The sequence below is a fragment of the Macrobrachium rosenbergii genome, chromosome 15 (genome assembly GCF_040412425.1).
Source record: "Macrobrachium rosenbergii isolate ZJJX-2024 chromosome 15, ASM4041242v1, whole genome shotgun sequence".
Classification (NCBI taxonomy): Eukaryota; Metazoa; Arthropoda; class Malacostraca; order Decapoda; family Palaemonidae; genus Macrobrachium; species Macrobrachium rosenbergii.
This window is the reverse complement of record NC_089755.1, coordinates 30,211,077-30,277,535: the sequence shown is the minus strand read 5'-3', so window position 1 is coordinate 30,277,535 and position 66,459 is coordinate 30,211,077. Positions and strand designations below refer to the sequence as shown.

The 66,459-nt window shown below is 38.0% G+C and overlaps 1 protein-coding gene and 1 pseudogene across 2 annotated transcripts in view; one reads left to right on the top strand and one right to left on the bottom strand.

Moving 5' to 3' along the window:
- Positions 1 to 9,470: 9,470 nt before the first annotated feature.
- On the bottom strand, positions 9,471 to 30,592 carry LOC136846499 (glutamate receptor ionotropic, kainate glr-3-like; annotated as a pseudogene).
- Positions 30,593 to 56,493: 25,901 nt separating this feature from the next.
- The window catches only part of LOC136846498 (glutamine-dependent NAD(+) synthetase-like), a 29,596-nt gene continuing 19,630 nt past the window's right edge, over positions 56,494 to 66,459 (top strand). The window contains exons 1-3 of one of the 2 annotated variants that reach the window (XM_067117343.1): positions 56,494 to 56,590; positions 60,999 to 61,204; positions 63,963 to 64,125. In XM_067117343.1, coding sequence (XP_066973444.1) covers positions 63,980 to 64,125 — 146 coding nt within the window. In that variant the 5' untranslated portion in view covers positions 56,494 to 56,590; positions 60,999 to 61,204; positions 63,963 to 63,979. Of the gene's footprint in view, positions 56,808 to 60,998; positions 61,205 to 63,962; positions 64,126 to 66,459 lie in introns of both variants that reach the window. The other variant, XM_067117344.1, reaches the window with a different exon arrangement.

Below are 66,459 nucleotides of genomic sequence, written 5' to 3'. Positions count from 1 at the left end.
TTTCAATGGGTACCATAGCATTATTAATCAGTAGTCACCTAGGATTTATTTATTTATTTCAGGGTTGATTAATTATTACATATCTGATATCCTTTCCCCAAAGTAATTTCAATGTGCAGATCATTAATTAGAACTACAATTCAGATTGAGTTTGTGTTCAGTATTGTGATTCATGTGCCCTTCAAGTTGGGATCAAAGCTGAGAAATGTTATTGTGTATCTGATTTCCTTTCTCCAAAGTACTTCCTATTAGTGATATAGACTTCTGTTATTTTTCATTGTGCTATCACCAGTGAGATTCATGATGTGACCAAGTGTGCTGTAAAATGAATTTTTGGTTATTTTTAATACTCTTTTTAAAAGTAATATTGAGGTACATAACCCTCTATTACTTTGTTCTTACTAAACGAATGTTTATAGATGGGGTAGTTGGAGTCATTTATATCATTTTATTTACCAAAATGCCTTCTGCAAAGCACACATTGCCTATACATGTTAAATGAAACCAATGTTGGTGCTTCCCAGATGTGTTGAAAATGAATGTTTTCAATGTTCTGGATTCTTTTATAGAGTGAATATGCAAAGTGGTTTTTTGTGAATACTCAGAGGTTGTTTGTGTCTATTGTGAATTATATAATTGCAAAATTCTTGTTTATTTATTATTTATATTTTTTGGAAATGGTGTGCAATGATAAAAACGGTTTCTTTTTAACTTCAGAGTTAATTGTTAAACTTTTAAGATTTTTTTTATGAAATTCATGGTGATGCTCAATTCTCTATACATTCTGTGAATCATGTTATTCGCTCTTTGTCTAAACAACAGTCATGCTGTTGAGAAATACAGTTTGGAGGAATTTCTCTGTCAGATACATACACAGTATAATCTTGAGATGCTTTTTCATGTGCTACACCCTTAAGAGTTCTGTTATCAGAAGGGAATGATGAATAACTATTGAAAGAACTCTGTAAATTTTTAGTGAGTACTTGTAATATGCATAGCATTTGTTTTCCCAGACATTTAATGGATTATACAGGTACTAGTAGCTGCAAATTTCTACCTCAAATTGGAATTGAATCCAAGACGTATCAGGTGAGGGATATAAGTGCTACAAACTAGGTCAGAGGGCATGAAACAACCAGGTAACTCACTAAGTGTATTATAAATGTTACTTGAGGAGTTTTCTGGTCAGGCTATACAGCTTGCATCTAAATAGAATTGATGGACACGAACATACAATATGTGTAATATAGAAGTAAATTTCTACCTCACAGCTGGGTCAAACCCAGGACCTCTAGGTATTGCCCACATCTCTCACCACAGAGGACATGGGTTTGATCCTCTTGCAAGGTTGAAATGTATTTCAGTAAGTTGAATGCTACCATTCACTGATGTCTGCTATTACCTGGTGTGCCTTCAAAGTTGCAGTAGTAGAGACCTGATTGCGTTGACATGTAATAATGAAATGATTGCCATCTTTGAGGATTTCTTGAAATTACATGATAGCCTTAGGTGAAATAATTAAGCAAAGTGGTAATATGCTATAAACACTGACTATGAATTAACTCTACTAATATAAACACTGACTATGAATTAACTCTACTAATATAAACACTGACTATGAATTAACTCTACTAATATCAACACTGACTATGAAGTAACTTTACTAACATCTCATGCGCCAGTACAGACAGAAAGATATTGTTAAATCATTGTAATGGATAAAGCAGTTGTTAGGAGCTAATTTGAGGCCTGTTTGTCAAAGTAACATTATGATGCATTAGCTTTATGGTCATCCTTGTAAACTTCAGAAGCCTGTGCTGTATTTCAAAACAAGTTCTATAGCTTGAAGCTTTTACTCTTCCATTATTTTGTAACCAATTTTAGTAAGTCCATGCTTCCATTATTTTTAACCAGTTTCAGTATAAATCCATGCTCAGTTTGCCTAGACCTGTCTGATGAAATGTTTTTGCATATTTTTTGGGTAGCTAAGTATGCAAAGACCAAAGGGAATAGATGAAAAGTAAAAGGATGAAGGTACATTCTTAAGCCGAATCCCCTACATAAAACCTCAGATCTGCAACTGTGGGTTTTGTATTTTACATTAATTCATTTTGTTCATTTCCTAGCATTTTAGAAGAGCAAGATATATGATGTTCATACCTTCACTGATACGAAGTGTCGTACAACCAGCCTTTTATAGTGTAATTGTGCTGTAAAAATGCCAGCAATGCAGCAGCAACAAAAAACATAAAATAATTTGGTTAAGAGATATTTTGTTGGGAAGTGTGTATGTCTTTATTTAATGTTTACCATCCCTTTTCACTGAACAGGGAAGCATTCCATTACAATTAGCTTATAATCTAGTGATACTGTAGTTTGGTGTTGTTTATTTGGTGCACATTATATAGTAGCATTTTGTCATTCCTTCACTCTTGAAGTGTGGAGATGGAAAAATGGTTGTAGCATTTTTTTTCTCATAATATGAAGTGGATATACCTATCAGTTTCAGTGTAATATTATTTCTTAAGTGCATACCATGTGTGTCCTATAGTGTATTGATTTAATGCACTATAAATTTTTCGAAAAGTTGAAAGCAAGTTACTCAGGCATGGAAAGCTTTTAAACTTGAGCTTAGTTCATTTTAGATTGATGAAACATGGTAATGAAGTGATTAACATTATGAGTCTTTGAAAGAAAGTGAAAGATTTTCAGAACATATTGGGAGGTGTGATAGATCCAGTTCACATTACCACTACAAGTGAATGATCAGACTCATCTTCCATGTAACAGCTTTAACTGTGTAGGGGCATGTAGATTACATACATGCATGCATGCCTAGTCATTGTTATGGCGTAGAATTAACATCACTTTACATAGTGCTAGAAGATTAAGTTTATAGTTTTTCATTTTACTTAGTATTCTGCCACAGGTGAGCTTTATTCGGCTTTTCTAAATCATATAGAATACGTATTGGACTAAGTTATGATTATTTGCTTTAGAATCCTTAATAAATTTATTAGAGGCTATTTAAAACTGTATTAAGAAAATGTAGTTTGACATAGTGTAGATAGAGAATATACTATATATATATTAACAAGTAGATAATGTATTTTAGATTTATTTTTTTATACTGTAATTCTGACATTTGTTGTGGAAATATCTGGTAATGTTTTGAAATCACTTTCAACCCTTGTGACTTTGATAAATTGGCCTGACTCTGAGTCACTTATAACTTTGGTTGTGATTGTTGCTGCTTTCTTGGTAAAGAATTACAACCCCCCTTCTGTTCTCATTTACTTATGTTTCATTTGTTATTAAACTTACAGAATGCTTAATGTGGTTCACTTTTAGGAAGTTGGTTCCAGGGAAACAAATTTGTATTTCTGCCATTGCTGTCTGTAAATGGTATGGTCAGCTGGAGAATCTAGGTTAAATGTTTCCTTTAGATTTTGACTATTCTCAACAATCAGGTAATATATGAACATAGGAATTAGCATGTCCACTTGTTTTGGAATGTCCAGTAATGGGATACACATCAGTAGTCACAAAGAATTACTAACATTTTTGGGGACAGTTATTTTCTTCAAAAGCTCGGTTTTTTCAACAGTTGAGGTTAATAAGAACTACTTTATAAGCACAAGCACACTTGTAGTAACTATGACTTTCTGGTAGTTTAGACTTACCAGGCATGTAAGTATTGTATTATTTACTATGTTTAAGAATTATGCACTGTATTTGTAGAAAGAAATATGAAAATTAAATGGCATGTTACTTAAATAGCGTAGTGTTCATTTGTAACTATTTTGATTTCTTTCCTGTAAGTTAGCAACAGCACTGAGATTTGTCTGAATGGCAAGCTCTTTGTTTTCCTTTACATGAATGCAAAGGTATGCACACTGAAAAGAGAATGGTAATAGCCATGATATGCTGAGAGGGAGAGAGATTTTTGCTTGGGAAAAGTAATTCAGTAGTATTTATTCCCATGTTTAAAGATCAATTTTTGTATAGGTTATGTAAAGTAAGATGATGATATTTAATGAGAATACTCAATGGGCTGTTACTTCTCTTTTCTAAGTATTGTGAATGTGATTTGTTAATGTCTTTAAAAGTATTTGGGTTGGTGGTTTGTATGGCTGTAGGGACATACAAAATGAACTTTATTTCTATTATTTGGTATTGCACTCTGAAACTAAAAAACAAAAAATTAATATTAATTATTTTCTTTTCAAGTTAGTTTGACATGAAAACCCCTGAAATATAAGGGAAGATTGAATGAATTTTATGAAGCATTGAAACTTTATAAGTTTAATACTGACCTCAACATGCTTGGTAGGTTACAAAAGACATATCCCTGTAGGTAGATTCTACTGTATAGTAGCTAAGTGGTATTCAACATCCCAAAATATGTCGAAAGGGATAATTTCATTAAATTGTGACTCAAAGGCAGAAAAAGAAGGAATGTACAATTAGCTCTTAAAAGATTACAGAAATTAGTTTTATAGCATTGCTCTGACACTTTCATGTTAACACTGTTGGCACTTTTTGAGGTTTTCTCTATGAACCACACTTTAAAAATGTCATAAATATAATACAATGTAATTACAATCTAGAAACCACTCAAATGCTGAGAATTAGTGGACAATTTCCAAAGTTGTATTGTTTCTAGTCATAACATGCATACACATTTTCATCTTAATTCTGTTTAGAAAAGGGCTATGCTAGTGATGCAACAGCATTGTGACTATAATGAAACACAAGAATAGGTTCAGTAACCTTGGAAAATCAGTGGGTACCCTGTTGCCCTTTAGAACCTGGTTAGCCAGGCAACATTTAAGGGGTAGTACAGATTTGTTTTGAAGTGTACTTTCTGAAACCCTACTTACGTAAAAAGTTAGGCCTGTTATGATGATGTGTACAGCATTTTTCCTATATCATGTACCACTTTTAGTGTATAATTTAGTTATGAGAATGCTTTTTGCAGAATTTTTTAAATACTTCAAACCCATGGAGGTGGGTGATAAACACTTTTGTAAGGATAAAATGTTTCGGCAATGCTTATTTCATATGTGTGGTATTGTCCTTTTGTATGTTTTATTTTTACATCATTGTTATACTTTTATTATGTAAGCTGATATGAGACTTTTGAGGTTACATTGCAGTAGTTGGTAATACTGCACTTATGTAAAGAAGTAAATATGAGTTTGACTTATAAACAAATAATAACTTCCCTGCTGGAGCTTAATGTTAATCTATATGCAGTGAGATCATATGGCTGAAGAGGGAACTAGAGAATATATAATATATATGACATTATACCCTTTGTGCCAGGTTTATGGGTCTTTTTGACAAGTTCAACAACTTAAAATATAAGATAACATGCACAATGTAGTGACACATTCAAGGTGTTGTCTATGATGTGAAATGGCTTTAATTATTGTGTTATTAAATAAAGAATTTATACTGTAATGTGTATTTTTATTCCCAAGTTATAAGCTCAGGAAGATGTTTTTTCTCAATAAGGGATTAAGATTGTTGTTGGTTTAGATGAAGCTGGCTCACTGCCAGCATAGGCCCTTGCCCAAGGGTGGCCATAGAATGCTAGAGTTAAAAGTGAATGAGAGGAGTTTTGGTTTTCTGATCAATTTCATCAACCGAGATAAGTTTTGAGGAGGTTTTGCAGCTAATAAAGAAGCTGACTCTCAAGGATAAACCAGTGTCAAGTGCTTACTTGAAGATTTCATGATTCCTGAAGTTAAGAAGTTCTTTGCCAACTAACACTGTAGTGTCAAGTTTCACTGAAACTACCCATCTTGGTCCTAGCTGTGGTTGAGGGACATCAGAGAATTTTCTACAGTTTGAATTCCTTAGGCATTCTTCCTGCTTATATCTAACACCTTAAAAGGAAAATCTGATGCTGTTAGTGGTGATGGTCATGTTAATTTTTAGCCAACTGTAACAAATGTCTGGAGAGCTATAGTGCAAGATTGAAAGAGACTACATTGCTATCATTTTTGATGTTGCCGTGTTTTGACTGCAGTTAGTTTTTAAGTTTCTAATAACTCTAAAGCTGATGGAATATGACTCATATAAGGAGGGTAGCTTTCTCACTGTAATACCTTCTAGATCCAATCCCTCCTTTCCATCTCATAGACCACTGACTTTGACGTTGGATGACGGTCAGTTATACATAGATTATAACTTGTTTTTATAAATTTTAACCAACCCACTAAGCTCTGTTGCTTTCTTACAATACTTCTTGTTCTTATTTTCCCTTCATAATCCCCTTGCCATGGGGTGGGGACCTTCAGAAAGCAACTGCCTAGATTGTACTTAAAACTTAGCCATAAGTAGTTGCTCTTGTCTGATTGCATTGTTCACCCTTTATGTCAGGACTTGACCCAAGGTTGCAGGCACAAGTTGGGAACATGGTTTGCATTACTTTTAGAGCGTGAAGATAGGTGAGGCTTGACAGCATGCCTCGTCACATGTAAAATGTGAGTAACTGACAAGGTTAAGTGAGGCTAGAAACCCTTCTTAAATTTTGCCTGCAATGCTGACATAGTCCTCCAAGAATGACATTCCATCAGACACTTGAGAGCCAAGTTTATACCCAGGTAGGTCTCATAAGGTATAGCAATAGTGAATGTCTGTTTGGACCCCTCCGGAGGATTGGAGCTAATCCTGGAAGAATCATTTTTTCTTTGTATCACATCACAGCATACAGATTTAAAAGGTGAAAATGTAGCTAAAAAAAGAGAGAAAAGACTAGATTTTAAATCAAATACTATTTGTTTGTATAGTTTTGATACTGATTTACATAGTTGATCATGAAGACAAGAAAATCATCTTTGAATAAAAATAATATGCTGTTCCACTGATGAATTGTCTTTTCATTTATTAAGAACTAATGAGGGCTTCATTGATAAAGACAAAAAGGCAGCTGGTTCATATACTAAGTGTCAAAGAAATAAGTGAATTTAAATAAATATAACTAAACAGGACAAGCTAAATTACATGCATGGAACTGTAATTCTTCCTCAGATACAGATGCAGTTAAGTGAACCACCAAACAATTTACTGTTACATGTATTATATCTTGGTGCAACAATGTTAATGACCTTGAGGTGTGTGACCTTATTTTTTTGTAGATTAGAATCGGAAATATCATTTACCATATAAGAAAACTAATTTAAAGTTGCTTACAGTTAAAAAACTATTTCCTGCTACTAATGGTAATGGTACTATACTGTTAGTCGATTATTTACTTTTAAATATTTCCAGAATAAATCATTACTGCCATTGTCTCTCCAACAGTGATGTATTAACAATGATAATACAAAGGGCATTTGTTATGTTGCTTTTTAGCCTTTACCTTTTTCTAACTATTTCTTAGTGTAGTTATCGGTATTTGACTCAGTTTCACTTTTGGATCCTTATAATTCATCTCACTTATTTTCAGATCTCTCATCTTGCCATCTGATTACTGTTAGTCCATTATTTGCTTTTAAATATTTTCAAAATAAATCATTACTGCCATTGTCTCTCTAACACTGATGTACAGTATTAACCATGATAATACAAAGGGCATTTGTTATGTTGCTTTTTAGCCTTTACCTCTTTCTAACTATTACTTCTTAGTACAATTATCAGTATTTGACTCAGTTTCACTTTTGGATCCTTGTAATTCATCTCATTTATTTTCAGATCTCTCATCTTGCCATCTGACCATTCTAATTCCCCCTATTTTTTCACTATCTGAAGTGCTGAATGGTCATAAGTACATCATTGTCTGTCTTTATAGTTCAGATTTTATGATTTATTAATTCATTCTTAAATAACACACTAAAACATAAGCTACTGTATAAGGCTCTGTGCTATGCAATTTATATTAATGGCTATGTTTCCTGTTGGAGGATTTCCTACCTCATCTTCTTATAAAGCAGAGTTCTTTATACCTAACAATGCCCCTTGTGAACTAAGATTATCAGAATTACTATATACTTCATTAGTTTGTAATTTTCATTGAGTAAGTACTGAAGTCGCTCCTCAACATAATATTCCTAGACATCCTCTTGAACAACATTATTGAGCCATTCCATGAATTATGGTATATGTAGCCAGTAGAAAGGTTAAAACATACTGGATCATGCTCATGCAGGCAATAATGAAAGTAAAGATGCTGCCAAAATAGCCAAAGCTGCATCCCATTACCAGATCAAAAGTAGTTATTCTTCAGAAATCAGTGTTGTGACCCTATAGGGGACTAGTGCCATTAGTGCACCTCACATGGTCCACTGCAGGCATTACTTAGGGTTCTTTGCAGTGTCCCTTTGGCCCCTAGCTGAAACCCCTTTCATTCCTTTTACTGTACTTCTGTTCATATTCTCTTTCTTCCATCTTACTTTCCTCCTCCTAACAATTGTTTTGTGGTGCAACTGCAAGGTTTTCCTCATGTTACACTTTTAAAACCTTTTAACCTTCAGTTTCCTTTTAAGCACTGAATAGGTTCATAGGTCTCAGCACTTGGCCTTTCCTTTTAAGCGCTGAATGATCTCATAGGTCTTAGCACTTGGCCTCAGGCCTCAATTTTATATTCAATCCCATTCCATCAGTTTTATAAGGTAATGAAACAAAAGGAAGTAATTAAAACAGAATAAATCCACCATGGGTCTTTGGTGTTCCACATTGCAAAACAAGTGTTAATTTTCCCCATCTTCCAACTGGTAACTCTTTGGTCTCATGGATGTTGATGAGTGACCCTCCTGACCTAATCCTTGAGTGCAGAGCATGCAAGGTAACATGACTGATCAAATGTCATAAATTCAACCAGCAGCGAACATTTTTAAGTTTAAGGATACAAATCCCTTTAAGAAACCTTGTCAGTCTTAAGTAATTTCAGTTTAATTACTAAGTTTTCAGTTGCATAGTTGATATGAATCAGTAGAATTCCTTTAATAGAATAAACCACAATGAACACCTTTCAAAGTTAGAATTAATGCTGGTTCAACTATAATAATGATCCTGGAAACAGTATGAAAAATGTGGTTGTCGTAGTCACTTGTCTTTCTCTCTCTAAAAAAAAAACACTTTGTGTACTGTGCTTTCTACGACTGCAGATGGATGAGATTCTTTCAAATGTATATGGCTAGGAGACAAGTTACCCAGAAATCTGTGCATGGACATTGCATGATATTGTCAGTGGATATTACCAAAATTTGATATGGAAGATATCAAAGCCTACATGAAAACTCTTCTAAAATAAATGATGAGCAATGAAATGGTGTCCTATAGTTAGAGGAGTGTGGTTGGTAACAGCTTGACACTGAAAGGCTCTATGAGAACCTGAAGGTTAACACCCTGTGGAACCATCCATCCGCAGGGGACAAGGCATATTGTGGGAAAAATATGCTTGAATAACAGTAGAATATAGACCAATCACAGTTAATTGTAGGGGTGCAAATTGTAGTCATAAAAATTGCCAATTTATATTTCTTTTTATGAAACAAAATTTTTTAACTTACAGTAATCATGTTGATAGTAGAGTAAGATGTAGTTATACCTTTAGATATATTGATAGATAATATTGTTGAATAGTATGGATATATTATTTGATGTCAACTTTATATACATAACATACCTATATCTTATACAAAAGAGAAACAATCATTTTCTTGTCGGTAAATTCATGAAATAGGAGAAAATCTATGCAAATTTTAATTCTTTTTATTTCATACATAAATATTTCATAAGCATATTTAATGTCTAAATTATCTGTCAGCAGCCTGAGGAGAAGCGTTTTTGGTTGCAGTCTGACAATTCCAACTTAGGAAGGCTAAAGATCCATCACAAGTCCGGAGTCCACCCATGCTTGGTATGATCATGCAACGAACAGCTGAAAGGTTCATGAAAAGTCAACCTTAACATTATTGTAATGTTGAATAGTTTACAGAGTTTAGAGATAATTAAGTGAATTTGGTGTCCATATTTCATAATGAAAAGCAGATTTTCCATGGGTTTATGAGTAATGTAAGTATTTTGTGTACCTATAGCTTTCTGTCTTTACTGCACCAAAACTACCTTTACAGATGGAATATCATATTTCACTATACAAATTGTAAGCGTTGATTTGTTATGAAGAATAAATAAAACAGAAGCAGGTTTGTTCTTTGCAGAATTCCAGCTGTATTGAAAAGTAATTTGTTGCATTCTACCAAGGATTAGAACGAAAAACCCTCTTAAGTAACCTAGTGATATAATAGTACTTTGTCTTAATTTTTATGGTGCATAATCTTGTTCTATCTGAATGCCTCAGTGCCTAAAATGCTTTCTGCTGTAATGCTAATTTATATTCACATACTGTACATACAATTTTTATGAAATGCACTGCTTATCCATATTTGTTTCTGTTTGCAACAGACAGAATCAGATTTTGTCATCTTGATCTTCTCCAGTATTACTGTCATTTTGACCATTGTTCTATTATAAGCTGATATATGTTTGTCAAAATTGTGCAAGCTTCAAGTGGAAGCGTTCAGACAAAGAAGTCATATTACTTGTAGTGAATTCATGCCCATATCTATAAAAAATTCGGGCAGTAGAACTGAAGGCTCCTTCATTAAGTATACCATGCAAAAATAAGCATCACTAGCTTCTTAAGGTGTTTTGACTCCAGTCATAGTTTCAGTAGATGACATTCCCCGGTCCCCTTACCTCCCTCAAGAAAAGTAAAAAAACTAGGAGGTAATGACATGCTAGAATTATGTGAAATATTGACAACTAACCTCTTGATTACTTTACGTTTGAAGACCATATATCTGAGACCAAATCAGAACTCTGTTTGTTTCCTCTCCCAAAGAAATTTTCTCCCAAACAGCACACCATCGAAAGAATCATGCCACCTCCCCAAATGATAAACACCGTAAACACCTGAAACAAAAATCAGGGAATGGAAATTTCATCTAGCATGAGATAGATATGTTTGTATTATTCAATTAGGAAGCTGCAGATAAGAATTTAATCTAAATGAAATGCAGCTTCAGTGTTTTTAAGTAGGGTTCTACATGAATTTTAGAAATTGTTTAACCCATGTTCTCATGAGCTTCAAGGTTGAAAAGTTTTCGAAAAGAAGTCTTAGATAGCTATATCAAAGACAACATTCAGTGTTTTGGCTCTAATCATTTATACAAGACAAAAATGTATTGTATAAGGACATAATTCTTAAAATCTTTTACTGATCAAACCCAATACTGGAGACTGTATAAAGCATTAATTGCTCAAGTATAAAGCATTGAATTGCTCAGAAACAGAACATTACCTCATTAAAACCTGGGATAGGATATGATTCTTCAGGGTCACTGGCTATGTTGGGCCACCACTTTCTCTTCAGGCGATTGAGATGTCCCTTTTGGGTCATTTTAGTTAGGCTGGAATGATAAAGAAGATCTATTAAATGTTTCTGGAACGTTGATCGTCTATTCAACATGACATGACTAATATTAAGAACATCCATTGTTATGTCCACAAAGGTTCTTTGCAGAAAAAAATAACTTTGCTTATATTAACAGACAACATTAGGTATATGTTGAAATAAAAAATATAAAAATGTATGTTTCATGCAAATTAAGCATATCAATGTGAACTGAGTATAGAATTCATAGTTTTGCTGTTTAGTTTTGTAGGTATGATATTTTCATTCACTGCTTAAAATGAACTGAAATTTATGCAAGTATAAATGATGGAACAATGTGTCAAGCTTCTTATTACTGAATGTTTTGCCTGCTTTATATACCAGTGCAAATGCTAGGACAGGCGCAGATTATAGCTTCATTCATTCAGTATTAACATCTCATGTGGCATTTTATTTGAATTTTCTTTGCATCTGCATTCAAGGTTGAAATCATCTAGGTTTTGTTGGATTCTTGAATTTTCTTTGCATCTGCATTCAAGGATGAAATCGTTTAGGTTTTGTTGGATTCAAGTCCTCTTATTCCATTTATTATTTTTATTTGATTTACAGGTTGTCTTTGGGCAAGAGTCGATGGGGCATAAGGCCGAAAATATACAACAATCATGGTTGAAAGGTGTGCATACAAAGCTTGAGCCATAAAGATTTTGTGATTGTGGTCTGTAACTGAAGACGGTAATCTTGTGAACAACCAAATGTTAAAATGGCTGTATGAATGTACACTAAGATATACAAACTATGACAACAGGAGACTTGCAAGGTCCTCCAGATGTTAGGATTCTCAGAATAAGGTAGGTATGTTGTAAAGAATGGAGCTTGACAGCTTCTGCAGTACTGCAGTAATAATACACTAGAAACTTTGATGGATGGGATTCTGTTTACACTGAAAGCAAGTAGGAGGTTTATAACTAAGAGATGAAAGTAAAATCAGTGCATGATTTTGCAGTGGTCAAATATGCAAAGTTGGTTTTTAGCGGGTAACTTACACATGGTTGAAGAGCTGTGTATATGGAGAACCCTTCTGAAGTCCAAAACCAATGCCCCTCTGTAAGAAGTCTGTTTTTGTATCTACAATTTCCATGGATTTCTCAACGGGAAGAACGTTCTGGAGTAGGTAAATGATGTATTCTTTGTTGGCAAAAAAGGCATATTTACCTGGAACAATAATGAACCGAGATTCAGGTACGAACTTTGGATTCAACACTGTGAACCGCAGTTAATGAGGACTTCTGGTACTGAAAAACCACAAAGTAGATTTCGAAGCTTTGTACTTCCTTTTCAGTGTGGTGTCTGAATGTCACGGAATCTAAGAAAGTTATTATCAGAATGGGTTTTGTTATTACATGGGACAAGAAGCCTTGTTTTGAACAGCTACTCAGTTGCCATTAAATGGCCTTGCACAACTTAATGTGTTCAGTGTTGATCATAAAATTTCTAGTGAACAAACAATTATTGATTGAGAGTACCTGAAAAATATTAACAGGAATATTATGATATTTAAGTTCCCTATACTATAGGTATCCAAATTATGACGCAAAAGATTTTATGCAGCATGTATCTGCAGTAAAGTAATTAGATTGTTTTGTCAAAGCACACTTAATAGTTATCATTTGTATTTTATTATATACCATTTCTCAATGTAAACACAAAATTGTTTTTTCGTAATTGCCATATTTCTTTTCTGTTCCAAATTTTATCTCGTTGACTACAAAGAAGATCCAAATTTTATTCATTCATGTATAAAGCTGATTTTTTTCATTGGCTCACAAAAATGCATCGTGCTGAAGATTTTGAAGACCATTTAGCTCTATACTAGCACCACAACTTACAAGTTACAGAGTTTCTGGGCATTTGGCTCTCTGATAAGTAACAATGACCTGATATAATAACAAGATCTTGAATATTTTCTAGATATCTTACAGCTAACAGCAATTACACTTAGTTCCTAACTTAAACTAACCTGTACTTTACAATTAACATTCAATTTAAAAGATCTGTTTAAAAGTATTATACAGCATCTGAAATGGTAGCACAGAAAAAATAATGATAATACTGTAGCTAATAAGTACAGGAGTCCGCTAAGTTGAGGGTTTACTACCAATATTAGGAGTGGCTTACCTTTCAGTACATAGTCCAAGGCTTCCAAGTTGTTGTATGGTAGGTTTCTGATAGGGTCCTTCCCACCACTTTTTCCCAGGACAGTCTCTCAGGAGAATTTTTTGGCGCTAACTGTGGGAAATGGGAGTGTTTTAGCAATGGGTTCAACCCTCTGGATCACTCCTGACCCATTCATGCATCAACTCAATCTCAGTTTCTCATGGCATGTGCACACGTCATAGAAACTTTGTCAGCTAACCTTCTGTCTTTTTATTTCTTGGCTGGCTATTTTGAACAGACTAATGAACCACAGCTTTCCAAATGCAAAATGACGCCTAACCAATATCACGCCTTCAAGCATAACTTTACAAAACAGTGACCAAAGGAAAATATCATCTATGGTTTCCTGTCAAAAGCAATCCAGCAGTTGACCTGTACATATGTCTCCTGTCTTTTATGTGGCTGTCCTCTTGGTAATGCCCTATTGCTAATGAAACTGATGCACAGAGTGAGGCCACAATCAAGGTCACATTTAGAGGTCAAGGGTCTAACAGGCATTTTCCACTGCTGGGGACATTGTGTTTCCTAGGCTTGTCTTATTGTCTTGTACTCCATGTGACAGTGATTACAAAAAAACATAAAACTTTTTGACTAAACATTCATAAATCTCAGTTTTGAAATGAGAATATAAACGGAATATTTAATTTTCAGCAGTCAAGATCTTTGCTTGTGTGTCGGGTTCTGTCGTACAAATTTGATTTAATTAGCACCGACTTCAAAATAACTTTGTCTGCTTAAAAACTGAAATGATATTGTTTAATAATTTTTAGTTCAATTATTATTTTTATTTCACAGTGACGGACTCAGTATTTCTAAAATTCCTTGCCTTTTCATCTTTGAAATCTAATGGCCATGGCTATAATTCCATGACATGACGAAGCAATACCACAGGTGAGTAGGACAAGCAGTTTTTGTTCTCCCTCTGAATTAAAATTCTCTCTCTCTTTAAACACTACAAAAGTTTCTTAAAATAATTGGAAAAGTATTTTCATGATTCAGTGCAACAAGTTTGTCGTACTTGCTTATGTGACCACTGTTGTAATTTTGAAAATGATGTCACCAGCCCCCTCACTGATCAGCACTGTTGCTTCTGCAGGAATGGGCATTGAAGGCAGGTGCCAGCACATTGGTTCCCGAACTAATGTATCGTTACCTAAGCTGAAGTGAATCAGTCTTTCGAGTTTTGAGGCAGGCTGCTTGATTGCACTGATGTAATCGGAAACAAATTGTAGGGGAAACTGCTGCTATACCGGTAAGAAATTTCACCTACTGTTGTGATTTCATACTCCTTACTCGCTAGAGTAAAATTTAAAAACAAAATGTTTGTATCTGGTTAATTATCTCTCGTTTTCCGTGTATTGTGAAGAAAAATTTATATTGAGAGCAATATGCCTATCGTATAATTCAAGCAGTTATTATCTTATTCGCAACAGTAGGTTTGTTCGGTAAAGACATTCTGTTAAACTGTATAGTCTATTAATATAGCTACATATAGATTGTGCGGGGAGAGAGAGAGAGAGAGAGAGAGAGAGAGAGAGAGAGAGAGAGAGAGAGAGAGAGAGAGAGAGAGAGAGAGAGAGAGAGAGAGACCCTTTTTTATATTTTGCACACCTCATGACAGACATAACTTGAGAAAGGTAGATAGACCATAAATAGAGAGAGAGAGAGAGAGAGAGAGAGAGAGAGAGAGAGAGAGAGAGAGAGAGAGAGAGAGAGAGAGAGAGAGAGAGAGAGAAAGTCTTCTATTTTGCACACTTCATGGCCAGACATGACTTGAGAAAAGCAGAGAGAATGCAAATAGAGAGAGAGAGAGAGAGAGAGAGAGAGAGAGAGAGAGAGAGAGAGAGAGAGAGAGAGAGAGAGAGAGACTTACAGCAAGAGAGTCTGAAAGCGCAGTATTGGTTCGGACGCCGAGATTCCAGTCGGGCCTCTTGAGCAGCCCGACGAAGTCGGTGAAGGGAAGCTGGGGCTGGCGAGTGGTCAGGATGGACACCAGAATGGAGGAGTAGCAGGTGAGGAGGATCATTCCAGTCCAGTAACCGGAGAAATAGACGATCTTCCCAGACACCGCTTTGGGTTCCATGTCGCCAGCTGATGAATGGACAGAGAACAGATGACCAACTTTTATTAACAAGGCTATTTAGGGAGGTTATTGACGGCTGATTTTATATTGAGTTCATTTTGTTTTTGACTCCGGAGTTGGTTGTGTTTTACTCGAAATCATGTGTAGAGTTTTAATAAAGTTTTTACGGAAAGTTGAAGGCTTCAGGGCATGCAACAATAATTAGATTTTTGGAAAGTAGGAATGGAACTTTTAGCGAGAAAGGGCCTTTCTGGGGGACTGGGAGGATTGCTCGCCTTGGTGGAGGTTTGCCATCTTCAAACGCTCAAAACATAGAAAACAAAACCGCCCCACAAAAGAGAAAATCGCGATAGATAGATTAATTTAGGCATTTTTTTTGCCAGTGTGCAAAATCAAAGCAAATTTAGTCCCAGGAAGAACATCATCGTGGAAAAAAATGGCGTTATTTAGAATTACCTTGCTGGACGTGGGCGCTGAACATACTCCAGACGGTGTCGCCAAAGGAGACCTTGTAGTCGTCGCTTCCTACCATGTAGGAAATTTTACACAGAATCCAGAGGGTGGCAGCTGTCGATGGAAATTGAAAGTTGATTTGAAAGGATTCATATTTGCATAACAATCAAAACTTCAAACTTTCATTTTCCAAAGTGAGACTTTCATTAGATGAATTAAAACTATTTACGGTGAACGATATTCCATGCTCTCATTTTTTTTCACAGTGAGAATTTTATCGCATGAATTCAAATGATTTCACAGCAAACGACATTCCAGAAAAGATTAAGCGTTTAATACTGTTTGGAAATTGCGATGCGTTATGACTTTTCTGTGCAAAATTAACAGTTATTGAGATAAATAAGAGTTTGATGACATGAATTTATATATGTAAAAAATATTCAGGTATCCATTTGCAAAAAAAAAAAAAACAGTATGCTATCAAGATTTTAAATTGGTTTTGAAAATGAAATGCTTCATGTTAACTCATTTGGCCAAAAAATGAAGTCGATGCCATTAACAATAGGCAAATAATATTCTTGACACATCACAGCAATAAGGAATGAAACCTGTCAATTAGGAACAATAAATAAATAAAATTTATTTTCTTCATTGCCACAGCATTTACCAATGATGAAACGGCAACTCAGTCCACCTCACTGGGAACGTATAGAAAAAGTTTGCAATTTTCAGCGTTCAGCACAAATGGATAGCAATTAGAAGTCTTGACGTATGAAAGGCAAAAATGCTATCCACAGGGGGAAAGAGGAAATCATTATGGATGGACAAATATTTCCAACATTTTTAGGCAGCTTAATAGTGTAACAGTAGGCTATGGGTTTTATCTTTTTCATGAATTTAAAGGTTATATAAGCTAACGTTAGAGGCGCCTTCCTAACACTTTATGACATCATTATGTAAACTATGAATAACAGCCTTCATTATAAATGTTATTAAACTTTAATTATTTATTATTATAATATTTACGTTTCAGTACCATGAAAGTTCAGTTTACGTACGTAGCTGTATCCTCTGTCCAGGACCCACTGTCTAGCTATTATTGCGCTTTGTGAAGCGTCGTTGTTTTGAATTTGAAGGAAAACTAAAATTTTGTTCGGAAGAAGGAGGTCGGTTGCTGATTTTCACAGCCTATTTTGTGGCCTATATTGTTGATCTGTTGCGGAAGAAGCTGTGAGTCGTAACATTTAATGGTGCTCAGACCTATGAATTATACACAAAGCAAACCGTTCAATCCTCGACCAATCGGATCCTGAGATTATATTTTACCGAGCTCTGATTGGTCATTTAAAAACATTCAGTCACTTGGAGTTTTCTGACGGGTAAATTGAAACGGTCCAAGTGACAGTTGGTCTTTGTACGGTGTTGAAGTGAGTTGACGAAAGATGCAACTCCAAGTTTTCAATCATTGGAAGCGTGACAGTTTTATTAATTTGTCTTGGGCGTTCTTTCACCTTGATGATTAAGTATGTTATTGTTACATGGCTATTTTGATACGTAACATATAAGGAAATGGCTACTTATGAAATGTTGGAGAACGGCCAATTTTGGCGCCTACCATGCAATGTGAGAAGCCTAGTACTGTATTTAACTTCGAACCCTTTTGTTGGGTTTCACCATTTTCAGTGACCTTACACCTCCGGGTGATAGGTCTCAAGGTTCGTAGCCATGTTTCATCCGTATTGTAACAATCTAAATCATGCTTTAAATGTAATAATTGTTACTGTGGCCAATGCTAGTGTTAAGACATTGAGACTTGACCTTATCAAGTATATTTACAACTATGTTCTTAGAGACTAGTATTAATTCATCACTGTGTTAAGTAGTCAGTTGATGTTGGGACGATATGTGGCCGTTAACATCATCATCAAGGCAACTTTTGCCGAGTTTATTTGACGATTAACATATTGTTACCAGTGGTACTTAACATCATCATCAAGGCAACTTTTGCCGAGTTTATTTGACGATTAACATATTGTTACCAGTGGTACTTTGCCGTAATAAAACATGGTCCGCATAGGCAGTTTGAAATATTCAGACGGGATTTTGTAAATTATAGTTTTTTTTTTTTTTTGTTCCCTTCAACTACACCGTGAAGTGCAGGAATTATTTTGAATTTACAACTCGGGAAAAGCCGGTAATGAGATAAATATAGTCTTTAGAGACATGGTCCCAGGACGAAGCAAACTTCAAAATATCCATCACATATATATCTGTGTCACGATAATACACAGATCGAGATGAATTAGAGTCTAATAAGACTTAGTTCTAAAGGAAAATTAAGAGTTCGTTATCTAGTAAGGTCTTTCATTGGGAACGCATAAGCAACATTTGATCAGGAAAATAATTTCCGTACCGTGTAGGCTGAGTGATCGTGGGTCTGCACCAAGCCGCCTCACCATTGGCACCCCAGTATCCTCCCCTTGAAAAGGAAGACCATTTTCTGGAATATAACCCAGGTCAACCTGCTCCATTCATCCCTTCCCTATCTACTGTACTTTTCGTTTCCTGGGCATTCTTGCGATTCCCATTATAACAACTAGGATGTCTCAGAAGGCGACTTCTATGGACAGTTTCTTGAGGATTATTATTATTATAATATACAGTATATATATTTAGAACATGAACCCTATTCATATGGAACAACCCCACATGGGCCATTGACTTGAAATTCAATCCTCCAAAGAATATGGTGTTCATTTGAAAGAAGTAATAGAAGGTAATAGGATCCAGAAAATAGCGTTATGCACCGAGTTTTCAAAGGTTACTCTTTCCTCGCCCCGGTTCTTGAAGGAAGGGTTGAATTTCTGTCTTGTATCAGATTTTTATTTATTTTTTTTTTTTGCAGCAAGAGGAACAAGGACTGTTGAGCGCACAGCACCCAGATCATTAGAAAACAAGTAATAAATGCTCCTTGTTTTTTCGGCGCAATCGAGTTTCCTGTACAGCCGCTACAGCGTATAATCAAGGCCACCGAAAATAGATCATATCTTCCGGTGGTCACAGTATAATGCTGTATGACCCGTGGCCCTTGAAGCTTTAACCACGGACTGGTGGCCTGGTTTATATCGTTGCCAGTTGCACGATAATAGCTAGCTTTAACCTTAAATAAAATAAAAACTACTGAGACTAGAGGGCTGCAATTTGGTGAGTTTGATGATTGAAGGGTGGGTGATCAACATACCAATTTGCAACCCTCGAGCCTCAGTAGTTTTTAAGATCTGAGGGGCGGGCAGAAAAAAGTGCGGACGGACAGACAAAGCCGATGTATCAGTCCCCCGGACTGAAATTCCCGCCGGGAAAATTAACCTGGGATTGATTTCCCCCCGGGAATAACAGCCCAGGCTGCTTTTACCCAGGGGGGAATTTTGGACCTAGGATATTTTTCCCCCTCTAGGCCATTTCTCCCCGCTACATGTATCCACCTTTGTGGCGTGTTTAGTACAAGCCCGTTGGGGATTTCCTTATAAACATAAACAAAAGACTGTAAATAACAAAGATAATGACCCCAAGAGGTAGTTTGGGCGTGATAATTATCCTGTGTGGCAGGCTGTCGTTGCTACACGTCGCCGCCATAGTAGCGGGGTTGAGGGTATCTTGTCCCAGAGGGGGGGAACATTATCCTGGGGCGAAATTCCCGCCGGGGGAAATCTATCCTGGGCCATATTTCCCCCGGGGGAAATTTCGGACAGGGGGAATATACAGACTGTTACACCGGCACAATAGTTTTCTTTTCGGAAAACTAAAACTTGCCTAAGAATTAAGCGTGAACATTTGAAGAAACTGAATAAGCGTCGATACAAAAACAGATTTGACGCTGAGGAAAAAACTAAAAAACATGTAAGCTTAATTAAACAAAATACGGCTCGCCTGATGGAAGAAATGAAAAGCTACAGAGGCTCCTCTAAACAGAACATGGAAGGACAAGAGTAATATTGAATCTCTGAACCACAAAAAATGTAGTTATGTATAAGGGACAGGGGTACAAATTAAGTAATGCGAAAAGGGTGTTTGTTATTAGCCACCATACTACTGAACATAAAATCTGAACGCGGAACCATTACAAAAGAACATCGGCAAATAAAGTTCCTTAGTTCCACAACGTAGAACACAAGACAGATTTTTTTTCGTAATCTGAACATTTACAACGGCGTCAATAAACCCGTTGTGATGCGAGGTAGGCTACACGTTAAAATTAATATAACAAGTAATCAACACTTGAAATTTTATAAAGCACAGATATACAGTAAATGGTGGAGAGTCCAAGAATGTCAAATTTAATGAGAGCATCGCCAGAAAATAAGTTCGTCAACAAAGACAGGAACACAGTAAAATCGAGTGTTGCAAGGAAATAAATAACCTAATAAGAAATTATTAAAAATTAAGGAAGCACTTCACCACAGTATGTCAGCCAACAGAGAAAAACAAGACACGGGCGATTGTCTCTTACCGCAAGCTAGCAAGGAGCTGGGCACACACAGCCAGAGGTTCCTGCTAAATGGCTGGGAATAGAGGGTCCAGGTGCTTTCCAGGACTGGACGTCGGAGGTAAATCCGAGTGCTGGAAAGATTTTCAGTCATTAGAAAACTGCAAGCGTTCATGCTCTGTTTAATCACAGTGAGTTTTCTTCACTATCCGTTTGCATATTTAGGTTAAATCGTGGACAAATAATTTTAAAGAACCAGTGGCTAACTATTTCTTTCGAATGCAAAAGTCATAGTTAGCCTGTAGCTATTAACGATTATAACTCATGACTAAGCCAACTCGCCATCTTACTTTAACGTCATCCGTGAGTCAACAAGTTTGGAAAAAATAATTCTTTCCGAAGATACTGTCAAATGAAGGAAGAGTCTGGGAAAAGTGAAAACATAAGATATAACTGTAATCTTAAAATGGGACAGAATTATGGGTCGGGGACAAAAAAGATGAAATAAAATGGAGTTAACTCACCTTGTAATCTGAAGGGATCAGCACAACGTCCCCCATTTATGCTGATTCAGTAAGACATCTAATATCGCTACGTGTCGAGATTATGACAAAGGACTGTTGCATAATGATTTCTTACTAGCGCCATAAGATGGACTATTTTAAACGCATCCATATGTTAAGGTAATGTACACATATTCAGTGACTCCTTAATTTCAGGAGTGCCTGTGTATCCCCATTAGATTGACTGTATGTCACACGCAGAAGTGCCTGTGTGTTCCCTGTTGAGAGAGTGTATGTCCCCTTGAGGAGTGACTGTATAGTCCCCCTCAGAAGTGACTGTATATCCTATATCCCAGAGACTATATGTCGCTCTTGGAGAGAGAATGAGTGACTGTGTAACCCCTCTGGAGTGACTAATGACCACCTTAGGAGTAACTGTGTGGCAGCCTCAGGAGTAACTAAATGAACCCCTTAGGAATGACTGCAAGTCTCCATCAGGAGAAAATGTATGTATCCCACTCAAGGGTTTTTGTACAAACCCATAAGATGTGTTCTGTACCCCTTAGTACTGACTGTATATCACCCCAAGGAGCGATTGTATGTCTCCCTCACAAGTGACTATAGGTCTTCTCACAAGTGACTGTCTCCCTCACAAGTGACTGTAATTCCCCTTAAGGAATGAATGTTTCTCACTCACAAGTGACTGTACGTCTCCCTCACAGGTGAATATATGTCTCCCTCTCAAGTGTCTGTATGTCTTCCTCACAAGTGGCTGTATATCTTCCTCACAAGTGACTGTATGTCTCCCTCACAAGTGACTGTATGTCTTCCTCACAAGTGACTATGTCTTCCTCACAAGTGACTGTATGTCTTCCTCACAAGTGACAGTGTGACTTCCTCAAAAGTGACTGTATGTCTTCCTCACAAGTGACTGTGTGACTTCCTCAAAAGTGACTGCATGTCTTCCCTCACAAGTGTCTGTATGTCTTCCTCACAAGTGACTGTGTGACTCCCTCACAAGTGACTATGTCTCCCTCACAAGTGACTGTATGTCTCCCTCACAAGTGACTGTATGTCTCCCTCACAAGTGACTGTATGTCTCCCTCAAGTGACTGTATGTCTTCCTCACAAGTGACTGTGTGACTTCCTCACAAGTGACTGTATGTCATCCTCACAAGTGACTGTATGTCTCCCTCACAAGTGACTGTGTGACTCCCTCACAAGTGACTATGTCTCCCTCAAGTGACTGTATGTCTTCTTCACAAGTGACTGTGTGACTTCCTGACAGGTGACTGTATGTCTCCCTCACAAGTGACTGTGTGACTCCCTCACAAGTGACTGTATGTCTACATCACAAGTGACTGTATGTCTTCCTCACAAGTGACTGTGACTCCCTCAAAAGTGACTGTATGTCTCCCTCACAAGTGACTGTATGTCTCCCTCACAAGTGACTGTATGTCTCACTCACAAGTGAATGTATGTCTCCCTCAAGTTACTGTATGTCTTCCTTACAAGTGACTGTGTGACTTCCTCACAAGTGACTGTATGTCATCCTCACAAGTGACTGTATGTCTCCCTCACAAGCGACTGTGTGACTCCCTCACAAGTGACTATGTCTCCCTCAAGTGACTGTACGTCTTCTTCACAAGTGACTGTGTGACTTCCTCACAAGTGACTGTATGTCTCCCTCACAAGTGACTGTGTGACTCCCTCACAAGTGACTGTATGTCTACATCACAGGTGACTGTATGTCTTCCTCACGAGTGACTGTGTGACTCCCTCGCAAGTAACTGCATGTTTTCCTCACAAGTGACTGTATGTCTCCCTCAAGTGACTGTATGTCTTCCTCACAAGTGGCTGTGTGACATCCTCACAAGTGACTGTATGTCTTCCTCACAAGTGACTGTGTGACTCCCTCACAGGTGACTGTGTATCTCCCTCATAAGTGACTGTATATTTCCCTCACAAGTGACTGTATGTCTTCCTAACACGTGACTGTGTGACTACCTCACAAGTGACTGTATGTCTTCCTCACAAATGACTGTATGTCTCCATCAGAAGTGACTGTATGGCTTTCTCACAAGTGCCTATGTCTCCCTCACAGATAACTGTATGTCTCTCTCACAAGTGACTGTGCGATTCCCTCACAAGTGACTGTAAGTCTCCATCACAAGCGACGGTATGTCTCCCTCGACAAGTGAATGTATGTCATCCTCACAAGTGACTGTATGTCTCCCTCAAAGTGACTGTATGTCTTCCTCACAAGTGACTGTATGTCTTCCTTACAAGTGTCTATGTCTTCCTCACAAGTGACCGTGTGACTCCCACAAGTGACTGTATGTCTCCCTGACAAGTGACTGTGTGACTCCCCCACAAGTGACTATGTCTTCCTCACAAGTGACTGTGTTTCCCTCACAAGTGACTGTATGTCTTCCTGACAAGTGACTGTGTGACTACCTCACAAGTGACTGTATGTCTTCCTCACAAAAGATTGTATGTCTCCCTCACAAGTGACTGTATGTCTTCCTCACAAGTGACTGAATGTCTCCCTCACAGATGACTGTATGTCTCCCTCACAGGTGACTGTGTGACTCCCTCACAAGTGACTGTGTCTCCCTCACAAGTGACTGTATGTCTTCCTCACAAGTGTTTGTATGTCTTCCTCACAAGTGACTGTGTGACTCCCTCACAAGTGACTGTATGTCTCCCTCACAAGTAACTGCATGTCTCTCTCACAAGTGACTGTATGTCTCCCTCACAAGTGATTGTATGTCTCCATCAATTGATGGAATGTCTCCCTCGCAAGTGACTGTATGTCTCCCTCACAAGTGACTGTGTGACTCCCTAACAAGTGACTGTATGTCTCTCTCACAAGTGATTGTATGTCTCCATCAAGTGACTGTATGTCTCCATCAAGTGACTGTATGTCTTCCTCACAAGTGACTGTGTGACTTCCTCACAAGTGACTGTATGTCTCCCTCACAAGTGACTGTATGTTTCGCTCACAAGTGACTGTATGTCTCCCTCACAAGTGACTGTGCGACTCCCTCTCAAAGTGACTGTGCGACTCCCTCACAAGTGACTGTATATCCCTCACAAGTGACTGTATGTTTCCCTCACAAGTGACTGTATGTCTTCCTCGCAAGTGACTGTGTGACTACCTCACAAGTGACTGTATGTCTTCCTCACAAATGCCTGTATGGCTCCCTCACAAGTGACTGTATGTCTTCCTCACAAGTGACTGTATGCCTCCCTCACAGATGAATGTATGTCTCCCTCAAGTGATTGTGTGACTCCCTCACAAGTGACTGTATGTCTTCCTCACAAGTGACTGTATGTCTCCTCACAAGTGACTGTATGTCTTCCTCACAAGTGACTGTGTGACTCCCTCACAAGTGACTATGTCTTCCTCACTTGTGACTGTGGGAGTCCCTCACAAGTGACTGTATGTCTCCCTCACAAGTCACTGTATGTCTCCCTCACAAGTGACTGTGCAACTCCCTCACAAGTGACTGTTTGTCTCCCTCACAAGTGACTGTATGTCTCCCTCATGAGTGTATGTCTCCATCACAAGTGAATGTTTGTCTTCCTCACAAGTGGCTGTATGTCTCCCTCACAAGTGGCTGTATGTCTTCTTCACAAGTGACTGTGTGTCTCCCTCACAGGTGACTGTGTGTCTCCCACACAGGTGACTGTATGTCTCCCTCACAAGTGACTGTAAGTCTCTGTCACAAGTGACTGTATGTTTCCCTCAAGTGACTGTAGGTGTTCCTCACAAGTGACTGTGTGACTTCCTCACAAGTGACTGTATGTCTCCCTCACAAGTGACTGTATGTCTTCCTCACAATTGACTGTATATTTCCCTTACAGGTGACTGTATGTCTCCCTTGCAAGTGACTGTGTGACTCCCTCACAAGTGACTATGTCTTCCTCACAAGTGACTGTGTGACTCCATCACAAGTGACTGCGTGTCTTCCTCACAAGTGACTGTATGTCTCCCTCACAAGTCACTGTATGTCTCCCTAACAAGTGACTGTGCAACTCCCTCACAAATGACTGTTTTTCTCTCTCACAAATGACGGTATGTCTCTCTCACAAGTGACTGTATGTCTCCCTCACAAGTGACTGTATGTCTTCATCACAAGCGACGGTATGTCTCCCTCGCAACTGACCGTATGTCTTCCTCACAAGTGACTATATTGTCTTCCTCACAAGTGACTGTATGTCTTCCTCACAAGTGACTGTGTGATTCCCTCACAAGTGACTGTATGTTTCCCTCACAAGTGACTGTATGTCTCCCTCACAAGTGACTGTATGTCTTCCTCACAAGTGACTGTGTGACTTCCTCACAAGTGACTGTATGTCTTCCTCACAAGTGACTGTGTGACTCCCTCACAAGTGACTGTATGTTTCCCCACAAGTGACTGTATGTCTCCATCACAAGTGACTGTGTGACTCCCTCACAAGTGACTGTTTGTTTCCCTCACAAGTGACTGTATGTCTTCCTCACAAGTGACTGTATGTCTTCCTCATAAATGACTGTATGTCTCCCTCACAAGTGACTGTATGTCTTCCTCACAAGTGACTGTATGTCTCCCTCACAGGTGACTGTATGTCTCCCTCACAAGTTACTGTGTGACTCTCCCTCACAAGTGACTGTATGTCTCCCTCGCAAGTGACTGTATGTCTTCCTCACAAGTGATTGTATGTTTCCCTCACAGGTGACTGTATGTCTTCCTCGCAAGTGACTGTGTGACTCCCTCACAAGTGACTGTATGTCTTCCTCACAAGTGACTGTGTGACTCCCTCACAAGTGACTGTATGTCTCCCTCACCAGTGATTGTATGTCTCCCTCACCAGTGATTGTATGTCTCCCTCACAAGTGACTTATGTCTCCCTCACAAGTGACTGTGTGACTTCCACACAAATGACTGTATGTCTCCCTCACAAGTGACTGTATATCTCCCTTACAAGTGACTGTATGTCTGCCTCATAGGTGACTGTAATTCTCCTTAAGCAATGAATCTATATCCCTCACAAGAGACTCTCTCCCTCACAAGTGACTGTATGTCTCCCTCACAAGTGACTGTATGTCTCCCCCACAAGTGACTGTGTCTCCCTCACGAATGATTGTATGCCTCCTTTACAGGTGATTGTATGTCTCCTCACAAATGACTGTATGTCTCCCTCACAAGTGACTGTGTGACTTCCTCACAAGTGACTATGTCCCCCTCACAGTTCACTGTAATTCCCCTTAAGGAATGAATCTATGGCCCTCCTAACAAGTGACTGTATGTCTCCCTCACAAGTGACTGTATGTCTCCCTCACAAACGACCGTATGTCTCCCTCATAAGTGACTGTATGTCTCCCTCACCAGTGACTGTATTTCTCCCTTACAAGTGACTGTATGTCTCCCTCACAAGTGACTGTATTTCTCCCTTACAAGTGACTGTATGTCTCCCTCACAAGTGACTGTGTGTCTACTCACAAGTGACTGTCTCCCTCACAAGTGACTGTGTGACTTCCTCACAAATGACTGTATGTCCTCCTCACAATTAACTGTAATTCCCCTTAAGGAATGAATCTATGGCGCCCTCACAAGTGACTGTATGTCTGCCTCACAGGTGACTGTAATTCTCCTTAAGCAATGAATCTATCTCCCTCACAAGTGACTGTATGTCTCCCTCACAAGTGATTGTATGCCTTCCCCACAAGTGACTGTAACTCCCTCACAAGTGACTGTGTCTCCCTCACGACTGATTGTATGCCTCCCTGATGTCTTACAGGTGACTGTATGTCTCCCTCACAAATGACTGTATGTCTCCCTCACAAGTGACTGTATGCCTCCCTCGCAAGTGACTGTGTGACTTCCTCACAAGTGACTATGTCCCCCTCACAGTTCACTGTAATTCCCCTTAAGGAATGAATCTATGGCCCTCCTCACAAGTGACTGTGTCTCCCCCACAGGTAACTGCATGTCTCCCTCACAAGTGATTGTATTTCTCCCTCGCAAGTGACTGTATGTCTAACTCACAAGTGACTGTATGTCTCCCTCACAAGTGACTGTATGTCTCCTCACATGTGACTGTATACCTCCCACAAGTGCCTGTGTGACTCCCTTACAAGTGACTGTCTCCCCCTCACGGCTAATTGTATGCCTCCCTCACAGGTGACTGTATGTCTCCCTCACAAGTGACTGTATGTCTCCCTAACAGGAGACTGTAATTTTACGTAAGGAATGAATCTGTCTCCATCACAAGTGACTGTGTCTCCCCCACAGGTATGTCTCCCTCACAAGTGATTGTATTTCTCCCTCGCAAGTGACTGTATGTCTCCCTCACAAGTGACTGTATGTCTCCCTCACAAGTGACTAATGTCTCCCTCACAAATGACTAATGTCTCCCTCAGAAGTGACCGTGTGACTCCTGCAGAAGTGACTGTATCTCTCCCTCACAAGTGACTGTAATTCCCCTTAAGGAATGAATCTATGGCCCCCTCACAAGTGACTGTATGCCTCCCTCACAGGTGACTGTATGTCTCCCTCACAAATGACTGTATCTGTATGTCTCCCTCACAAATGGCTCTATGTCTCCCTCACAGGTGACTGTATACTCCCTCACAAATGACTGTATGTCTCCCTCACAAATGACTGTATGTCTCCCTCACAAGTGACTGTATGTCTCCCTCACAAGTGACTCTAATTCCCCTAAAGGAAAGAATCTATGGCCCCTGCACAGGTAACTGTATGTCTTTCTCACAAGTGACTGTATGTCTCCCTTACAAGTGACTGTATGTCTCCCTCACAAGTGACTGTATGTCTCCCTCAGAAGTGACTGTAATTCCTATTAAGGAATGAGACTATGGCCCCCTCACAAGTGACTGTCTTTCTCAAGTGACTGTATGTCTCTTTCACAAGTGACTGTAATTCCCTCTCAAGGAATGAGTCTATGGTCCTCTCATAAGTGACTGTCTTCCTCACAAGTAACTTTATGTCTCCCTCACAAGTGACTCTAATTCCCCTTAAGGAATGAGTCTATGGCCCCCTCACAAGTGACTGTATGTCTCCCTCATAAGTAACTGTATGTCTCCCTCACAAGTGACTGTGTCTCCCACGCAAGTGACTGTATGTCTTCCTCACAAGTGACTGTATGCCTCCCTCGGGAGTGACTATATATTCTCATCAGAAGTGACTATGTATTCCTCTGGAGTGAATGTATGCTCACTTTAATAGTTACAGTATGCCCCCCTTACGAGTGACTGTACGTCCACCTCAGGAGTAACTGTATGTCCCCTTCTGAAATGACTCCATGTCCTCCACAGGAGTGACTTTACATCCCCTAACAGTTACTGATTGTTCCCATTATGAATAACTGTATGTCCTTGTCAGAAATGAAAGCATGTCTTCTTTACAAGTGACTGTAGGACCCCCTTGCGATTGATTCTAAGACCCTTTTAGGAGTGACCTTACATCCCTCCTAGGAGTGACTGCATGTCTCCCTGATCATCAAAATCTACAGGCTTACTTTAAGGATTTGTTTATAACCGAGGGGTCATATGTGGAACAGGGCATAGCTAAAGAAGTAGGACAGCTAAGCTGGACGAAAAGGGAACGGGCGAAAATGGTTTAAGACAAATCAGTATATATGGGTTCAGGGGAAAGCTAAAAACCCTTTAATACTGCTCAACTAGATATTATATAAATAAATGAAATTTTTAGTGGAGTTATGTTACTTTCTTTTGTGTTTGAAAATGTTTGATATTTTAGGTTTTGTCTCAGTAATTAATTTTGTAATGACTTTGTGTTGTAAGAATCTCCTTGAAATGATCGCTTTCCGTGTGTTAAAGTGTATTGGATTGTTATGGCGGTTGACTGAGAGATGTGTACCGTAGCTCTGGGTGCGGTTGCGGGGTTTGTAAACGTGTTTTCGATAACCTAAGTAAAATAAAAAATGCACTTTATGTAAATATGAGTTAGGTTTTACAACTGAAAGACGTTTTAATCAAGGTGAATCTAGGGTACGTGTAACAAATTTAGAAGGTATAAGTAAATGTTTTGAGTATCTTGATTGAATTAGTCTCTAAGACTTGAAGAGAGCGCGAGAGAAGCTTAATCAACGGGCAGAAAATATTACTCACAAAATGCAAGATTTTGTTGTTTAACCAATGTGTTTGGAGAATTTTTTTTTTTTTAGATGCGGTGCAAGGTGCATAAACGTGTTTGATGGAAAGTGGCTTTGAAGTGCTTTATGTGATTTGAGTATTATCATTGGAGTAAAAGCCAGAGAGAAGCTTGTATAGTGATGAAGTGAAAAAATCGGATTGTTTTATAAGTAATATTAACAAGACTTAAGATTTTGTGTGAAGTGTGTGTGAGAAAATTGGTCAAAATGAATCATCAGTTTTGAGTGTAAGCTTTCATATCTCATTCTAGGATTCTTTTTAGGTTAACGCAAATCCTTGTTACTTGTGGAACTCGTACCAATTAATACATTTTGTAATGTTAATATGCTTTTCCTCACTAAATGCTCAGTATTATTTCCTGACTATAATCAATTTTGTTTGTGCTCGGTTTGAAATTTACAAAAAATTCGAAAACACGTATTTTCATCTTAAATGCAACAACAAACAAGCTAATTTTTCGTAGTCCATGGAGAAAAGATAAAATGTATATTCTAACATAAAAACAGAGTGCCACATACAGTGTGCCATGCAGTACGCGGTAACCGCGCAATATCTGTAGGTAAGGCAAAGTTCAGAGGTTCACATGAGGCGTCTTAGTTCCCATTACACCTTACTTCGGTTTCTGGCCGCCCATTTTAAAGGTAACCGCGCCCTTTTTTAAAATGGAAATGCTGCAGACCAGTGGTTCTCAACCTTTTTATTACCACGCCCCCTCTAAGAGCTGGTCCTTCCCTCCACGCCCCCATTGCATCTATGAGTAAAATTCCCTCCCAGATTAGGAGGAAAAAAAAATAGAAAGAGAAGGAGTTTCGAGGGCCAGGTAGGGAGGTAAATAATTGTAAAATAATGGCAAGCCTAGCGAGTTTAACCAGAGTGGTAGACTATAGGAAACTAACATTAAAATGCGATACTTTTTAATTTTTTTATAAACTGGATATTTGTTCCTCGCTCTCGTTAAGAAAATAACGAATACAATTCTAGAATTTTTAAATTTTCCCCAGGCTTCGCGCCTCCCCTAGAAATTGCTGACGGTCCCCAGGTTGAGAACCACTGCTACAGACAATCTCGAAAACAATCCAGAGGGAAGAAAATATCCGTCTCACCTCACGATCTGTATAGGAATGGTGAAGTCGATGGACACAGCTCTGATCTGGGTGATGGACAGAGGCGCCACTGCTACGTCAGCGTCGTCTGTCTGCAGCATCCCGACCATCCCGTTCCACGTCACGCCGTCGGACTGCAACGAACCGAACAGGGTGTCCGTCGCGGTGTATCTAAAGTGCGACAGAGAGTTTCGTCTTTGAAATACTTTCCAAGTTTCGATTCAGTAGCTATTTCTTTACCCCAGCCGGTAGAGTTTGGAAGTCTCCTGATGCGGTTTTCCCGACTCACATAATTTTTTCCTCGAAGAGGCTAGAGATTTCCTCTTAAGTTACTTTGTCCTGTTTTTTCCGTCTTCTCATTTTTTTGTGTGTTAAGGGGATTAGGGAACAGTTGTACTCGGGGTAGAAGGAGAAATTTGGGTTTTACACTTGGAAGAATTCTATGGATTAACGATTCCTGATCAAAATACTGTCGTCCTCTTGTATGAATGCAGCTCGTTTGATTTTTTTTTTTTTTTTAGCTATTTCGGTACATGTCCATCATTACTTTCTGTGAAAAACACCAACTACTTTCCGTACATTGTACAAGGCTCTCCTTGACCTTGCAACATCTTGATCAAATCTTGATATTTCAAACGAGAACCAACAGGAAGGCCTTTGAAATTAGGCGTTATTCTTGTACTCAAATCCCTACCTCGAGGTTAGCTCCATTGTTCCAGTAAATCACTACAACGGAAATTTCATTGCATTTCTATTTTCACATGATAAGGTCTCTGAGAGTTAAATTTAGCTCACTTTCTGAAGAAGAGATTCATTTTTACATTGGCCGCGATCTGTTCTATACCTTTAACAAGCACAACCAAAGGTAAAATAGTATAAGGGAGATGTTTCAAAGGCTATTCCGACTACTGCTACATTATTTTAACTATTCCTCAATTAAAACTCTCTCTCTCTCTCTCTCTCTCTCTCTCTCTCTCTCTCTCTCTCTCTCTCTCTCTCTCTCTCTCAAAGGTTTAAAGCGCTGAAGTGTAATACAACGAGCTCCGCATTCACCTTCATGCTAACAGCTTAGTCGTTCCCTGCTTGAACGTCCGGCCCTTGTTCTGTTTTGAGAACCACCGACCTTTCGCTTTATTATTGTTGTCCCTGTAAGGGGTAGTGCCGTCAGTGCACCTCACGCGGCACTCTGTAGGCATTACTTAAGGTTCTTTGAAGCGTCCCTTCAGCCCCTAGCTGCAACCCCTATCAATCCATTTACTCTACCTCCGTTCGTATTCACTTTCTTCCATCTTGCTTTCCACCCTCTCATAACAATTGTTTCTTAGTGCAACTGCAAGGTTTTCCTTCTGTTACACTTTCAAGACATTTTTACTCTGAATTTCACTTTCAGCTGAATGACTGAATAGGTCCCAGCGCTTGGTCATGGGTCGAAATTTTATATTCCGTTCCATTCCATTCCATACGTATCTCGTGAATTTTTGTCGCTCACAAAAAGCAAGGACCTTGTTACAAAAGTTTCGTCTGGAGAAGTGTAGCCACTTTGTACAAAATATTTAATCCAATCCAGCTCTACAAGTCTTAGTCCAACATTCAGCAGTTCTAAATACGAAAAGAACCGTACTTACGTAAAATTCAGCTGCTCTTGCAAGGTGTGCCACACGTCCACGACGTATCCTTCCTGAAAGTTTTGCCGGGTCTCGTTCTTGGTGATGCTTTCGTAGGGCATCGTCTAGAATAGTCACGACAAGAGTGAAAAAGAAGGAAAGTCACTTGTGGCGGAAAACTGGTGACAATGAAAGTTGTACAGTCTTATATCAAGAGTACATTAGTCTATGCATTTATGAAGCTTGTGAAAGGATATTTGAATCCTTGTCATGGTTTTGTTGCATGCAAAAGGGCTTTAGGAGTTTGGGAAATAAAAAGTGTAAAAAGCTAATCCCTTAATTAGGCTTACGCCTACATGCAGGTACACGAGTGCACTGATCTGTATTCAAGAACGAATGCATACTAAAACCTTTCTCGTATGGCACAGGAACACATTCGGTATATATCTGTTCAGGTATACTTGTTCAGATAGACCTTCCCCGTTTACCTGTAGTTGTGTAACGGTCTTTATATGACCTATGTTGCTGTGACACCAGATATTTTACTGTTAAATCAGTCAAAAAAATAGTCAGCTTCCACAAAGCCATAAAAAAAGCCAGACACTCACTATGATGGTAGCAACTCTCAGATGAAAGCCTTGAAGGTCCTTTCGTCTCTCGTATTTCTCCAAGATTGGAAGGTATTGCAGTCCTGTTTTCCAAGACCAGCTGCCAATGGGCCTGATCTGGAAGGGCGCGCCTTTGCCGACTTTCCACATTTCCCTCAAATCGAAGGATTCGTCGCTGTTCTCTTTGTAGCTGCACACTGTTACCTGAAGGGGGCAGGATGTATTTTGGTATGGTGTCGGATCTACAGTGGGAATCTCTCTCTCTCTGGACTTATACAAGTTAAGTATACCTTAGTTTAACTAGACCACTGAGCTGATTAACAGCTCTCCTAGGGCTGGCCCGAAAGATTAGATTTATTTTACGTGGCTAAGAACCAACTGGTTACCTAGCAACGGGACCTACTGCTTATTGTGGAATCCGAACCACATTATAGCGAGAAATGAATTTCTATCACCAGAAATAAATTCCTCCAATTCTTCATTGGCCGGTCGGAGAATCGAACGCTAGGCCAGCAGAGTGCTAGCTGAAAATGGTACCCACCTGTCCAATGAGGAACTAAAAAAATACACTGAAGCAGAATTATGAAGTGGAACGAAACTGTCTACTGGCAGCTTTTAACATGCATTGTTGGGCGTATATTAATATTCAATAGTCGTACGTCTTATACCTGTACTTGGCAATAATGAGAGATTCTATTGTCTATGCCGTGGCTGTCATAATTTTTTATGTCATGACTGTAGTGAACCGGTGTCTAACAGATTTTTGCATCTCGATACACCGATTGCATAAAATCTGACCACGTTTCTTCCATGTCAGTTTGATTACAATACCTGTTTTTTAATGCTTGCTTGAAGTGCTGTGCTTACTTAGTACGAATGAATTGCAGGTTTACTACCTCTAGAAAATATAAGGGAGAGAGATGTTATGTAATTTTCATTTTTTCATTGGGACACAAACGTTCAGATATAATGACAGAAACGCAGCAGGAGAGAGAGAGAGAGAGAGGATTAGCTGAAATTTGATAATGTTACCTCGCTGTTAACGTAGATGCGGGCTTGTGACAGCTGCTGCGTGACGTGTTCCAACGTTACATTTTTCGGAAGAATGATAAGCCATTCCTGCTGACTGCTAAAGAACCTGTGTTTGCTCACCTGAAATGAGGCAAACACGGATAACGAAGAGGACACAAATAACAAGTGAAGTTCGACAAACGAATTGATAATGGACAAAGGATCTTGAACACAAAAGGGTCGTCTGCAGGATAAAATCTGTGAATCTGAGTGAAATCCATAGACAAATATTATTCAAAATGCTAATGCCCTGTACTATAGGGTCTTTTCAGCGTCCCCTCGGCCCCAAACTGCAACCTCTTTCATTCTTATTACTGTATCTCCGTTTATAATCTTTTTTTCTTCTTTTTTCACCCTCTCTTAACAATTGATTCATAGTGCAACTGCAAGATTTTCCTCCTGTTACACCTTTTAAACCTTTTTACTGTCAGTTTCAGTTTCAGGGCTGAATGATCTCATAGGTCCCAGCGTTTGACTTTTTTGCCTAATTTCTATATTCTATTCCAAAAGAAACATTGCCTAAAATTTTAAACATAAGTGAAATTCAAAGACAGAATTGAAAGTCACCTTATTCATGAACTCGGCGGCGTGTCCCGTCTTGTCCCAGAGCACGAGGAACTGAGTTCTGTGAAGTGGATTCAGCAAGTGTAAGACGACTCTCTTATCGCTTGGTTGTGGAGAGGAACCATTCAAGGGAACTTCGATTCTGTAGAACGAATAGAAAACTGAAATCAAAGAACAATGAAAAATTCTGATGGCCGGTAGCGGGAAACGAACCCAGGCCCACTAATCAGAACGAGGTACCATGGGGATGCTGTATCACATGAAACTGCTATAGACAATGCCACGCAGACATGCGTCTCTGTAATACGATGCTGTATCGTGGGCATAAAAAAAAAAGAATGAGATGTGCGATGGTATATCGCAGTGAGAAAAAAGAAATTAGCTATGCGGCTCTGTATCGCAGGGAAAAATAAAATGATGCTGTATCGCAAACCACTAAGAAATTAGCTATGCGATGCTGTATCGCAGGCAGTGTAATAACATGAAGTATAGCAAATGGCAATAAGACAAAAGTTAAGGGGATATCGAGTCGCAAGTGCAAAAGGAGGTTCTGTTGAGATATTTCTTGCAATGTAGTGTTTAGTGATTACTTTTTGATATGTCTACACAGTTATTGTTGTTCATGATTGTGTAGATGCTTTGGAGACTTGATTTTCGGTTCGTAATAATGCGTTGATTTTCCCGTATATCATTGAAGGTGATCATCGTTTAGCTCCAAGTTACAATATAGTGATCAAGCTCCTTAGAAATATTTTGCACGTAGAATAAATCTGTTGTTTTCGTGGTACAAATCATCTCTAATTAATCATGCTTGTAACTTGTGTTTAGGAAGAGTAAACTAAAACAGAAAAAAAATTCTTGAATAAGAAGATAAAAACAATTATCAATATTCTAATTGGCAACTTAGGGCAATTTTTCCCTTTAACGAGACACTTACCAATCGCAGATCTTACCTTGAATCACCCACTCGGAAGCTTTGAAGATGACGCATAGATACCATCGATGAAGCAAGGGTGCCGATGAGCCCTGCCAAAACTTTCTGGGTCTCAATTGTCGTCATTAAATCTGGGAAAAGGGTGAGACAAGTTTTAAACAGATATACCAAAACCGCCAAGTGTATAGTAAACGTTTCGTACCAGACATTATCTGATTCCATGTTGGTTAATAAATCTAGAAAATTATTTTTTTGTAAACATATAAAGAACGCAATGGACTTAATACCAGACGACGACAACGATCATATGAAATTTGATGTGATTTTATAAACTCTAGGCCAACAATCCAAGCGCTCGGGCACTTTCATCCATTCAGGGTTTATGACTGGAAAGAGAGTTGGGGCGGTGGTTGTACAGCGAGATAGAGAGATCCAGAAAATGAGGAAGTACAAGCATCTATATATGGAACTGGGAAAAACCTCCACAGTTGTACTAAGAATTAACAGTAGGAGAAGCTGGACAGCAAAATTGAAGAAATGGAGCGGGAACGAAGGTAAAATAAAAGGCTAAAAAGTGAGTGCATCTAGAGGCCGAAGGAACGCTGCAAACCCCTTTTAACACTACCTACACTGGATCACATGAGGTGCACTGACGGCGCTACCCCCTTACGGGAGATCACACATATTGTGACGCTAACTTACGGAAAAGCTGACAAAAAGGGTTACCATTCTCTCCGGATGTCAAGTAAACGACGTTGTCCCATTCCTTGGATCGAATGACGTCATGAACCAGCTTCATCACGCTCGGATCTGCCTTCGAAGATCCGATGATCATCAGCGTTGCTGTCGAAATCATCATCACCAGTGACGTCAGCTGACGATACCAGGCGCCCTTCGAACGGCATCTCATCGTTTCCTCAAAAACAAAAGCAAACAAGTAAAAAAAAATGCGCCGAAGAATCAAGTTTTCTGTACAACGTATAATTAAGGCCACCGAAAATAGAGCTATCTTTCGGTGGTCTCGGTATAATGCTGCATGAGCCGCGGCCCGTGAAACTTTAACCACGGCCCGGTGGTGGCCTGGCCTATATCGTTGCGAGACGCGCGATTATGGCTAACTTTAACCTTAAATTTAAAAAATGCTACTGAGGCTAGAGGGCTGCAATTTGGTATGTTTGATGACTGGAGGGTGAATGATCAACATACCAATTTGCAGCCCTCTAGCCTGAGTACTTTTTAAGATCTGAGGGCGGACAGAAAAAGTGCCGACAGATAAAAGTGCGGACGTACAGACAAAGCCGGCACAATAGTTTTCTTTTCAGAAAACTAATAAAAAGAGGCTGGATTTCGTGACGAATGATCACCACGACAGGAGAGTAAGCTGCTTGATCCAGTATTTTTTTATGAATGGCTACTTTGTTGATCAAATGAAACAGCCAATGAAATTTATAACACCTGGAGGCACTGTCAGCGGCTAAGTGATAGATAGATTGATAAGGAAGACGACTTCCTGGAACCTCTCGATTGAGGATACTGGAAAGTTATCGATACCGAAAGGAATCCAGTCGCTTTTTTGAATAATATATATATATATATATATATATATATATATATATATATATATATATATATATATATATATATATATATATATATATATATATATATATACATATATAATATATGTGTGTGTGTGTATGTATATTCTTACTAGCTTTCGATTGGCTTCCTTTCCGTCGGCCTGGGTAAGGAAGAGTGACTTACCGTTCCGGCGTGACGTCTAGACCTGAATACTAGAGATGCCAGAGGCCGCCGTTTGAAATCGATAACCCAATATACTTCCTTAAAACTATTAAGAAAATCTATGACATTGAAAAGCATGTTTTCCCATTAACAGCAGGTCACGTCAAGTACAATTATGTTCTCTCGTTATTTATTCGTTTGTTTATTTATTTATTTATTTTTTTTTTTGCATTCTGTTTATATTGTCAATATTGGCATTTTCATTTATCAGCGAAAGGGCAAGATCATGCGTCGTTGCCACACTGTAGAATTAATTCTGGTCGTGTTTTCTACCTACCCTGGTTATAAGGGTCTCACGAAAGTTCTCTTTTAATTCCAAGTGCTTTTTACAAAAACTTTGCATGCACGCGAGGGCACACATGCATATATATATATATATATATATATATATATATATATATATATATATATATATATATATATATATATTTATATATATATCAAACATTATGTAACAAATGTCGTTTAATATCCAATTCTCTGTTTCGGAAATATCACCGGAGGGGAATTATAATTGATAAATGATTCTTACCCAGGGACTCATAATTCCCTTTGGGTGATATTCCCGAAACGGAGCGAATAGGATATTAAACGACATTTGTAGCTTAATGTTCACTCATATAAAATGTCACGGTGATGTGATGAATATGACTTAAATAAAGTTGAAACTGGTTGGGAACCTACATGGAGTCTCTTATTTTTTCAATTGTGAGATATATTTGTGATATATATATATATATATATATATATATATATATATATATATATATATATATATATATATATATATATATATATATATATATATATATATATATATATATATATATATATATTACGGTTGAAAAATAAGAGACTCCATGTAAAACTTAGTTTCAACTTTATTTAAGTCATATTAATGGCTTGAATAAAGTCGAAACTGGCCAGGACCTACACCCAGTTGATTACTTTTCCACCTGTGGTAATGCGTGATGAATGAGTCACGTGTTAATGTAATTATAATCATATATATATATATATATATATATATATATATATATATATATATATATATATATATATATATATATATATATATATATATATATATATAATCTAATCAACACATGACCACATTTCACAGAACTAAATTTTTACTCAAATTAGGATCGACCCCGGTCTCTCAAATGGAAGACCAAGGCATTACCAATTGACCCACACAAGTCATAAAAGAAGCTGGGACCTGAGTACTTCTGTACCTGAGGTTTTTCCTGGGCAAGCTGCCGCCTTAAAATACCAACGAGTTTTACCCAACTTCCCCACCCACCACTGACCAACCTGATGGTATTTCATTCGAATCACCCTTTCAGCATGAAGTTGATGGAACTTATCAACACATGAGTACGTGTTTCACAGAAGTAAATTTCTGACTTTTCTCATATTCATGGTGAAGGGGCAACTTGAATGAAATGCCACCAGTTAGGTCACTGATGAATCGGGAAGGTGGGTAAAACTCGCAGGTATGTTAGGCGCAGCCTGCCCAGGAAAAACCTCAGGGACAGAAGTACTTAGGATTACTTGTATGGGTCTATTGGTACTGCCCTGGCCTTTCATTTATTTCTGTGAAACACGTGATCATGTGTTGGTTAGTTCCATGATACTCATGCTGAAGGGGTACTTCGAATGAAATGCTACCAGTTGGGCTACTGCTGGGTCGGGAAGTTGGATAAAACTCGTTGGCAAGTTAGGCAGCAGCCTGCCCAGGGAAAACCTCAGGTACAGAATTACTAAGGTTCCAACTTGTTTTATGACTTGTGTGGATCAGTTGGTAGCACCCTGGCCTTTGATTTGAGACACAGGTTCGACTTCCATGTGAGTCATTTATATATATATATATATATATATATATATATATATATATATATATATATATATATATATATATATTTATATTATATATAATATATCAAAGAAAAGGAGCCGTTGCTCTTTAGCACACAAGGTGAAGCGAATGGACAGGCATCTTGTACATAAAACAACTTATTGACCGACGTTTTGCGACGTACTTTCCAGTCGCATTTCCAAGGCTGAAACAACTTTAGACACTATAATAGTTGAACTTCACCTTTAAAAACATTCATATAAATTATATTGAAAAACTAAAACACCGAAAATCAATGAGAAGTATGAGATGAAAGATGAATAGGAAAACAGATTCAGCCTACAACTACACACAAGAGCCCACCCGAGCAGTGGAAGTGAGGAGACTGGAAGAAAACATTTAAAAAATATTGACGACATGTAAATACCCAGTTGTCATCCACGTAATTGTTTGTAGCCTAATTTGATGCTTTACAGACACATTGTCATTATTTTCTGAAATGTTTTCTTTCAGTCTCCTCACTTCCACTGCTCGGGTGGCTTCTTGTGTTTAGTCGTATGTTGAATCTGTTTTCCTATTTATCTTTTATTTCCATACTTCTTTTTGATTCTCTGTTTTAGTTTTTCAATATAATTTACTTGAATGTTTTTAAATGTAAAGTTTGTTTTAGTTTTTCACTATAGTTTATTTGAATGTTTTTAAATGTAAAGTTAAACTATTATAGTGTCTAAAATTGTTTCAGCCTTGAAAATGCGACTGGAAAGTACGTCGCGAAACGTCGGCCAATAAACTGTTTTATGTACAAGATGCTGCCTGTCCCTTCGCTTCACCTATATATATATATACACATATATATATATATATATATATATATATATATATATATATTATGTATATATATATACATATACAGTATATATACATACATACATATATATATGTATAAATATATACATACATATATATATGTATAAATATATACAGTATATGTATATATATATATATATATATATATATATATATATATATATATATATATATATATATATATATATATATATATATATATATATATATATATATATATATATAATCTTTACAGGGTGGTCGATATTGTAGACAGGTTAAGGCTTTAGAGGCACAAAGGAGGAAAAAGAGTAAAAGAAAAAAAAATTTGCAAGCAACTAAGAAAGAATAATGATGAGGCTGAAGACCATGTACTCGACATGTTGCCATTTGAGAGAAGGAAGAGTGTAGTAAACTAAGAAAACAGAGACGGAAGTCGAATTCCCAAGCCATGAATTGTAAGGGATGAGAATCTACCTTCACGGGACTGGTTGAGCTGAGCACAATATTTGCAGTCCCTTTTCATTCTTTTTACTCTACTTCCATTCATATTCTCTTTCTTCCATCTTGCTATCCACCCTCTCCTAATAATTGTCTCATTGTGCAACTGAGAGGTTGTCCTCCTGTTATACACCTTTCAAACCTTTCTATTCTCAATGTCCCTATCAGCGCTGAATGACTTCATAGGTCCCAGCGCTTGGTCATTCGCCGAAATTCTATATTCCATTCCAAAAGGATTTTAGCCAAAACACTAGATGATCGACAACATTGATCAACAAAAGGGAATAATGCTGAAAATATTTATGGTGAAGGTCCTGAATTCCTTCTCCTGTCACACTTGGACATCTGGAAACTTGTAAAATAATAATTTATGAATCTGGATAGGCGTTACAGACTGCAACCCTACTTATTACTCTACGAAGCATCAATGATTCCTTACTCTGGAGAGATTATTATTTGAGTCTCACAGAACATGCCCGTAGGATTTATTCCCTGTTGGGGAGCGGGGGCTTAGTACACCTCACAGGGTGCACTGTATGCATTACTAAAGGTTCTTCGCAGCGTCAGTTCCTCATTGGACGGGTTGGTATCGTTCTCGGCTAGCAATCTGCTGGGCCCGCGTTCGATTTTCCGACCAGCCAATGATGAATCAGAGAAATTTATTTCTGGTGATAGAAATTCATTTCTCGTTATAATGTGGTTCGGATTCCACAATAAGCTGTAGGTCCCGTTGCTAGGTAACCAATTGGTTCTTAGCCCCGTAAGATAAAATTCGGGCCAGCCCTAGGAGAGCTGTTAATCACTGAGCGTCCCTTCGGCCCCTATATAGCTGCAACCACTTTCGTTCCTTTTACTGTACCTCCATTCATATTATCTTTCTTCCACCCTGCTATCCACCCTCTCCCAGCAATTATTTCAAAGTGCAGCTGCGAGGTTTTCTTCCTGTTACACCTTCCAGACCTACCTGCTCTCAATTTCCTCTCTAGCGCTGAATGACCTCGAAGGTCCCAATGCTTGGCCTGTGGCTTAAACTCCATATTCCATTCCATTCCATTCCGTAGGATTTATTCTGAAATGAAAGGTTAAGATTGGATCAAGGTAAAGTTGAAGAAGCTGAACAGCAAAGTAGGAATAAGCCAAAGTGAACAGATGGAAAATGAAAGGTATAAAGCTACGTAATACGGGGGTCAAGCACTGCCTAAAGTTTGCCATGCAAGACACACTCTTGGTTGTGGCCCCCTCTCTGTCCTGCAAAACATTGTACGACGCAAATGAACTAAGAATGGTTTTTACTTTAACTAAGAAAGTTAATTTTTTGAGATTTTGTTTACTTGTATGACTGACCAAGTTTACGCAAAAAAAAAAAAAAAAATGCGGAAATTAGACCAAAGGTGATTCAGTTTTAGGAGAGGTAGGAATGTAACGTTTGGGAGAGATAAGAACTACTTTTCGAGGAAAGGAGGGGCCTTCTTTACTGGTGTTTGTAGGTCAGCATTGGCGGTGGTTTGCGGTATCGCAAGTTCGCAATGCTCTCCTATGTGCATGGCTGATGGATATGAGTGCTAATATTTCTTTCGGTGCTTGTGAATGATAGAAAATATTTACATTAGGAGGATGTTAATTAGATGGAAAAATAAATGTTTTGCATATCTTTCAAGTAACTGAGAGAACTTTTCGATTTTTATTAAACAAAATTATTGATACAAAACGTTACCCAGTATCTTGAATATCTGGCGTCTTGCACGTACTCCTCAAGATCCTGTCCTGACCCAGTTGAGGAAATATTTATGTAACATCGTACGATGCTTTTCTTTTTATGATCTCAAAGGAGCAAAACTTTGTCAAGTCTTCCATCTTTTGCCAAGGATTTCCACTCACATTTTCAGTGGCTACAAAACTTTCTTCTTTAACGGACAAAACTTTCTCACATCTTTCCAGGTGACCTTTGGTTGTCTACAACTAGGGCTTTGAATGTTTCAGATAGCCAGGAAGTTTCTTTCGTAGAAATTTCACGTATTCCGCTGTGAGGACAAACTTATCACCAACTATTTTCTTGTCAAATAACCGGTTTCGACGAAATATTTCTTGACATTCAGAAGTAAATGGTTATCTGTTGGGCTCCTTCGGCGAAGTGTGACCAGGTAAAGACGCCTACATGTACAGGCTCAGGTACATTTTGTGTCCGGTATGGGGGAAGGCGTTTGCAACAGTTTTATAAGGTAAATTCCATGAATATATCATTTTTATGTTTGTCAGAAAAATACCCTAACGTCTATACTCCATCGAAAGTTGATCAGTATATGGCAATACTTTGTTCAATTCATGTCTCATTCCTTTTCCTAATAAGATTTGCTGGTGACGTATCATAGCCATTTCAAATCTTAACCAATAAGAATCAAGTTTTAATCGTGACATGTGAGAATGCATGCTGATTGACTGTTAAGGCAAAGAGCTCCGCCCGTATCATCGTGGGTAGCCAATCAGCGATAGATGGGAAAAAAGAGGCGGAGTCAACAGGTCCTGTTCCGGGTGTCTGGGTTTGTCAGTTTATGCAACATTGTTTTGCTCATCCGTCATAACCAGTGTCAATAGAGAATATGAATAAAGTTATTCCAGGTTATTTTAGAAGACAGGATTCCATTAAAATGCGTCATTAATGACGGTTTATTAACGTACATTTCCTTTGTCAATATATATATATATATATATATATATATATATATATATATATATATATATATATATATATATATTATACATATACATACATATACACACACACACACACACACATATATATATATACTGTATAAATGTATATATATATATATATAAATGTATGTATATATAACTGAATCACGAAAATATGGAACATGATGAATATATAAAATAAAGACAAAATCCAAGAAGGGTTTTGTCTTCATATATATATATATATATATATATATATATATATATATATATATATATATATTATTCATCTTCGGAATGATAATAATGTATGGTCACAACTATTAAGCGACAAATGTTTAATACCCCATTCAAATATTATACCTTGGAAGCAACGCACGCACAAAGGAACTATCATTGGCAAGTGCTATCTCTGACAGGATTTGAACCGTTGCCTGGTTTCTAACAACAATAAACAGTGACTTTGACCACCCAGCTGTCGAGAAAGAGAAAAGTCTGTATCGGCTGTGCTGTACATATGACCGTCGAATTCAGGTTTCGTACTACTAATCGATACCACCTGAACTCCATTATGAAAGCTGACTTGTAAGTTTGAAACACATGGCTAATTATGACTTTTTGTCACTTATACTGTACACGTGACTGAATGACTGACTAAGTGGCACTCAGATCCACAGTCATTCCCATACAAGATTATATTTCATTAATTTACTGATTTCAGTTTGTTATGGAAGAAGTTTCTGTTTTCAAATAATTTTCATATGTTGGTTGAATAATTATTTTTAGGACTTTGGTCATTTTAGGCGCTTATTTTTTTCTTCTGATTTTTTGAGAGGCTAGGAAGTTATAAGTACTGTAATTCCAGTTTCAAGGAACATAATTATTACTAGTAATTCCTATTAAATCCACTTCGAAAGATCATGCATGATGTACCGAACGCCTTCGATTTCATGATAAAGACAAATTCGATCCGTAACTCGATAGCGGATTTTTTTTACGACGTTTTCTGCAACAGCACCATTAAGTTCAGAGAATGAATGATTTACATCAGGACTTTCGTTGTTTCAGTCTCCGTTAATGAATTATTTTACCGCTGTCAATCTAGCTGCGTTGCAGTTAACGCAAAGTTCCCCCAAGCACAGAGGGTATAGCTTGGAGAATTGCTTTTGGGATAAATTAGGCCTCTCTTTTAAATGCAGTATTTTGCTTCGTTAATTGCAAAATTGACGTTATCCCGCAATATCTTTGCAATAAAACAATGGTGCTATCAGTGCAATTACTACCAGCAACGCCTTGAGTACAGACTTACTGGTTTTTTTTTTTTTTTGCAGGGGTCAAGTTGGACTTCTTAAAATTGGGCATATTTGTATCGGTAATCACGACTGTGATGGCAAAACTGCAATATATTGCATTTCTCTTGCAGTAAAGCAATGTTGCAATCGATGCAAAACTCGCCAAAATACCAAGGTGGGCTTATCCTTTAGACTCGATATAATAACCCTCTTTCTTTGACCGTTGGTGTAATCCAGTATTTTGGGACACTGGTCAAGATTATGATTGTTAAATGACATGATGACGGAATGTTGCAATCAACGAGACACTGACAAAAGCAAGGAGGGCGTAGCCTTGCGATTTTTTCAAGTAAAAGAGCTCTTTTTCTTAATGTGCATTCATCGTGATGACCTCAGTTCCTCGTTGGACCAACGAGTTCACTAACAAGAGCAAGGAGGTGTCGAGCTGGCCGGCCAATGAAGAATTAGGAGAATTTATTTCTGGTGATAGCAATGGTTGCAATGTAGGGATGTTATAGTTTGTTGCTAGAATAATTTTTTTTTTTTATTAAACCGAGGTTGTGGTCTGAAAAATTTCCTTTCTTTTGCAAAAGCTGGTCTGCTGGTTTTATAATAATTTTTTTATGTGGTTTTCCTTTCTTTAAAAGCTGGTGTAGTGTTAGTGTCGTGGCATGCCACTCAGATGTCGCGGGTTTGCGTCTCCCTAAGGACGATGAAAAATCACTGGCTCTGTGTCATGATCAGTTACTGCTGCAGTGTGGGATCTGCAGTGGGAGGTTAAAACCAACCCATTCTTTGGAAGCTTGAATTTCAAGTCAATGGCCCCTGTGTGCTTGTTCCATGTGAATAGATTTCATCTACTTAAATAATGATAATAAATAAAAATTGTATACAGCACCGTAATTTGGGATGCATATCACGAATATGATTGAAAAATTGCAAACTATCAAGGGATGGCCATAGATTTTGGATGGATGGAGCAGAGACCGTGAAGTTTTTTCTCTTAATGCATTCATGGAAAGACAAGTGGGATGGAAGTCTAATGTTTTAAGGGTAAAATCCCGTAGGGGGTTAGTGCCGTAACTGCACCTCACGCGGTGCACTGTAGGCATCACTTTAGGTTCTTTGCAGCATCCCTTCGGTCCCTAGCTGCAGCCCCTTTCATTTCTCTTAATGTACCTTTGTTCATATTCTCTTTCTTCCATCTTACTTTCCATCCTCACCTAACAATTGTTTCAACATTATTTTCAGCGCAGAATGACCTCATAGGTCCCAGTGCTTGGCTTTTGGCCTAAATTTTATATCAATTCCTGTTCCAATTTAAGGGTAACTGTGCGACAGTGGTTCTCATTGTGAATTTGGTCATGGTCTGATTTCACTTGCACCAAGTTAATATTGCAAAAACTTCTCTTTTGTATTTGTTAAATTGGTGGATCAATTCATGTTGAATTGGTGGATCAATTTAACAACACCCCGCCCCCCTGCTTTAGAATTAAGATGTTTATTTGTTATGTTAGGTTAAGGAAGGTTAGGTTTGGATGCCTCTGTGACACTGCACTGACGCTCGGTGGCAAGGTATTTCACAAAGAGTTTTAGTTGGAGAGGAATGCTGCCCTCATTCGTAAACCAAATTGAGTTTGAACCCCAACCGGGAGAGAACATTTCTTCATCAATTTGCATTCAGAGATTTTGAAGCTTTTTCAACAAAAATCTCTTGAAACGCCCTAGGTTGACCCTGCTTGGCCATGACTTTGTTATGGGCTTTACGTTAACAGAGTTATTTAATGGTACATTTTTAATTTAGTTGCGAAATTATCCTCAAAGACGGAATGTGTTCAGTGACAGACGTCTCTTCTTATCTCGGTCATTGGCTGAGCTTAATACTTACCTCCTTATCTAATATTGGACCAGAATTAAGGGAATCTCAAACAAGATTTTCTAGTCGTTCATGTAGAGAGAGAGAGAGTGTGTGTGTGTGTCGGTTAAGGGGTGTCGAAGGTTATTGTTGTTAGCCAAGTTGGCCTTGAGCAAGCACTGGCTCAGAGGTATAGAAATGCCGCTTTCTGTAAAGAGAAGTTCTGATCCGTTTTCTGTTAAATCATCATTCTCGAAATGATCATTTGCTTGGAATTTTGTTGGACATCAGTGAATTTCTGCACAGAAGGATCTTTTGTTGAAGAGGTGACGAGGGAGAGAGAAAATTATACCTTGCTATTCCTCTTTCTACAGTATTAATTCTATTAGAAACACTTAAAGGATCATTTCAAGATTAACGAACCCACTCTCAGCAGGGTTTGCTATTCTTTACAAGAAGATTATTGGGTTCGTTATTTTTTACATGGGAATAATCCGGGTTCGTTGTTCTAGACATGAACACTTCGGTACCAGACATTTAATCCCCAGGGCCTAGTATTAAACAAGGCGAAATACACTTGACCCCCAGGGGCTAGTACTAAACACGGCGAAACAGTGTAGATGAATCACTGTTTCTCCGTGTTTAGTACTAGCCTTCATGTTGGAGTTCGGACCGGAAAGGGTTGGTTCTTTACATGGGGATCATTGGGTTCGCTGTTCTTGACCGGTTGGTCCATCCGTAACATCCAAAACAATGTAAGACGTTATGTTTATTATTTACCGTTTTGTTTATGGATTTACATTATTATTTTTGTTTTACGCACATCCCAAAGGGGCTGGTACTAAACACGGCTGTTCTTGAAACATGGAGATGTTGGGTTCGTTAATCTTGACATGGTCCCATTTAAATTTCTGTTCAATTGAATTTATTTACTTGAAATAATCGAAAGCCTAAAAAAACCACTCTGGAAAAAAGTTTCATAAGGAAATCAGAGAAATGTAACTGCAGGAATTGAATACAGTAGAATCATTGAGAGTCTAAGAAATACTAAATACATAAAGTAGCTCCCATAGATTTTACCTAGCAATACCAAACACCTCTCTCTCTCTCTCTATTTGCTTTTCTAATCAAAAGTGCACACTAATTCCACAGGAGTGCAGCTTTGATAAAATCTGAGGTCTTTTTGAGACTTGGTTTCTCTTATTCTTTGTGGTTTCACACATACACACACACACACACACACACACACACACACACATATATATATATATATATATATATATATATATATATATATATATATATATATATATATATATTTATATAGTACAAGTAGTTTGAGGCTTATAGTTGATTTTCTTGGGTCACGTTTGCTCGGTCTGGGGATTCGCCTCGCCCCTCTACATCAGCACTTCAAGTTTTGACCATGAATTTTTAAAGGTATATGTGAATGATTCAGCTCCATTTTCAAAAGGTAAAGGTCTACAGGCGATGGGGAATTAAGAGCCAGTTTTGTACCTGAATTGATGACATATATTCGCTATTCAGCCATTTTCTAATAATCAGAGGATTTCCAGAAAGGTGCTCATCTACTTAGTACATCGGCGTTAGTGGCGTTAGTGCACCCCACACGGTGCACTGTAGGCATTGCTAAAGAGTGCTTGCAGGGTCGCTTCACTTTTTAGCTTTCTGCTTGACTGTCACTCCCCTTCCATAGTGCAATTGTAGGGTTTACTCCCAGTTTCTCCTTTAATCCTTGTACTTCATTTCCATTATTTCTTGGATCTTTGTCTTGCTGTCAACAACCCCCGCTTCAACTGCTTTCATTCATTACTTAAGGTCTTTTAGCTCCTTCGGCCCCACTTTAACTGCTTTCCCTTTTCACTATTTCATTTTTTTTCTTCCATCTTACTCTCCACCCTCTTCTAACAATTGATTCATAGTGCAACTGCTTTGAGGTTTTCCTTCTGTTACACCTTCCAAACCTTTTACTGTCAATTTCCGTTTCAGCGCTGAATGACCTTAGTTGCCCCAGTGCTTAGCATGTATGCCTAAAATCTGTAAATCAATCAGTCAGTCACTCAACTCCCTCTTTGTCTTAAAAGTGCTGAATGGGCGAAAGCTCTCCGTTATAGCTTAAATTTCATGACTGATTCATACTCAGTGCATCAGTTAGTAATGTCGATAAGATTACATAAAAATGAATAATTAAGCTAAATTTCAATAGACTTTTAATGGTGCCCAGTTGGTGGTTTGTACAGTTTTTGGATATTTCGTCGATTATTTAATCATCATGGCAGCCTACTGGACAATACAGTGAAATAAAAGAATATTTGCATCTGCAGTTTCCACACCAGCACGGAACAGTTGATAGGTTGCATACTAACTGCTCTTAGGTATGAGGAACATTTACAGTATACTGTGGCTATAAATAAACAGAATCCAGCCTGTTCCCCCTCCCTACCACTCCCTTGACGTCCTCAACGAATACTAAGCTAGCAGAGCCATCTAGTAGCATTCTAGTCCAGTGGAAAATCACCAAATCTTGTTTCGTCACATAACAGATGTTTTTTATGTTTGTTTCTGGTAGATGAGGACCTACTTATGATATAACAATCGGGTGCAGAACTTGCACCCTTGGGGAGAATTTTAATGATGGCTGGTGGCTATCAGAAAACCTAAATTTAACTATGTCCCAGGGCTAAACCTAAGAATTTTTTAATGGGTAGGCACTGGATTTTTTTGTAGTGGGTCATCGCATATAAAATATCATACGTGTATACTGTACACTTATTTCAGCTTTATGTATAATTTATCAGTAATTGTTCATACATAATGAAAATGTTATTTAATAAAACACTTTTTATGTCAAATTTTAGTGAATATTTATTTTAGCTACAGCGACAAATAGTTTTACAAATTCTGTCATTTTCAAGAAATAGTGTTTTAGTTATATTCAAATCATCTACAGACCATAACCTGAAACAAAGCCGCACGTATTTTGGTTGGCAACACTGCTCAGCATTAAACAAGATGTATGAGACATACTGAAATAATTTTTGCCAACTGGGAAGAGGATTTTTCTCAGATGTTTCACTACCACTGCAGAATAATTTTTTCACAGATGAATTGCTTCCATACGTTGACTTCTGTGGCTCCTTGTGTCTGCGATGCTTTACTTGCAGAAATTTTGCTACTGCTGGACGTGGATCAAAAGAGTTCGGGTCGTTTCGGCCGTAAGCACGTTTACCTCCAAAATGGCCGCCGTGTTTAGTACCAGCCCCTTGGGGATGTAAGTAAAACATAAAATAATAACGGTAAATGCCATAAACATAACGGTAAATACCATAAACATAACGTCTTACATTGTTTTGGATGTTACGGCCTAAGTGACTTACGGCCGAAACGACCAGGACCGGATCAAAATGACCTGTACCAGGCCCATTCAAGGCAATGAGCAATCTGTTGTTTGCACTTTGTAGAGACAGCGAGCCTTTTGTCACTGCGAAAAATATTGTAGTGAGAAAGTGCTCTCTCTACTACCATTGAATTGTGATGCTTGTCACCAATGTAATGTTTTTACCACCTTCAAATGTTATGCTGTTCTTTTCTTGTTATTTATTTTGTTCTTTGCCCATGTAAAGAAGTTTATTATTTCCTTTATAGTTGGTTTATCGTTTCTGGCTTTGTTGTTATAGTAGCGATTGAGTCCCAGGAGGTTTAGGAAGACACAGGGGAGCTTTCTTACTTCATTAACACACTAATTAAAATATATATTATTTACAATTAAGTGAATCGAAGTACGAGCCTTGCTTTCTTCTCAACCCACAATTGGTGAGGCCCTTGGATCCTCTATCTTCTCTTCTGTTCTCTGCTTCTCTTCCTTCCTTCCTTGCCTTCTTGAAGGTTCTTCAAAGGAAATGCCCATCCCACCAATAGGCGAGCCATAGCTTCTGTCCCACCTTGTTAGATGTCCTAATTGATTGGAGATTATCTAACGACGTCCCTTTGGGTGTAATTAGATGACTTGATCCCCTCCTTCGTAGGAGGGACTAATGACGTCACCAGAAGTCTTTAAGTTCTGGCGAGATTTGAAAGGTCAGCTCACAGGTGAGACGGGTAAACATTCTTGTTATGATTGTGGTTAGATTACTGGCACCCGTGTTTTGCTACGTAAACACGACACAGGAAGCATCGTTACTCCCTCTGCTTCGTTATTCTCTCTCTCTCTCTCTCTCTCTCTCTCTCTTCTATCTATCAATCTATCACTGGTTCTGTCTCATTTCTTTTTCTCTATTTTATATTTGTGTTATTCCTGACTAATATTCTCCCAGCTATCATTATATAATGAGGTGCTGTTGTTAAGACAAGGTTAACAAGTGGTGCATTTTGCATTTTCAGCAATCTGCTTGAACCTTGTTTTCAGATCTACTTGTTGATCTTTTAACTGTGGCTTCTGTATGAAGAGGTCCTCAATCTTTTTCATTTTCTGAAGAAGAATGTTAGCCCTTCTAGCCATTTCTTTAGGTATTGGGTTAAATATATCAAAGATTTTTTTAACTGATTCTGTTATTTCTTGATCCATCCCTTTTTCAAGAAAGTTTTTTACTGTTTCAACTGTTTCTTGTCGGATAGCATTGTATGACCGACTGGACATTGTCACAAATTGGTTAGCAATTCTCTTTCTTGTTGTCTTTGTGCTTGTGGCTGCATATTCCATGGGGTTATCATCATAATCCAAAGTTGTCCCTCCACTTAGCTTTTTCTCCCAACCGCCACTGTAGGGTTTTCCTGACATTGCCATAAATCGTTCAGTGTACCTCTCTTGAATAGATGGATTTATCAAACAATAGTAAGTCAGTTCTCTGAAATTCCTTCCTTAGACAGGCAAGATGATGCAGAACATCTGCCACTAAGGCTGTTATTCTATATAGTTGACCTCCTGTTTCCCACATTTTCAAATGCCCAGCCACTTGTTGCTGGGTGACTCGATCTTCATTATCAATAGTACTTGCTAAGTTTTTCCAGGTAGCAACATAGGCTGAAAGATTACAGAGAAGACTGGAACACATTGCTTGAACATGCTGAGCAAATCCAACATCAGGTGGATTAACAAACTGTTTGAAAGTCACACCAAGTTTCTTGCATTCATTCTTCACGTGCATAGTACGAACAGAGGAGGTATGGCCTTGTCATAATCCGTAGTAGACAGTAGGCTATAGCGAGCTGACTGATGGAGAGTCACACGTCTTTACTTGTCCAAATTCCAACTGTAAATAAGTGATCGTCTGAACACTCAGCTCAGAATCTGAGTTGCTGATACGTTGTATGGTAATGGTTCGTATCATGCATGTCCTGTAGTGATGGGATAACCAAATATTCAAGAGGAAAACAGTAATTTCATTCGAGACAACCGATTAAACACAGTATAAAGTGATTACGTTTCTTGTGAAACATGCACACACATTATATATACTATATATGTACAGTATGTATGTGTATATATATACTGTAAATATACACAGACACACACACACACATATATATATATACACATACATACACATATATATATATATCATATATGCAAACACACACACCAAAAGTTACTGGCAAGCCCCCATTTTTTTTTATTTTGCGCGTGCGCGCGCATTTATGTCAGTGACTTGGTGTGTGTATGTAAACCTCTTGAAATGCGTTGAAATGTGCGTTATCACAGCCAGTTTAATGGTAGAGTTCAAGATAGTAAAATTAAGAGCACTTTACATATCATGACAGTAAAATGTTTGATAAGATCATTTACTCTCTCTCTCTCTTTCTCAGAAATATTCGAAAAGTAATTTATTTTTAATAAAATAAGATTAGCAAAATAGTAAAATATCGCACACATAGATTATGCTTATCAGTATTTTAAATGACTAAGATATACAGCACAGTACAGTATGTATATATATATATATATATATATATATATATATATATATATATATATATATATATATATATATATATATATATATATATATATATATATAAGTCATTTAAAACACTGATAAGCATAATCTATCTATGCGATATTTTGCTATTTTGCTAATCTTTTTTATTAAAAAAATTACTTTTCAGAAATTACTTTTTATATATATATATATAATTATATATATATATATATATATATATATATATATATATATATATATATATATTTATATATATACTTATAGATAGATAGATAGATATATAGATAGATAATATGTGTGTGGGTAGTCGCCCACCCAGTTAACACGTAACGTTTAGACCTGCTATATCCGAGCTTCTAACTGATGTAGAGACTTGAATTTGGTAGCAAATTGTATGTTTATGTACCCAAGAAATGCAATTGTGGGCTGCAGATTATCATATTTTAATTATTTTCAGACTTCATGAGGCCAAATATCACAAATCGTGGTCAAATATAAAGCCAATATTTCTCATAATGTCACGTGAGGTCAGAGATAGATATCAGCATTTTATATTATACAAATGTTCATCAAATTCAATAAAATAAAATTGATCTGTTGAAGTTTTATTGATGGAATACTTTGCATATACCGAGACACTTCTACAATTTTATGTTTAGTCACTATCGGATGAATCCACCTCAACGCTGTCTGTATCAGGGTCGTCATTTCAGATTTTTGTTGGGGTTGGGGGTAGGGGGGGTGGGCGACAAAGACGGTTTGGCCAGCGAAGCGAGCCTAATCAGCTGAGTTTTTTATTTTTATTTTGAGCTATTTTATGTGTTTTTGAAGCCACATGAGCAAGGTATTTCAGCAAAAGTTATATACTTCCACTACTATGTGTTTTATCTCATCATCACTGGTAGCTAGTAGACAGACAAAGATCAAGAAACATAATATTTCTGAGAAATTTTATATAATTATGATTCCACATTTAAAAAGAAAACATGCTGTTACTTCTTGGGGCTTGGGGGTGAGGGGGCGAAGTTGAGGCTTTGGGGGGGCAACTTGGGTCTTGGGGGTGGGCAAGTTGAGTCTTGAGGGGGCAGTTGAACCCCAGGCCTCCCCCACAAATGACGCCCCTGGTCTGTATCAACGCCATCACCTTTGACGTATTAGTCATAATGGTTTTCCCTGGAAGCAGAAATTGTGCGAGGGATTTTACATTGCCTCCCTGCATGGCAAGCACAGAAGATAGAACATGAAATGCAAGCGATGGAGCAGCTACAACGTACAGTGGAACAACAGTGTAATGACAAGCATCCACATTTAATCATTTTGAGTGCTGATAGAGGAACAGATGATACAGGTGGGGTAGCTTCTAGGGCACATCTCTGGATTGCAGCTTGTACAGTAGGTGGGCTGTATACACATGCTGTTCAAAAGCTTCTTTAGTAGGAGGCAGTACCCTTAGATTTGGAGCAGAATTGAGCTTGTGATTGGCAGTCTCGTTCTCCAAACCATGTATTGAAGAGATGTCATATCGGATTCATTTGGAAATCCATGACGTGATGCTATGAATGCTGTGCATTCAGATTTGTTCTCTTCCTCAGGTGTACACGTGTCACCTAGCTTGTAAAGACTCTTCTTTCCAGATTTTAGGACCTTTAGAACTGTTCCTTTCCCAGTTCTCCACAAACAAGACACACTGTCACATTCTGAAAGCACATGAGCAGCTAAAACATTGTCTAAGATACCATTGTGCTTCTCAACTGTGGCCTTTATGTCTACACATTTTCTTCCTGTTCAGGCATTTCAGGCTTTTTAGGCCCTTCATATAGATGAACTTGTACATCTGGTAAAACCAATTCAGACATTTCTGTCTTTTTAAGACGTTTAATTTTGGTCACTTCTGGTGTGTTCATGTCATTATTGTGTTTTGGTTGAGTAACTAGGATGGCTAAGGCACGGGGTGCCTGGACACCATTTGGTGGTGAAATTTCTGCATCAAAGTTATCGGCTACCACTTGAACAAGGCCATTATCACTATTGAAAATCCCTAGCTTCTCTTTGCTACTGGCTGCTGCACGAGCTGCAGAACTCTTGAAACGTAGCACTTCATCATAAGAAGGTGTAGTACCTAAGTCATGCAAGAGCTCAATATTTATTTTGTCACAAATTACAACACCTGGGGCAATTTGCAACATTGTGGGTTTATTTGTAATGGCAACTGTCACCGTATTTCCTGCCATTGCTGCTGGTAATTTTGTCTCCAGTTTTGGGGAAAGGGTAGACAGCATAATAAAGTTGGGCTGCTACAAGCCAAAGCATTATCCAGGCATATTCTTGTATTATAAGTTGACCGGTCACATTTGAGTTTTCTACATTCCTTGATTATCACTTTGGCAACTTGCTCTGTGGCTGTGTTAATATCTTCCTCATTGCTAGAAATCAACTTCATATGTTTTGAGGCTTGATAGGATGAGTAGGTCTGGCTCCAGTTTATCTGATAATTTTTTAATCAACAATCTTCTAGACAGCTGTTCTCCTCCATGTGATTTATACAATTCTTCAAGCTCAACTGGATTCCACACATTAGATTTGTCAGCCAGCATCCAGTCGACAACTTTAAAAAAAGCATCATCATTAGTACTCTGAGCCTTACTTTGAGACTGACCAATACTGCACTTGAAGATTTGTAGGCAGTGTCTGTGGTATTTAGCGCCTGCTGCTTGAAGTCACTGACTGCTGATTGCACACGCAGCCTTACTTCATTCCCCCAGTCATCATTTCTGTGATCACAGGTGTCTAGAATAACATCCTTGAAAGTTCTTTTGTGATTTCCCACGGTCTGCAGTGCGACAATAGCTGGCTGGACGCCATCGATCTGGGTGGCGTGGATCCAGCTCTTCACAATTTTTTGCCACATATAAAACAGTGTTCTTTGAATATGAAAGTTACTTGTTCTGATCGGCGGCTTCGTTTTACTTGTGGTGCATCATTGGTATCTTTCTTAGAAACATGGTGCTTAATGTGACACTTTGATGTATACGATGTTATACAACTTTTGTGACACCAATATTTTGCATCTGGTTCATGGGATAACTGTTCATGCAAATTATCACCTCTACTTGTACTGGCTGTATGCAAGCGCTTTACATATAGAAATCCACCACAACCACTACCACTACAGTTGATATAAGATCTTTAATAGCAATTCTGACTATTTATGCTGGTTTGTCTGAAAAAAAAAAAAAAAAACATATTTGAGTCACCACCACCATGAATGTGTGTGTGTGTGTGTGTGTGTGAAAAAGTTAAGTATACTTTAGTTTAACAGACCACTGAGCTGATTAAAGCTCCTAAAAAGGATTAGACTTATTTCACGTGGCTAAGAACCAGTTGGTTACCTAGCAACGGGACCTGTTATTGTGGAATCCGAACCACATTATACCGAGAAATAAATTCCTCTAATTCTTCATTGGCCGGCCGGAGACTTGAACGCGGGCCCAGCAGAGTGCTAGCCGAGAACTATACCGACCCGTCCAACGAGGAGCTTGTGTGTGTGTGTGTGTGTGTGTGTAAGGTTAGTCTATCTGTCTGTCTTTCTTTAAATGGCCGAACAATGAGCGATCGTTACTTCCTCATTTTGTCATTCTATTATACTAACTTCTTATACTAACTTATTTAAGTAGAAATTTAAAGCTAGCAATCATTCATAATGATGCTGCATTTAGGAATACATAAATTTACCGATTTAATCGGGAATTTTATGAAAAATGTTGCAGTAGCATAACACGTGATGCGTAGGCGGTAGGCCAGCTGAGAAACCATATCGTCACCTTATTAAAATAATTGCCCAAGTCATTTTTGGGCGACTTTTGGATTTTTGCCTAAGTCGGTTCTCCCGGACGTGGCGCACCTTTTGATATACTTACCTGACTTATTTGGTTGAGTATGAGTGGTCGAGAATTCACAGTAAACATTTTGCCTAAATCACAAGGTGACTTTTTACGGTGCTAAATAATGAGCAGGAGAAAAGTTACTGCTGATTTATTCAGGACACAGGCGGTTTATATAGCGGCGGACTGACGTCACCCCGAGGAATACAATGAGAATCAGGGTGACCTGAGGTCAATTACTCTTGACAATAATTACAATGAATAAATACAATTTGAGTTACAAAAATGGACAATGATCAAGCTAACAACAATCTGATGCATGTGCAAAAGAAACATATGCAATATAAGTTAGTAACAGGTATAAATTTACATAGATCAGTATGGTTGATTCAGCATGGCTGCTCCCTCTTGACCCGCTACTATGGGGGCGGTATAGAAAACGGGTCGTCATCATAGAAGACCCGCTTAGCGGGGACTTTACAAATACTAAGTCAAACAATGTGATTTAGGCAATTTGACTTTCTCTTACATTTTCAGTAGTATCACCTTTTTTTATCAGTTTTCTTTCTTTTAGACATTTTAACGTTTTCTATAATTACTGATTGTAAACATCAGACATATGCTGAGCTGTGAATGCAAAGCACGTCAGTGTATAAAAGTTATCTATATTAGGTGTGATTTTCGTCTATCAAAGGTAATGTACAAAACGTCTACAATTGTGTATAATGTGCTGAGAGGAGAAAATGAAATATGTAAGAGGGGAGTGAATAGACCAAGCAGCAGTCAGTGGTTTTCATTAACTTTGTACTGATGCCTGTAATGTGTAAATTTCAAGTAATTCCCTATTTACATGAGGTTTTCAGAAGAAACTGATTAGATTTTTATCAAGATCCTTCTTGTTCCTTGGCATGGTAAGCAATCTATGATTATGTTGTTTATGATTTTTGGATTTCGTTCTTTCACAGATAGGCCTAATAGATTGTGAGTGGCAGGCCTAATCTGTTGACAAAAATATGAGCTATTCAGAGCTGCATGTGGAACCTGAAACATCTGGGATATCAGATGCATTCATTGATAAAGATTTGGATGCTGAAGATGACTCAGATCTTGAGCCATACTACCAGCCAGATGGTGATGATCCATCAAGCTCTGAAACTGAGGTAGCTAAAGATGATCATGGATTTATGAGATGCTGACGTTGGTGAAAATGTATTTATATTGGCATCTACTACGTGTCACGGAGGAATTTCCTCCCCCCCGCCCCAAGACATTAAGATACGAGAATAATAATAATACTAAACATATGCACTGTTGTCAGTCTTCTTGCCTGGAGACAGGGGTTGGAGAATGGTACCGTGTCATAGTTGACAAGGTGGGTATGAAGACTACGAACGTTTACGCTGTCTGGAAATTTGAGTAGGCCTGTCCTACCTGCTATTACGTGATACTCCTTGGGTGTATGGGTCTTGTTACTGATGAGGCCAGGTGATGTCTTCCCACTGGGAGGCAATTGAAGCGTTGATTTCTATTTTGGGGGTAAAGGTAAGATGGTATTGAAGAAAATCCCTGGGCCCCAGTTCCTCTCTTTATTACTCATTACATCATGCCAAAATTCTCTTAGGCTTAGTCTCCTGGACATGGTTAATTTACATACTTCCGAACTCCTGGACTAGGTTAATTTACACATTCTTCCAGACTCCTGGACTAGGTTAATTCACATACTCTTCAGAACTCCTGGACGGTTAATTTACATGCTCTTCAGGACTCCTGGACTAGGTCAATTTACATGTTCTTCCGAATTCCTGGACTTGGTTAATTTACATACTCGTCAGAACTCCTGGACTAGATCCCAGGAAATATTCCTTTTATTTAATTTTGATTTCAAGAAAAACAATGTAAGTGAATAGTTTAAAACAAAAAACAAAAAATTACTCTTTATATTGAGATACCTCAAAAAAAAAAAAAAACATATCAACTACATACTAGGGGAATTGCTTTTCCTTCACAATAGGACAGTACCAAATGTTGAGCAGGTCCTGGAATCAGTTAATTCACAGTAAGGTGTAAATCACACAGTACTACTCCACACAGTACTAAATGTTTGTACACAATATATGTCAATGGATAAGGCTACCTGAAAGATTTCTGAGAAAAACTTAAACTAAAATGAGGTAAAATTAGGCTAAGGTGCCTTTTAATAGGATATAGTCTAGGCTAGGCCTCCTCAGAAATCGGTCAGGATAGCCTATGCAAAGTTTACATGGCTGATTTTTTACTAGGTTACAATAGGCCACAAAGTTAGGTTAGTTTAATGAGGGTATAGGCTAAGTCCTATGTAACTAAGTTTTCAAGAATTTATATATATATATAGCCTAACTACATTTAACAAAAATAGTCATAATTCCTCATTCAAACAGGATTAGTCTAGGGTAGGTTTTCCTAAATTACTGTATAGCCTAGTCTAAGATCGTGGTCAGCAGTGGAAATTTCCATGAGAGAGGTAGGGGTAACCCCAAGATGCCCTGTAGGACGGCCATTTTGTGGTACCCTTTTGGCACGGGTATGTATAAAAACCTTATACAAACAAAATACTTTTATAGTCATAATCACTCTTACAACAGTAGTGTAAAGATATTAGAGGAGGATGATGAATCAGTTTCTAAATAAATCAATAATAATTAAAGGAATAATTTTCCCATTACATATGTACTACAAAACAAAAGCTCCAGGTACATAACTTCACACTGTGTGATCTGAAATCCAAGAAAGGTTACTGCTACATCTGGAATGAAACTGAAGGTGACTTGAAAAGTGAAATTTTTTCATATCTGCAGTACCATCACTTTGAAACTATAATTTCAGAGAGCCCTGATTTACAAGAGCTTGTGATCTGGAGTGATGGATGTAGCTACCAGAACAGAAACGTGAAAGTTGCCAATGGCTATTCTGCTCTTGCCAGAAAACATGGTGACCGCCCTATAGTCCGAAGGCCCGATAGTCCGAAGGTCCGATAGTCCGAAAGTCAGCAGGCCCGATAGTCCGAAGGTCCGATAGTGCGACGGACTGTAATCAGCCCCCAACCCCTCCATAGCTAATACGGCAAAATTGTAACCAGTAAACACCCATAAAAATACCAACCTACGACTATCGGACCTTCGGACTATCGGGCCTTCGGACTAACGGACTGTAATCAGAAAACATGGCATCAGCATCGTTCAGAAGTACCTCGTTGTAGGCCATACGCAAATGGAGTGCGACTCCATGCATGGCATTCTTGAAAGAAAACTAGTGAATGATGTCTTCACAGAACGAGATTATGCAGTACTTATTCAGTGTGCGAGGATCCCCATACATAGTCAGACAGATGAAGGATAACATGGCATCAGCATCGTTCAGAAGTACCTCGTTGTAGGCCATACGCAAATGGAGTGCGACTCCATGCATGGCATTCTTGAAAGAAAACTAGTGAATGATGTCTTCACAGAACGAGATTATGCAGTACTTATTCAGTGTGCGAGGATCCCCATACATAGTCAGACAGATGAAGCACCAAGACTTCATAAAGAATGAGAATTTATTCTTCACCAGCATCAGACCTGGTAAAAAGTCAGGAGATCCAGTGGTTCACGATCTGCGAGGTTTAATGTACCAAATTGATGGAACAGTGAAGTTCAGGGTGCCATTCAACGTCCACTCAGCGTGGGAGACTCTGTCACACCGGATTCAAAACGTATTAGTTAAATGGATTCCATTGTTTTCATCAAGACTGCCTATAACTGTGCGTAAATAAAACGACCTACAGTCCATGAAGACAGTTATGCCAACTGACTGCTATAATTTTTTTGATACCTTGCCTTACGAGTAATGAATAGTGACAAGATCTCGGTACTGTAAGTCATAATTATGAACAAAGACAAGGAAACAAGGTTTGAGAAGTATTTGATTAATTTCCCCCTTTCATTTGTTTAAGTTTATTTTAAAAATTAAGGTTATTATGCAGATAAATCATAATTGTGAAAAGATGCAGGAAACAGTGCTTTGAGAATCAGATAATTAATTTTCCCTTTGTTTTCCTTTATTTTTCAGAAGGTCTTATACTTATTTACATTTTGTTACTAATAAATATATTGGTGCTGTATTTTGCACTTTTCACTGACTTTCATCTGCAGAATGTCTGAACTACTTTTTCAGAATGTGTACATATTTTTTTCCCTGTTTTGAACTAACTGGTACTTTAGCATTTTGCCTGTGTCATATGAAAACTTTTCCAATAAAATTTCTTAAGTCAATTTAATTCGTGTTATTTTAAAGAATAACGCTTTACACATAAGAAAAGCATATAAATGTTTTTGTCCATGTATCAAGAAGTTATAAAATGATCAGCATTTCACTGATACCAAAATCAAGAAAATGAGAAGGTTTTTTTCGATTTCTCAAAAAGTTGAAAAAATGACTTAGGCAATTGTTTTATTTTAATTAGGTGACGGTATGTATTTGTTGACATTCGCGTTTAGTTGTTCCACCACTAGATAGTATGAGATATTGCTTTGTGATTTCCACACGATGTAGAAGAAAGAAAATGCATTCATAATTTGCAGGGTAAACTTTTTATTTTTTTACAGTGGTGGAAACATGTCGACCTTGGCGACCTCGATACTGTTATTGCGGGTCGAGATATCTCGACGCTAGCAACCAAAGGACTAATGATTTTTTCCCGAGAAAAGGACAGAATTTAGACAAATAGGACATTACAACATCTGATAGTACAATTTTTACACTTCCTTAAACAAGAACATGAATTTTATCACTGAAATAAAACTTCTATGTTAAATAGAAAATAAGGTATGGCTAAAAAATATTCCCTTACTCCTGCACCCAGTTGTTTTATAATAAGTAGGGTCTAGATAACAAGAAAAAAAAAAACAATTGTTATCACGAAACGAGGTTTCACCAAAAACTCCATTCTGCCACTCGACTATTCTGACAAGACTGCCAGTTCGAGTGCAAAAGCTCTATCAACTCCTTTCATGTTTGTTGTATATTATTTGTTTCTGTGATAGGATTATTATGATTTATTGTACTTACTTCATCCCACTCCCTAGGTAGCAATGGTGATGCAATATCGTGGGTAATTTACACTCGAAACCCAGAATTTAATTGTGGCGGGCAGCATCATCGTAGTCGCTGACTCACCGGCGAATCGGCAGTTTACATAACTGGTCAGTCGTGTAACGGAGAGCATCCCTCGCGGAGTGTGGTATTTTGCTTCGCCTCTACTCGCAATCAACTGTGGCAGGTGAACTGATAGGTAAGGTGACAGATGCCAGGTTCTTCCATCTTCATTTCAAAGTAATTGTTTTAATAAGAACACTTTAGCCAAGAGCAATACCTGTAGATGCAATCTCCGTTTGCTCTTAGTGGAAAGGTTGGGTTATTCATATTTTTAGTTTTCTGTAAAAGAAAACTATTGTGCCAGCTTTGTCTGTCCGTCTGGACTTCATTCGGTCCGGACTTTTTTCTGTCAACACTTTTTCTGTCCGTCTCAGATCTTTGATGGTTGGAGGCTTGGAGGCTGTAAATTGTTATGTTGATCATCCACCCGCCAACTTTCAAATCATACGGACAAAAAAGTGCAGCCCTCTACCCTCAGTAGTTTTTATTTTATTTAAGGTTCAGTTTATCCATAATCGTGCTTCGGGCAACGATATAGGTTATGCCACCACCGGGCCATGGTTAAAGTTTCATGGGCCGCGCCTGATACAACATTATACCGAGATCACCGAAAGACAGATCTATTTTCGGTGGCCTTGTTTATAAGCTGTATCGGCTGTACAGAAAAATCGATTGCGTCGAAGAAACTTCGGTGCATTTCTTTCTTGTTTTATGGTGCTTTAAGAGAACAGCAGATTATACAGCGGTGACGATGTCTTATCGTAAATGATGCTTATCGTGATAACCCAATCTGAGAGAGAGAGGGAGAGAGGACAGTTGACATGTGGTAGTTCCCGACCATTTCAATTTACTCTCATTAAGTCAAGGCAACACCACTCATCCAGATTGTGCCGTAGACCGGTTAAATGCAAAAATAGGGCGTTGTGCATGAGGCAAAGGCCCCTCTTGATATTGGAGTACTTTAACGTAAGAGTCAAATAATTATCGTAAGGTACAAATTGGATTTCCTTACTATATGTGTTAAATAAATGGGTTTTTCTTTCAATATGTCCGCACCCAAATACACCAGATCCTATATCTTCACTTCTAATAGCTATAATAAAGAAAACTGTGCAAAAGTGTACATTTTTGGGGTAATTGAATCCAGTAAAAGATATCAAAGTTTAAAGACATATTTTCTAGTTACACTTATTGTAGTTGGTAAAAATTCAATTTTTTGAAAGTTTTATTGAATTTACTATAATCAACAAGCAGCACATAGCTTAGAACCCACTACAATAGGGAGTCAATGTATTTTCATATGTACTTTGTAGATAAAATATTAAAACATTTTCAAAGGTTCAGAGCAAGGCATATATGTATCTCTATAGACCTTGGTTCAGAGGACCATTGGCCATCGTAATCAGCTACCTGACTTGGGCAGTATGACCTTAGTGAGCATTGTAAGGAGATCCCCATAAATCGTTGTTTCACCACTTTCTCGACAGCTGCTTTCATGTAAATACGGGTAGAGCAGCACCAGAATTCAACACATCTTCAACATATGTTGTGATCATGCCGTGTCGGTATGAAGCGAAGCGTTAACAACACTTTCATTCCCCGTGTTTGTACAAAAAATAAGTAGTATATCTTAGTTGAACCAGACCACTGAGCTGATTAACAGCTCTCCTAGGGCTGGCCCGAAGGATTAGATTTATTTTACGTGGCTAAGAACCAGTTGGTTACCTAGCAACGGGACCTACAGCTTACGAGAAATGAATTTCGATCACCAAAGATAAAATCCTCTAATTCTTCATTGGCCGGTCGGAGAGTCGAGCGTTGGGCCAACAGCGTGCTAGCCGAGAGCTCTACCCACCCCTTCAATGAAGAACTAACCACAAGTATGTTTTCATTTCTTATGTAGTGTCAAAGTTCTTGTAGGGCTGAAAGTAATGTGAGACGATTATTACGTGGACTTTATCTCATAGAAAAGGGAATTGTCCAAAAAAAAAAAAAAGAAACTATTATGAATTAACAGCATTTGAGATGATGTAACTAGCATCTTATTGAGACTTAGAAGAGGGCCCCCTTCCTTTATTATTATTATTTTTATTTATTTATTTAATTTTTTTTTGGTCTATCACAGTCATCCTATTCGACTGGGTGGTTTTTATAGTGTGGGGCTCCGGGTTGCATCCTGTCCCCTTAGGAGTCCATCACTTTTCTCACTGTATGCGCTGTTTCTAGTAGCACACTTTTCTGTATGAGTCCGGGAGCTACTTCGGCATCTAGTTTTTCCAGATTCCTTTTCAGAGATCTTGGGATCGTGCCTAGTGTTCCTATGGTTATGGGTACAATTTCCACTGGCATATCCCATATCCTTCTTATTTCGATTTTCTTATTTCGAATGTCCGGCGCTTGCGCAGAACCAATACAAAAAGAGGCATGATTCAGTAACAAAAGCCCCCACTGGAGCCTGTGTAAGAAACACCAGCTAGCTTGCGGATGGGTGATACGTGCCAATAGACCGGACGTGACGTTGATTGACAAAATCAAGGAGAAAATATCACTCACTGATGTCGCAATACCATGGGACACCAGAGTAGACGAGAAAGAGAGAAAAAATTGATTACTATTATTATTACTATTAAACTAATAGATTTACAATTTCAGTTTTCAATCTGAGTAATAAAAAACCCACAATTATATAGTAAATATATTACTATGTAATAAGAACCAAAGACTTTCTACACCGTTCATCTGTTCGAAAGTCTTGGGACCTTTTTACATAGTATTATATTTACTAATATTAAATATTTTTAAACAATTATTATTATTATTATTATTATTATTATTATTATTATTATTATTATTATTCATGAAGCCTGTTCTTTATAGCAAACTTATTTACTCAGGAACCAGAACCGTGGATATGGGGAGAGTAGCGGTGCTTGCAACATGTTCCTTAAACCAGTGGGCTCTCGATTATCAGGGAAACGTGGAACGGATTATTGAATCGATCAGGAAGGCCAAGGATGCTGGCGCCCGGTATCTGTGTGGGACTGAGCTCAGTATCACGTAAGTGGCATTTGAATATTTGTGTTGAATAATCATGATGATAATGACAGTGTTCATCATATCCATGACAGATGAATGATGCTATATCTACTATTGACTAACATCAAGAATTATTGCTGAATTGATCGTGGAAACACTATTGCATCATAGTTCAAAATTGTCTAGTTGAGCTCTTTGAAGCATAAACATTTACAAAGGCTGAAGTCGTGTAATGATGAATTAATGAAAATTATGAAAAAGAAATCGAATCTTGAAGTAGAAAGACTACTAACTAATTCTGAGGGAGTTATTATGCAAAACTGTGGAAGAGGTCTGGTTGTTTAGCTAAATTCCGATTATTCTTCATTTTCTTATAAAGCTATTTTCACACATCTAACGTTCTTCTCTGACTCCTTACATCATTCCATCGATAACGATAATTAAACAGACATGGCGACAGAACAAGTCCGTTTTTACCTAAAATTAGCATTCTTCCAATCGACATACTCCAACACACTCTGCTTTCATTGTAAAATCTCGTAATTGTTCTCAGCATATTATGTTCGACACCAAATATCTCCAGCACCCTCCCTAATGCATCTCCATCATCAGTTCTATCATAACATTTTTCTAGGTCCATTTATATCACGCAGCTTTTCCTCGTTTCTCTCAAACCTATGACATATCTGTTCTTACAATCAGCACTCGATCCCCGTGCCCCGTTGTTTTTCTGAACCGACACCTTTCTCTCCCGATCAGTCCTGTTGTCATCTGTCTTACCTTTTAAATGAAATTCTCTCTTTACACCTTCCGTGGTGCTACAAATAGGAGTGTTATGCCTATATAATTCTTTTTTGAGATATTTATGAATATATTATGTCCACAGAGGACCTCAATAATACAGAAGGTTCAGAGGAGGGGATTCTTTATTTTCAAGCTTTCAGAGGCGTGTCTCCTCCATCTTCAAGAAACCAAATAATCTTTTGAACCCTCCGTATCATTGAGGTCCTTTGTGAAAGTAATAGCTTTTTACACTGAATATATATATTATATATATATATATATGTCTATAGTATATATATATATATATATATATATATATGTCTATAGTATATATATATATATATATATATATATATATATATATATATATATATATATATATATATATATATGTATGTATGTATGTATGTATTCATAATTGCTCAGGTTTAAGATCCAGTCACCACTACCGCCTTTATTCATATTCATATGAACAAATATGCCTGTCAGTCATTCCTTTGAACTTCTTCCTTATCTAGACTTTACTTACCCTGGTAAGTCACTACGCCACATATTCACTGATATAGTGCATCAACTTCTGCAAAGTTTCTTTAATTCATGGTCCCATCTTCACCCTCTTAGTTCGCCATCCAAATACACTCGACAGCCATTTCCAGAAGCGTTCTCAAACTTACACTAATTCTATCCATTGTAGCGTGATTCAGGTCTGCCTCTCTTCCACCATCCACATTTAGCAAATGTTCACATTACTTTTCCATTGGACCAGGACTGCACTCTCTTAAAACAGCATCTCTCCTTCTGCATCTTTTATTCCGAGATCCATATGTGCATTAACCTTTCTGCACATCTCTCCCTATAAAACACCTTCTGAAAGTACTTGTTCAGGTTCACGACTATATTTTCATGACTTGTCCTCTTTTCTCCCATTTGCTCTTTGATTTTCTTACTCGTCTTCATGTTTATATGTATGCAGTTTTCTCTATTGCCATGTAATTGCATTTCAAACAATCTCATTTATCCTTTCACTAAACCACTTATTTCCCCATGCTACCACTGAATGTGTCATTCCTCTTTTTACAGTTTTCAACTCACAAGCACACACTGCTGAATCAATGAGCAATCCATGAATTTTACATACTTCTCATATACAACTTCCAATATTGAATTTAGTCCTAACTCATTTTGCATTCATCCTATCACGCTGTCATTACTGCCTCTTATTAAACTCACTTGTCCTGATTGCACTTATAGTTCTATTTTCATCTACTCTTCAAGCGGATCATGATCAGACAGCTCTAGCCAAGCCTCGTCTCACCATTGCTTCCATGTACATGCTCTTTCATTTACTCCAAAAACTCTCTCCTTCTTGATTTGGTACATACTTCCACAAGGCATTCCATTCTCATTTACCACAGTAACTCCATACCAACTGCTAACAAGAACATTCTGTCACTTACCTTCGCATTTAAGTCACATAGAGCAGCCATCCTGTCAGATTTTCCATAGCCAGCCAGGTACAGTTCGAATTTTCCAAAAACTCTCACTCTTTTTGTCTTGCATTTCTGGACCAGT